A 72,089-nucleotide genomic window follows, 5' to 3' on the forward strand; every position below is an offset into this window, starting at 1 on the left:
AGGTTTGGGGTTGTAAATCTTCTCATCAATAGGCAATATCTTTTTTTTTGATTGAACATATTCAGGTTACATCCACAAAAGACAACATTCAACCATTGCGCATTGTACATAAAGGGCCTGATTACAACTTTGGAGGAAGGTGTTAATCCGTCCCAAATGTGACAGATATACCACCAGCCGTATTACGAGTCCATTATATCCTATGGAACTCGTAATACGGCTAGTGGTATATCCGTCACATTTGGGACGGATTAACACCTCCTCCAAAGTTGTATTCAGGCCCAAATTGTTCTTGGTAGTATACCTTGTGTACATATAAACCATCAAGCTTGGCGTCGTGTACTAGTTATGCAATATATGCAATAGATCCCTTTTGTTACAGTGCTACGATTCTTCATCCGATAACATCAGGTGATAGTGCGTCATGTGTGCCCTATAATCCTTAGGTTGAGGAATCTGGGGGAGCTCCTCCACATAGATTTCCAGCAGGTCTCTACTGTTATCAATGTCCTGATTCCACTGTGAGATAATTGGGCATGTTTTCCCCCAATTAATGGCAACCCTCCTCTTTGCCAGTAACAAAGCTACAGCTACTAACTTGCGATTCACCGGCTGTAAAGGTTTAACATAACCCAATAAGCGTGTACGTGGGTCACAGCTTATCATTTCAGAGAAGACCTTTGTGATTGTCTGCGGAACCAATTCCCAATAGTTATATATCTTACCACATGCCCCTATAGGATGTAAGAAATCACCTCCCTGTCTGACACATCTTCTACAAGTGCCTTCTGTCGTAGCCCATATCGGGCCAATTGTGTAGGTGTGTAGCATACCTACTGCAGAGACTTGAAATGCATAATACATAAATTCCCATTTGCAATCGACTGACGTGTCAATGCAAAGCAGAAGTCCCATTCCTCCTTTGCAAGGGGTGCCCCAAGTACCCTATTCCATCTAATACTGTAGTGTCACACCTGCCTCATCTGCCTATGCAATATTGTGAGTACTAGTTGCAAAGTTTGGAAGGTCAGAGGGGCATATGGAAACATCTCATAATGTTCTCTCAGGGCTGCTTAAGGTTGCAAGTATGTGACATGCATAAGTGGGGAGTCGCGACTCCACTGCAATAGTGCTGCAAATTGGATGTAGCATTCTTCAGGGAACAGGTCTCCCACTGCTTTGAGGCTTGCATTTTTGAGGAGGCACAGGGGCTTCGGTTGTTGTGTGACTGACAAATTGGGGTGATATGCTATCTGAAAGGCAGGTGCGTACAGAGGGCCCCTAACTGTCCTGGTTCCAATGGCCTGGCACACCCGCAAAGTACAATTAATCATGCTAATACTGCTGTGGACCACATCCACCTATCTCTGCATCAGTAGTGAAGCCAGCGGGTGCGCCATGTCTTGTTCCATTGTGAGATGTGGTATATATTGTTCAGGGTGCGGGCAGTAATGGGCATGTTGGGCCTGTGCGCATAAATATTAAAGGTAGAAATTCAGGGCACTAAAACCCCCCATGCAACGGGGAGTGTCAGGTGCCTCCAAGCAAGCTGCGGTTGCTTCATGGCCCAAATCAATGTCAACAACAGAGATTGCAATGTCTTAAAACATTTCTGTGTGAAGTAAATTGGTATGTTCACAAATAAGCATAGAAATAGGGGCAGTATAGTCATTTTAATGCAATTAGCCAGCGATAGTGGACGACGAGATCAGCGCTGTACTTGGTCATCCAACTTGGTTATCGCTCTGCCATAATTCCATCAAATCACTAGTTCAGGGTCCCTAGGCACCCAAATCCACAAATATCTGACTGGGTCCACACACCACTGCAAGGGATACTCTATGGGAAATCCTTCAGTGCAAGCTTTTAGGAGCAGGTAATATGACTTATCCCAGTTGATGCTCAATCCTGACTGCCATTTGAATGGTACATATTCTCGGATAAGAGCAACTAGATGTGTCTCGGAGTCTCGCACATAAAGCACCATCTCATTCGCCTATAGAGACATGGCCAACAGGCGCTGTTGGAATCTGAGGGATGCAGCTGCATGTCTCTGCCTAATGAGGCAGGCCAATGGCTCCTTGGCCAGGGCAAATAATAGTGGTGATAGGAGACACCCCTGACGGGTACCCCTATGCACTGCAAAGGGGTCTAAGACCACACCATTCAGATAGAGCTACCCGCTCTGTGTACCACAGCCGAATCCAATTGAGAAACCTCATAGGGATCCCCATATGCTGTAGAATAGTAAACATGTATGGCCACCTCACTGAGTCAAACACCTTGGTGTCTGTATTAATAAGAGATAATGATTGATACAATATACAATGCTTCGACGGTTTATCAGGCTTCAAGAGCGTAACTGTAAGTGCCTCTCTCAGAGTAGGGGGAAGGCAACGTGCCTCATAGGCCTCCTCCAGCATCTGTAAAAGATACAGGGCCAAAAGGTTTGCATATTCTTTATCAAACGCTCCCGGTAGGCCATTGATTCCCTGGGAGTTACCATTCGATATTCCTCTGACAGCCTCTTTTATCTCATCAGTTGTGAATGGTTGACTAAGAAATTCCCTTTGCTCTGCTGACAGCCATGCCAAGACATCTAGGTAACTGCTTACGTCTGCTCTCATGCCCTTCTCCCTAGGTCCATACAGCGCAGCATAAAAGACAGTGAACTGTTCTAAAATAGCCCTTGAAGCATAAGACGTCTCGCCATTTGGTTTTACTGGTTGCTCCACGTGATTTGGGGCTCGATAGCCCCTGAGTTTATTCGCCAATGTACTCCCAGGCCTACCTCCCTCACCATAGGCATGGGCAACATGCCTCCTTGAAAGATACTGGACCTCACTTTGAGCCATCTTGTTATATTCAGTTACCTGTTCCTGGATAAGTGCCAGTGTGGCAGGTGTTGGTTTGGTAACAAAGTCATGTTCCAACCCCTGCAATCTGTCTTCGATAGTGCGCAGCCTTGGCCGAATGTCCTTCAGTAGACCTGCTTGGGCTCCTATGCAGACCCTCCCTTATTGTGACTTTAAAAGCTTCCCAGAGTACACCAACACTCTCCACCGAGTCTTTATTCAGGAGAAAGTAGTCTACTATGGCCTTCCTAACCGTCCCCCAGAACACCTGATCAGGTAAAGCCATGTGAGGCAATTGCCAGCAATATTGTCGGAGTATGCAGATCAGAATGTGTAGTACAGGATAGATCAGGGCATCATATGATAAAGCGCAGGAAAGATGGCACACCTTTCCCACCCAACCTTACAAGTCCGTGGTAAGTAACCAGTAATCTATCCAGAACCATGAACCATGCACTGTGGACACATATGTACCCTCCCCCACTCCCGGGTGTTGCAGCCATCACACATCTATGGCCCCATACATTTTTCTTCATAATTTTGGCAGCTCGTTTGTCCTGTCGACTAGAGGTCACTGATCTATATAATCCTGGATCCACTTCTGCAGTTTCTTTTTCTCTGGTGCAAACTCCTTTCTGGCCACCTGTACTGCTGTGGTGAAATCTGGTGAGAAAGCAATTTCACTCCCTTGATTTTGAACTGTCTTGCGCTCCCTTGAGAGCCTCAGCACCAACTCTGTAGTTGAGCAACCTTTATTTTATAGGTCTGGGTGGTGCCCTTGGTGGGGGGGCTCATACCTAATAATCTATAGCCCTTTCGATGATCAACATGTGGGGAAGTCTTCAACACCAAATACTTCTTACAGTAATTGCTCACCAAAAATTTCCATTTTTCCTGTATTTGATGTTTCTGGTATTCCCAAAATTCTGATATTATTACTGCCAGATCTTGCTTCACGGTCTTTATTCTTCACTTGAATGATGGTTATCACTTTTTCCATATTCAGACGTTTCACTCGTTCTCTGTGGTATATCCTCAGCGATGGATACTGGTTGCTCTGCCTCCTTTATGCATGTCCTATGTCAATCGAGCTTGGTCGCAATTTGATCCATGCCTATATTTAATGCATCTATGTTGCTATCAATTGATTGCAAACTGTGCTGCATTGCTCGCAGGGTAGCTTCCAATGACCGAGTTTCTCTTACCGGGCCCTTCTGCTCACTACCTGATGATGCATCTCGTGTGGATCTGTGTGCATGCTTGGCCTCAAAATTGAGCCGCAACTGGTGCTTATCCATCTTTCCCATTTTATTTTAAGAATTTCCTTAGACAAATGATGTCTCTAAGTAGGGTCTGCGAGTATTCATAAGTCTTGTATCCCCTCCAACCAAGCCCAGTACCCAGATAATCACAGTCAACTGGGGAAGTCAGAGGGTGAGGCCACTGGCCCGGTGCACCATCATCCAATCAGCAGCACCCCCAACTTCATCTCACCTCTGCAGTTCAAGAATCAGATTAATCAAGGCCCCAACCCTGCTGTAGGTGTCTTCACAGCACAGCTGTTCCTTCCATTATGGATATAGAGACATTGAGGTGCATGTTGCATGCAGGGTCACTTCACTCCAACCATTCAACTAGGTGCTGTGGCATCCACACCCTCCAATATCTGCATGCGAAACACAAGGATCTGTTCTCTGCCATACTCACTTTGGGGGGCCACCAGTGCACACATATTCCCCACTGCGCACCTCTAGTAGGACACAATGGGCGCTCCTAGGGGGCCTCTGCACCACCTCTCACCCCTGTGTCAGTCAAGGGAAGTTGTCAGCAGATGAACCACAGCCACGATGTATTGTTCAAAACAGGAGATCCCCCGGGCCAGAGCCCTTTGAAGTCTCTGATGTCCCCTTCTGATCCACTGACCGCCCGCCTGCTAACCGCCCCAACTGAGTTCAATCAGGGCTTCATGACACTGCCAGCTTCAGGCAACATGGTCCACCAATGAAGGGAGCCCCCATGGTGCACAGGGTGGCAGCACACTTCTCTGATGGTACAGGGTGTGGGACAGTAGAATTTATGGCGTCACCTGGCAACTCCCCCGCTGTAGTGAGCCCAATGAGCTGCCCACCTGCAGCCCCCACCGACTGCACTGCCGTCATCACTCACTGCCCTTGTCTTGCAGCTCTGTGCCACTGCGTCCTGCAGGAGGCCTCATAACCTGGATTAGAGGCCACACTTGTTTCTCGGCCCCAGTCACCACTGCTCCTCCTCCAAACCATTCCCCACATCTACTTGGATTTCAGCAGTCCCAAGGCTGTAGTGAACTGGTCGGCAGCCCTCCCACCCCCCAACCCAAAAGATGCTCTGGCCGGTCCCTGCTCGGGCCAACAGACCTTCAGATGATCACTGCCGCCATCTTCCTTCTCACTGCATCTGGGCCTGCCGCCCTTAGCTCACTATAATTCAGGTGATATTACTTCTCCCACTACAAAGTTGTCTCTCCCTGTCACTTCACCATTTCAGATTTATGACAAAGTATGGTGTTGCGCCAAAAATAAGAGTGCAGTGCTGCACCACTTTTGAAATGGAGGGATGAGCCATATTTACAGGAATACGGTGCACCCCTGTGTTTCCCCCTGCGCCAGCGCTGAATTAACCTGCCTGCGCCACCGCAGGCATCCTTGTACCATAGTGAAGGGTGTCTGCATTGAGGGGATAGATTGTTTGATAAACAATCTACAATGAAGGTTTGGCACTTCTATGTGTTCTGGGGTGACAGTTTTTGACATTGCCTCAGATTTACTCCTTCTTGTAAATCTAGGACAGTGTCAAAGGTAATGGGTGTTGTGGTGAATGCCCATAGCAACACCCATTGCACACCCCTCCCACGCAGAGAACTACATTGGAGGGGTCCATATTTACAGGGAGGCGTTGAACCACAAAAAGGCTTAACGCCTCTTTGTAAATATGGTGCAGTGAAAAGCAGCACCGGAGCATCACTAAAAGTGACACCAAAAAGATCAGATGTCTAGAAATTGTTGATGATCACAAATAGATGGCTTAATCCCAAAGGCACTTATCAAATACTTGCATAAAGCAATTAGAGTAAATTTACCAAAGCGCATTCAGATTGGATTTCAGAAGGTGACAGGACAGGAGAGGAAGGTTTCATTGATTTGCAAAGCACGGGTTTGGCTAATTTCTTCTCCTTCTCTGACTTGCCACTTGTCTAGTGACCCTTGCATTCACAGATACTATTCCTTCATACAGTGTAGAATGATGAGGAGGACTATGATTCTTGATGACTTCAGTCTATGAGGATCGAGGATCAAAACACAGTGTCCACATTTGGTTGCATTAAGATATATGCTATAGGGGATGTAACTCTGCCTAGATGTCTCTCAGCTGTCTGCAAGCAAGGCACAATCTCAAACTGTGCTTTTCCTGATTTTTTGATATTGTCAATAGCAGCTTTTTCAGTGACTGCATTTTCAAACACGAATCTGTGTAGTCACTGATTAAATCTTAAAAGAATAAGGGCCTCATTACAACCCTGGTGGTCACCGACCGCCAGGGTTAAAGTGGCGTTCGTACCGCCAACAGGCTGGTGGTACGATTGGCCATACTATGACTGCGGCGGTAGTGCTGCGGTCACACTGCCGGGACCGGCGGTTTGCCACCATGGATGTCCCGGCGGCCAGAATACGCCAGGGCAGCGCTGCTTGCTTTTGACTCCCCTTACCGCCAGCCTTTCCATGGCGGTAGACACCATGGAAAGGCTGGCGGTAAGGTGAGCTGCGGGGCCCCTGGGGGCCCATGCACTTGGCATGGGCAGTGCAGGGGCCCCCAGGCACAGCCCTGTCGCGATTTTCATTGTCTGCCTGGCAAACAGTAGAAAGCACGACGGGTGCTGCAGCACCTGCCGCACCGCCACATTGCTGCCGGCTGCAATGTTACAGCTGACATCCCCGATGGGCCGGCGGGGATGTCCATATGCAGCCAGCGGGTTTCCGCCGCATGGGCGGCTGACTGGCGGTTCAGCCTTGGCGGTCGGCCTCGTCCAACTGCCAAGGTTGAAATGAGGGCCTAAGTGTTGGAGGCCATTTCCTTCTGAGAAGCCCACCTGCACTGCTGCAGAATGCTGTAGTTGCCAAGTACCAAGCCTGTGTAATATTTATTTTGCCTTGTCTCTCTTCCAACCACCAATAAACTCATTTCTGCACCTAAGTACCACACTTGAAGGTTACTTGAAGGTTACTTTCATCAATGCTGTCTTTCTTTGTCACCGTTTGTCCTTCTTTCCCTATTTTCCTTTTTACTCTTTTTTGTTCTGGCTCAAGGTCTGATGATTAAGAATAAGTCCTGGTCCTCAGAAAAGAGTGCTTATAGACCTCACCTCTAACCACCAGCCCTAATTAAACACTATGCACCACATTAGCATCATTTATGTACGCTAATGTGGTGTTAGGAAGGCATTTTTGCCAAACTAGATTTAAGAAGGAGTACAATGCATGCATTGCGCCACTTTGCATCTCCTTGCACCACATTATGCCTGCACCAGGCATTATGTATGCAAAGGGGATGTTCTGGTGCAGGGAGGCCCAAAACAAACGGCACAGTGAAATCTACAAGATTTCACTTCACCATTTTTTTCTGTATTTTTAACACCTGCTAAAAGCAGGAGTTAAAATGGCGTTAAAATGAAGCACCCATTGAAATTAATGGGCTTCCCTGTTGTTAGAAATGGGGTCTTTAGTTGACAGAGGTATACACCCTTATCCAAGTAGGGACCACAATCCTATTCAGGGTGAGTCACACACAATCCAAATTATCCTGTGCCTACCCTCTGGTAGCTTGGCACTGAGCAGTCAGGCTTAACTTAGAAGGCAATGTGTAAAGCATTTGTGCAATAAATCATGCAATAACACAGTGAAACCACCACAAACGTACACCACACAGGTCGAGAAAAATATACAATATTTATCGGAATGAATTAAAGTCAAAACAATCAAGATTTGATAAGTACAAGTTGAAATATTACTTTTGTAATGATAAGAAGAGTCTTAAGTATTTAAAAAGCAACAGGTGTCTCTTGCAAGAACAAAGTACTTGGTATGTGTCAAAATTACCCACCCAGAGACCACAGAGGAGGGTATGCGAGGAAAACGTAGGGTGTGTGTCGGATTTCCAGGCGCACACAGACGATGACTCAATTATTTTCCACGTTGCAAGGAGTTTGCATCGAATTCCGTCACGCAGGCTTGAATCCTCTTTGCGATGCGGGGTCTTTTGATGCCTAGGGACAAGGCATGGAAATCCTGGGTGTGCAGGATGAAGTCACTGGTGCTGCGTCAATCCGGTGGGTGAGGCGTCAGAGTTTCGGTCGCACGGCAGGAGTTGCGTTTTCTCCCACAGGAAGTTGTTCCGGCTTGGTGATGCCTCTATCCGGTAGGCTGTGCATCGACGTTCCGGCCGCAACGCTGGTGCTGCGTCGATCTTCAGTAGGCAGGCTGTGTGTCGATTCTGGCAGGCTGTGCATCGACTTTTGCTGCACAAGCAGTTCCTTTGCAGGGATTAAGTCTTTTTGGCCCTGAGACTTCAGGAACAAGAGGCAAGCTCAATCCAAGCCCTTGGAGAGCACTTGTCAGCATATCCAGAGGCCAGCAAGGGTAGGGGCAACAGAAAGGGAGCAGTCCTTCACAGCAAAGCAGTCCAGGTGAGTCCTTTCGCCAGCCAGGCAGCTCCTCTTGGCAGGTTGCAGGATCTGGTCCAGAGCATCTGTTCGAGGAAGTGATTAAGTTGGTATAGTCAGGGAACCTGTTTATTTACCCAAAAGTGCCTTTGAAGGGGGGGAGACTCCAAAGAGTGATTTTGAAGTGCACAAGGTCCCCTTTAAGTAGAACCCTGTCTGCCAGGGTCCCAGTAGGGGGTTTAGCAGTCCATTGTGTGAGAGCAGGCCACTGTCCTTTGAAATTTGAGTGTCAGGCCCTCCACCCTTCCAGCCCAGGAAGACCCATTCAGTATGCAAATGTGTGCAGGTGTGACTGATCATCCTGTGCTTGTGGTTGTCTGGGTAAAAAGGAACAAGGGAGCTGTCAACCAGCCCATTCCAGACATGGATTGGAGACAGGCAGTAAGACCCAGAAGGATTTTAAGTGTAGAGAAATGCTCACTTTCTAAAAGTAGCATTTCTAAAATAGTATTTATAAAACCCAACTTCACCAATAAGCAGGATTTGGTATTACCATTCTTGTCATACTAAATATGACCTGTTTACCCCTTTCTGATCAGAATCTACCACTCAAAAAGTATATGAGTGTAGCCCTAATGTTAGCATATTAAAGGAGCAGGCCTCACAGCAGTGGAAAACGAATTTAGGAGTCTTCCATTACCAGGACATATAAAACACATAGGTATATTTCCTATCTTTTACCTACACAGCACCCTACTCTCTGGGTTACTTAGGCCTACCTTAGGGATGACTTATATGTAGAAAAGGGGGAGTTTAAGGCTTGGCAAGTATTTTGAACTGCCAAGTCGAGGTGGCAGTGAAACTGCACACCCACGCCTTGCAATGGCAGGCCTGAGACACAGTAAAGGGATACTTATGTGGGTGGCACAATCGGTGCTGCAGGCCCACTAGTAGCATTTAATTTAAAGGCCCTGGGCATACGTAGTGCACTGTACTAGGGACTTACAAGTACATTAAATGTGCCAATTTGGTATGAGCCAATGTTACCATGTTTTAAGGGAGAGAAAATATGCATGTAGGACTGGTTAGCAGTGGTAAAGTGTGCAGAGTCCTAAAACCAGCAAAACAAATGTCAAAAAGTGGAGGGAGGCAGGCAAAATGTTCGGGGTGACCACCCCAAGGGTGTCAGGTCTAACACCTGTACTTTGGTGCACTAGCATCAAAACTTTTGATGCTAGTGCAGCAAAGTGCCACAACAGAGTCAAAACCTTTGATGCTATTGTCCTAATGACTGACATGGTGTGCCGTATTGTAAATACAGCGCACCTGTGGTGTTGTTAGATGAGGCAGGGGCGATGCAAGGGAATGGGCGCATCAGTGCTGATGGTCCAGTTTCTTGTAAATCTGCCCCTATATGTAGTACTGCAGGTACTGGTAAGATTAAAGTCTGTCAATAGAAGAACCTTGACAGCTATGAAGCCCGATATGGATTTCAGTAGTGTTACCTGCACAGCTCTGAGTAATTGTGGGTGTAATAAGTGAGATGCTCTGAGGGACTCTACGTGTCAATGGCATTCATTTGAATGAATCTGGTGCTTATGCAGAACAGAACCACAACAAATGAATTTGACTTGAATCATATGTTGAACTCAGTGAGTTTGGATCATTATCATATTTTGAGTTTGGATTTTATATAGAACTCTGCTGGAGTATGTGTACTATCAAGAGCAGAATTCTTGATGAATATGGATATTTTCCAAACATCTGAAGCACAACTTTGGATGCCTTTATACTTTAAGAATGAGTCTGGGTATTTTCAGGAAAAGGATCATTATAGATTTGGGCATTATGAAGACTAAAGCTGTAGTATTGTAGCGAAAAAGAACAATATCCCATCATATGATTAACATGCAAAGACGAGACATTTTAAATTAATCTACATAAATAAAATGAAGCAGCAGAAATCTAAAAATGTATCTTGAAATCTTCAAAGAATTTGTGATTTTCAAGTATTACTCTACAGGCTTTCACGTAACATGGGCAGCCTGCTGACATATATATTGCAAATTATATGACAGAATTATCCTGACTCCAATAGATGACTATGTGAGGGCTGTAATCCATCAAACAATGTTCTGAAATAGAGGTTTACGGGCATGATCGTGGTCCAGGACTTCGAACAGCAATATTTCTTGGAATAGTACTTTGATGGACGTTTGGCATCATGGGCCTGATTTAGAGTGTGGCAGATAGGTTACTCCATCACAAACGTGATGAATATCCCGCCCACTGTATTATGATGTTCATAGGACATAATAGAACCATAATACGGCGGACAGGATATCCGTTACGTTTGTGATGGAGTATAGAGCTTCCTCTGTGTCCCTGGAATAGACCACACTGTTCCGTAGGGTTTCCGATGCCCTCTCCACCTTGTCTGCCTCGATGTGCAACTGCCTCTCAGTAAACTATCAACTTTTTCGTGGCCACGGTATTCCACTGCCAGTGAAGCATTAAACCACAGTCAAACCTGCATTTTTTCAAGGATTTGGAAGCTTTGTGTACATGTGGGAGAGAGACCCATAGTGAGTGTAGAGAACTGTTAACCCATCATCAACAGAGTTAGGCAAATCTTTTTCCACAATCGCTGATGGCAAGCAAAACATTCTACCTTTTGGCCCGCGCCTTTGCATCATAGACAGAGAAATGCAAGGATTCCCTTAAAAATAGTCTTAGAGAAAAATCGTACAGTGGATCCCGTATCCCTTAGCCTTTTCTCTGAGGCAGCATCAAATCCTTTTGTGGATGTGCCAAATTGATAAGAAGGTTTTTAGTGATGGTGCAAACGAATACCCCAACAGCCAGAACATGCCAAAAAGAATTGAATGCACAATATGGCCTACCACAAACTCCACCAGATAGATAGATAGATAGATAGATAGATAGATAGACAGACAGACAGACAGACAGACAGACAGACAGACAGACAGACAGACAGACAGATAGATAGATAGATAGATAGATAGATAGATAGATAGATAGATAGATAGATAGATAGATAGATAGATAGATAGATAGATAGATAGATAGATAGATCGATCCGTGTATTGTGTTAGCCAAACAACAGATACATAACATTCATTCAAGGAAAGTAAAGAGTCAATACCCTATTTAGGTTAACAAAGTAATGTCATTTCTAGCTTTCGTGACAAGTGAGCAGAAATCAAATATGCTTTGAAAGAAATGTACATAACTTTTTCTTCACCAAGGCAACTATTCCATCTTCCACCCCCTATACATTTCATAGGGAAAGTTAGTCTGCCAGTCTTGGAATAACATTACACTTGTAGTCAGAATTTCAAATGTTCAACTCATTTTCCTACAAAAGAACATGTGTAGAGACGATGCACAGTCCATTTCATATAGACTGCATTAATAAATAAATCTCTTCAGCAATGTTTCAATTATTTTGTGTAAAACACGTGCATGTTGCTGTACCATTAATTAACAGAAAAGTTAGCTATAGCACACTCAGGAACTTAAAAAAAGGAAATTTGTGTGAAACCTTTGCAGTGTGTTATGCTATCCTCTTACTCTGGAACATTCCAGACACAGATAGATCTGGAGGCATGACGTTTTCAGCCCAAGCACAAGCATGCCGCGAAGTTCAGCCAGGCTTCATGATACAACCAAGTATGCAACGACTCATTAGAGCAGGGCGACTTCATAACAAATGGTAACAACTGTAGAAATATGGATATTTAAATATGTAGAGCAACGAGTACCCCATGAAGAAACCTCTTGCAATACAAAGAAAGAAAGACTCAAGATAGGGTCAGCCATGTACTCACGGGCAAGCCATAGTTAGAAACACTGCAAATTATTGAAACTGAATTACAGCCCCATTATTTATGCAGATGTAAAATTGCCAGATGTCTTCAAAGATATGCCCCCCTCCTTGCTTTCAAACAACCACCCAATCTCAAAAGAACTGATGATAAGAAGTAAAGTACATAGAAATACAATTGAAAATGGAACAGTACCTAATTTGCCACTTCTATCATAATTCCTGTACAGTCAAAATACCACACACAAGGAAAGATTGCAAAATATACTGGAAAATCACCTGTGTTTCAATCTATGTCGTATGTTTAATCATGTGCATGAAATGCTCAGGTCGTGGGTATTTTGTTTAAGAAATAAAAAAAAAACCTGCATTAGTGATTGGATCATGACCGATAAAGCCCCAAGAAACCAGACTAGGACAGGGCTGTGAGTGAGAATTTTTCAGGACCAGCCACACCATCCAAGGTCTCCCAAATCCTCATATCTTGTTTGACGTCGTTGGAAAGACTGGTGTAGTGATGCTTGACTTTCAGCCCTGACATGGCCTGGGCAATGGACTGAGAAAAGGGGTGCCCCATGGGTATGATTTACAGTGTGAAGTTGAGCTGCCCCACCAAGTACTGTAACTGATGAAGTGTCACTTTCTGTGACCTCAAACAAGACTGCAATGCATGCAAGAAAGACACCACCTTCTCCCAAGGTAATCTGGACACACCTGCCACTGAAGCCAACTCTATCCCCAAGAATTCAATCGTATAACAGGGGCCCACTGTCCTTCCTTCCCCCGAATTTCCTCATGAGTTTTTAAAAAACCTCTAACGCACCACCACATTGATTAGATCCAGCGGGATAAACTAGATAACTGGGGAAGTTTTCATAGGGTAATGTGGCACTCCCTGCCTTGATTCACAGATCACTATTCTGAATGGTGCACTGATCAGGGTGAATACCTCCAAAACGACCCTGTGACTCAGCAACCAATTTGCTGATAATATGCAAACATTTACTTTCAGGCACTCATCTAGTTAGTAATAATATTAGTCCACAATATACATTATACTTTGTCTGTTTTTGTTATAAAACATAACATAGTTCAACCTCCCTAGCAATGTATATTGTTGTATCACTACTTTAACACCGATTTATCCAAAATTAAATTCAGAAGAATTTTATTTGCAAATTCCTATAGTCCATATACATGTCCATATAGCAAACGCCTTGGTCCTTGTAGTAAATGCTTTACGATCCAATATCAGTTCTTAGAGTGTCCACTGGAATATAGTCTCCACATTACATCATCCTTATATTCCTCAGAACAGCCAACACGTGTTTCGTCAGGGAAATCTCCCACTAGACTTCATCAGGGCTGTGACAAAGTATAGCATACATTTCCGTCATTATTGCCAATTGTTCATCTTGCTAATTACAGTAACCATGCAATATTCTACAGGTGACATACACATCCTTATCAGTGAATGAATACATCTGTGAGTTTTTACCTACTGATTGGAGTCTCTACAAGACAATTTAGAACAGTGAACAAATAAGTGCCACAGCAATTAAGTCTATAAATCTGATTATACTTGTGAAGCTAATAATCTCCATATATTGCAATATATTAATGTCATAACATGTGCTCACCCTATACCTACATACACAAATTGTGCTTAGCAGTTGCCCTGCATATCTTCCCGGGGCTCCACACGGTGCCATGGATAAATATAAAGCCACTCAATCTGCCCAAAATCAAAAGTGCAAACACCTAAACTCTACGATGACATGGTATGTCAGTACCCCTTTCCAGATACGAAATGTATCATACGGTGCATACAAACCGCTTACCTGCTTCCAACCATCATCATACAATTCTCTGATCTGTTAACACCCGATGCGAGTACGCTCTGTAACGCGGACGCATTCGACGTCCGTTATTTGAATATACCTCTTCCACGTCTGCCACGCTGCAATTCGTATTTCCTCTCACTTAGTCCTACATCAGTTTCTCTGTTTGTCCATCCATTATAAGAGTAGAAAGAGGACTCAAATGCCATTTCCTCCTAATATATGATACGACTCTCGATTCTACCCATACATATCAATTCCCCATTCAATCTAATTAACCTCCCACGATATGTTATTCAGGTACCAATTATGCCAAATATTAACAGCACCTAAAGAAATACAAGTGATTCTTGAAATTTCTAATCTTATGTAGTCCCCTTATAAAGCCAGTATACTTCATGTGTTCCCTATTCAAAGTAAAGTATTTATCAACTACCAGAACCAGAACAGGCCAGTGGAAATAGTATATAAGTCACATAATCAAAAAGCAGTATTAGTTACGACTACTTTCACTGCTTATATCAAGTGAATCTAATGGCTCATACCAGCAAATCTATTTGTGGTGAATATTAATTTACTATATATTATTTCCAGTATTCAAAGTAACTTAATAGTAAGTTATCATTCTTTCCCTCTTAGTTTGTTCAATGCTTGTACAAGTATTCTGTGTGGTCCCCATTAGTGGAATTTACAGTAAACAATATATAAATTAATGCTAAATTAACATTCTTTCCCTCTTATCTTACACAGAGTGTGTGCATATAATTCATATGATTCAAATTAATTAATAGTCCTGATAGTGCATGACTGTCTAAGTTCCCAAAAAATACTCTAATTCATGGTCTGTATTTAAACCCATCTCCACCGCTTGTAGTCTCATAATCCAAAATGCCTCCTTACGCCTTAACTGAAGTTCTCTATTTCCTCCCCTGGGTCCAGGGGAACATGTTCCAAACCAAAATTGTTTTATATTTGTGTGGATATTGTAATGAGTACAAGACAGAGCATGTTGTACAATAGGGTATCTCTCATCCTTCTGTTTTAATGCCCTTAAGTGTTCACCTATTCTTACTCTCAGTGGTCTTATTGTACTCCCCACATATATGCGTTTACATTGACATTTAATAACATAAATGATATACTTAGTACCACATGTCATATGTGATCTTAATTGATGTGTATTCCCATAGCAGTCAATATATTCTGTTGTCCCATGGCATGCCCATTTACATAAACCACAATGACCACAATTGAAAAAGCCTATATTCCTTTCTGTGAGCCAATTATCCTTAATCTTAGATTTTGGGTAGGACCGACACAATAGATTCTTCAAAGATCTCCCTCTATGATATGTAATTAGTGGACCTGCTGACAAAAGGTTATTCAAAATACTTTCCTGTTTAAGGATATTCCAGTGTCTTTTCATCACCTTCTGCATAATATATGCACTGTCATTGAAATCCGTAATCAAACGTATCTTATTGGTATCCTCCTCCTGTTGTTTAGGGCGTGGTAATAAGGTCTTTGTTTTGTGGACTCACTTGATCCTTTCTTGTGCAGCTGTGATGATAGTCGGGTTGTAAGCTCTTCGTTCAAAGCGTAATCTCATATCTTGAGTACATTTTTCAAAATCATCCTCCCTGCTACAGTTTCATCTTGCTCTCACTAACTCCCCAGAGGGGATTGCTTGTATTTGGTGTCTTGGGTGCGCGCTGGATGCATGTAATTTTGCATTACCGAAAGTGGGTTTTCTGAATAGTCTACTATGGATCTGATTCTCATCAACAAATAATTATACATCAAGGAATTCTATTTTGTGTTCACTGAATTTATATGTAAATCGAATATTCACATCATTGGTATTCAAATAATCACAGAATTCAATAAGTTGTGCTATATTTCTCGTCCAAATCATAAAACAATCGTCAATGAATCTTCCCCAATATAGTATGTAGTCTTGCCAGTCTTTGGCACCAGGTCCCCAAACCCATTTCTCCTCAAACCACCCCATGAAGAGATTGGCATAAGAAGGTGAGAATCTGGCTCCCATCGCTACTCCTTGTCTTTGTCTTTACCATTGATCATTGAACAAAAATACATTGTGATTTAGAATCACATTCACCATTTCCAAAATCATCTCCGTATGTTTAAAAAGACTAGCTGATCTACGACTTAACATATATATCTCAATGCCTCAAGGCCTGTTTTGTGTCTAATGCTGGTATATTGAGCCACCACATCTAAAGTTACTAATATCATTCCTGATTCCCACTGGATATCACCCAGCAATCCTAATATGTGTTTGGTATCTTTGATATATGATGGTAGATTCATCACCAACAGTTGCAGGAAGATATCTACAAATTCCGAAATGTTCTCTGTGGGCCCACCAATTCCTGAGATAATTGGTCCAGGGGGAAATGAGAGATTTTTGTGTACCTTTGGTAATGTGTAAAAACATGGATATCTAGGTCTATCCACTTTAAGATACATATATTCTTCCTCATCCAATAGACCTTGCTGATGCCATGTACCCAATAAGTTATTAATTAAACCTGTGAGTCTATGTATCAGGTTGGAGGGGAGAATTTCATAACAGTTTTCATCATTCAGCTGACTATAGATCTCATCCTCATAATCCCTCTTATTCATAACAGCAATATTACCACCTTTATCAGCTTGTCTAATTATTATTCCCTCATCTTCTTGTAACATTCTTAGGGCCTGCCAATCATTCTTGGTAATATTATACTTCAATCTTCTATTTTTAGTTTTGAGCATCTGTTCTCTAAAATCCACAACCACTGATCTATAAAACACTTCAAGTCCCATTCATGCTTTCATCTCCCATTTTCGGTGTCCAGCTGGACTTTTTCTTCAAAATCTGAGAAGATATTTAAGTCATTTAATACTCTCTGAGTAATAGTTGGAATCTCCTCATAGTCAGTAATCAACGTTATAATTGCTGTGTCATGTATATCTTGTATGGTCAACTACCTAAATTTCATATCTTTTCTTGTCTTATTGGACTTTTCTCCCAATTGTTTATTAATTTCAAAGAATCTCTTCAATTTCAGACGCCTCACATATTTATAAAGATCAATTTGTGGTTTTCATAAGTCTCCCCTATTCGTAGGGCCGAAACCCAAGCCCTTACTAAGTAAGGAAATCATATTTGACGTCAACTGTTTATTCGACAAGTTTAGGACATTTATCTGTTGGTCTATCATGGGCCTTGTGTCTTCCTTTCCCATGACCTTGTTTTCATCCCTTTGCTTTGTATAGTGTTTCCTCCCTCTGTACCCCCTCCTAGCTTGCCTGTTGTTTCTCTTCTTTGTTGTTGATTCCCTTGTTTTATCCTCAGCATTTCCTGTAAAAAAGAGCTCCCATTTGTGGGAACCGCACTTGTACTTGGTTCACTTCTAACATTATCAAAATCCCGAATTGGCCCACTACCCTCAGAGGAGGAGATAGAACTTAGTGCCAGATGTACCAAGGTTTTTTGCATTCGCAAACAGTGCGAATGCCCGTTTGCGAATGCAAAAAGCAAGCTCAGAATGTATGAAAGACATTCTGAACGCAATTTTAAGGAATCGCTAAAATAGCGAATTGCGACCGTGTTTAGAGAGTTGCAAATTGCGACTCTCTAAATAAGAAATCGTAAATAAGGATTCCTTATTTGCGATTTCTTAGCACATGTATGAAGCCATTCCTAAATGCGATTTGGGCATTTAGGAATCGCTATTTACCACCAGGTTGAACCTGGTGGTTACCATGAGCAAAATTTAAAAATGCATGTTAAATGCATTTTTAAAATGCACATGTAAAGCACACATGCCCTTTTGGCATGTGTGCACCTTACATGTCCCCAAAAATAATTTTGGGGTACAGCAGAGGGGGCCTTAGGCCCCCAGCACCCTGGGGTTTTGCATTTCCAAAATGCGATTTCTGGTTAAGAAATCACAATTTTGGAAATGCAAAAAATGTGCAGATATGGGCATAGGTGCTAATGGGGTCGGTATTGCAATTTCCGATTCGGTGATAGCATTCGCGATTTTTAAGAAATCGCTATTACCGATTCGCAAATGTGATACATGGCATTTTGCGAGTCGGAAATAGCGCTTTCTTAACAAAAGCTATTTCCGAATCGCAAAAGGCCTTCATGATACATCTGGCCCTTAGAGATTAACTTGATGGGGTTTTAATATTTGTCTGTTTAGCTAGGTGGTCATATTTCCTAGCAAAAGTAAAAACTCTACTGTTCAAATAGTCCCATTCATCCCTTTTTAGTTTTCACACTTTCCTTTGTTTGATTTCTTCATGGTGCCAGGTTAGAATATCATTTAGTATTCTGTAATTTTTTCCTATAGCTTCCGGTAGACCAGTATCCTTAATTTCCTGTTCTAATAATCCTATTTCTGCTTGTAACATCGACACTTTCCTATCAGCATTTTCAATTAAGATGTCCATTAGTCTCATGGAACTTGATGTTAGTTCTTTTTCCCATTGAACTAACATATCTGAGTCCAAGTCATCATATGTTGGGAAAATCTGCGACCAGAGATCCCTTGGTATTCTTTTTAATTTCTTATACTGTTTCAATGTCACCCCATCCCACCATCTTGACAATTCAGTCTTTTTTAGTTTCTCTAGTCTCAAACATTTCTCCCATAAACTCTGTTTGTGTGTCTGGTTTCCACTTTCATTGCTTCCTGCACTGTGCAACCCCTCTGTAAGCTGCTAAATAAATCTTCAGCTTCTTTTTCCATCTCCATATTCTAAGTCTCCTTAAAGAATCCAGGCGGTGCTGCCTACTCCCACAAGATAAACTAGATAACTGGGGACGTTTTCACAGGGTAATGTGGCGCTCCCTGCCTTGATTCACAGATCACTATTCTGAATGGTGCACTGATCAGGGTGAATACCTCCAAAACGACCCTGTGACTCAGCAACCAATTTGCTGATAATATGCAAACATTTACTTTCAGGCACTCACCCAGTTAGTAAAAATATTAGTCCACAATGTACATTATACTTTGTCTCTTTTTGTTATACAACATAACATAGTTCAACCTCCCTTCCAATGTATATTGTTGAATCACTACTTTAACACCGATTATCCAAAATTCAATTCTGAAGAATTGTATTTGCAAATTCCTATAGTCCATATACATGTCCATATAGCAAACACCTTGGTCCTTGTAATAAATGCTTTACAATCCAAAATCAGTTCTTAGAGTGTCCATTAGAATATAGGGGGTCATTCCAACCCTGGCGGTCGGTGTTAAAGCGGCGGCCAACCCGCCAACAGGCTGGCGGTCCAGAAAATGGAATTCCGACCCTGGCGGGAACCGCCAACACACCCCACCACTTTAACACTCCGACCGCCACGGCGGGACAAGCAAACAGCGCGGCGGTCACCGCCAACAGACAGGCGGGAGACAATGTACTGCCCACCAATCCGCCACCTTTTCCGGGGCGGTTGCCCCGCCGATAAAAGCACGGCGGAAACAGACTTTTCGAACGGAAAACGCTGACCTCTACACACTCCACGAGGAATCTGGACAGCATGGAACCGGAACTACACATCCTCCCAGCCATTGTCTTCCTGCTCCTCTACCAGGAGCACGAACGCCGGCGCAGACGACAACGGTGAGTACTGCACCTACGACACAGGGGAGGGGGGAGGCAAAAAATTACGGGGACACACATACGCCACACACCCACCCCCACCCTCACCTACTACAACACACACATCAATACAGAGCAACAACTCAGAGTGACACCCCCCAAACCCCCCAGAAGAATGCAAAGACAAAATAAAATGATCATTAAAATTGAAGTATATTATAGCATATTTGAAGTTAAGTGAAATATGAAATATATAAATAAAATATATTACATCATGAACAATATATACATAGGTCAAAAGTCCGGCCCATATTGGCTATCAGCCATTGTTCGTGGGCCAATGGGCCTAAACACATGGGAAAAGCCCACACACGAGACCCGATTCCATTGGAGAGAACACTGCAGGGGCATCAGATAGTAAAACTACAGGCACCTCAGGGGGAAGGGAAGGGGGGGCACCTCAGCCAGTTGAGTCCACGACGCCAGATCCACGAGGGGCCTCCATGCCCACTGTACCATCCTGGGGAGTGCAAAGCCACAGTCTCACAAGTCTCCACAGTGGGTGGATTGCCCACTGTACCATCCTGGGGAGTGCAAAGCCACAGTCTCACAAGTCTCTACAGTGGGTGGATTGCCCACTGTACCATCCTGGGGAGTCCAAAGCCAGAGTCTCACAAGTCTCTACAGTGGGTGGATTGCCCACTGTACCATCCTGGGGAGTGCAAAGCCACAGTCTCACAAGTCTCTACAGTGGGTGGATTGCCCACTATACCATCCTGGGGAGTGCAAAGCCACAGTCCATCAACTGGATTACAGACTCCACTGGTTCTGGAGGAGGCATGGTGCCCAGAGTGCTTCGTGAAGCCCTGCCCAACACAGATCCGGCCCTGCCAATGGGCCAGTGGTGCTTGAGATGAAGGGCCCAGCGGAGCGGTGCTTGACAGGAAGGGCCCAGCGGAGCAGTTCAGAGACGGCGGTGCCCAGCAGAGCGGTGCTTGACAGGAAGGGCCCAGCGGAGCAGTTCAGAGACGGCGGTGCCCAGCGGAGCGGTGCTTGACAGGAAGGGCCCAGCGGAGCGGTGCTTGACAGGAAGGGCCCAGCGGATCGGTGCTTGACAGGAAGGGCCCAGCGGAGCAGTTCAGAGATGGCGGTGCCCAGCGGAGCGGTGCTTGACAGGAAGGGCCCAGCGGAGCGGTGCTTGACAGGAAGGGCCCAGCGGAGCAGTTCAGAGACGGCGGTGCCCAGCGGAGCAGTGCTTGACAGGAAGGGCCCAGCGGAGCAGTTCAGAGACGCCGGTGCCCAACGGAGCGGTGCTTGACAGGAAGGGCCCAGCGGAGCAGTTCAGAGACGGCGGTGCCCAGCGGAGCGGTGCTTGACAGGAAGGGCCCAGCGGAGCGGTGTTTGACAGGAAGGGCCCAGCGGAGCTGTTCAGAGACGGCGTTGCCCAGCGGAGCAGTGCTTGACAGGAAGAGCCCAGCGGAGCAGTTCAGAGACGGCGGTGCCCAGCGGAGCGGTGCTTGACAGGAAGGGCCCAGGGGAGCAGGTCAGAGACGGCAGTGCCCAGCGGAGCGGTGCTTGACAGGAAGGGCCCAGCGGAGCGGTGCTTGACAGGAAGGGCCCAGTTCGGCGGTGCTTGTCATGGCGGGGCCCTGTTCAGCGGTGCTTGTCTTGAAGGGCCCTGTTCAGTGGTGCTTGTCTTGAAGGGCCCTGTTCGGCGGTGCTTGTCTTGAAGGGCCCTGTTCAGCGGTGCTTGTCTTGAAGGGCCCTGTTCAGCCGTGCTTGTCTTGAAGGGCCCTGTTCAGCAGTGCTTGTCACGGCGGGGCCCTGTTCAGCTGTGCTTGTCACGGCGGGGCCCAGTTCGGCGGTGCTTGTCACGGCAGGGCCCTGTTCAGCGGTGCTTGTCTTGAAGGGCCCTGTTCAGCCGTGCTTGTCTTGAAGGGCCCTGTTCAGCCGTGCTTGTCACGGCGGGGCCCTGTTCAGCAGTGCTTGTCACAGCGGGGCCCTGTTCGGCGGTGCTTGTCACGGCGGGGCCCAGTTCGGCGGTGCTTGTCACGGCGGGGCCCTGTTCAGCAGTGCTTGTCTTGAAGGGCCCTCTTCAGCGGTGCTTGTCTTGAAGGGCCCTGTTCAGCGGTGCTTGTCACGGCGGGGCCCTGTTCAGCGGTGCTTGTCACGGCGGGCCCTGTTCAGCGGTGCTTGACATGTGTTCCCAGGGAACCAGATCCGGCCAATATTTTCCGCTCAGTCGCCATCCGACCTTTCGCTTGCGGGGCCCTCCTGTGCTGGAGTCCTGGGCCCGTGGGTGTCCTCCTTCACACCCGGAATGGGGCTGGTGGGGCCCTCTCGGGCAGCTCGCCTGCTGCCGGACTTGTCTGCCCTGCTGCCCTTGCCCTCCTTCGCCGATTCTCTGGGGCCCTTGCCTCCCTTTGTGGATGTGCCAGGTGACGGTGCCAGGGTAGTGCCTTTGGGGGCTGCCGTCTCTGGCCTCTCGCGCCGGCCCTTGCCTTTTTTAGTTTTTTTCCCAGGGGGTGGGCTGGCTGTCCCCTTGCTGCTGGCCGATGTTGCTGCCCTAGAAGCTGGTGGATTCCAATAGCCCTGGACTATGGTCCTTGTAGGTGCAGGGCTTGTGGTGGCTGAGGTGCTGTTTGGACTCTTACGAGATGGAGGGGGTGGGTCAGGTGATGCAAAGAGGTTAATTTTGGAGAGGAAAAACTTTTTAGGAGCAGTGGGAAGGGTAGGTGCAGTGGGTATGGGAGTGGAGGAAGAGGATGTGGTTGTAGGAGAGTCAAGTGTGCTGTCTTTGGGTGCAGGTGCTTGTGACGGAGGCTGTCGTGAGGTGGATGGCTGTTGGGTGGGTGGCTGCCTGCGTCTGTGTGGTTTGGAAGAGGGGGTGACAGACACACTGGGAGAGGACACAGGGGACATGTAAATGGCAGTGGGGGTGGTGTCTGCACGTGTGCGGAGTGTTCTGGTGGGTGTGCTGGTGATGGATGTACTGGCTGATGGTGGTGTGCATGCAGGTGTGAGTGGAGACGTCACAGGGAGGGAGGAGGGAGACGAGGAGGAGGGGGACACAGAGGAGGCAGTGGCTGTTGGCATGTCTGCATGTGGATGTTGCATGTGTGAATGCTTGTGTGATCTGTGGTGCTTATGTCTGGATGAGCTGCCCTTGGGTGTTGATGTGTGTGCAGGCTGGTCTGTAGGTGTGGCTGGGATAGGCAGAGGAACAGGGGAGTGGGACTGGTATGAGGAAATTGGAGGGGGGAGGCAGGAGACAGGGACAATGGCTGCCGTCAGTGCTAAGGCCAGAGCGTTGAACGATCGCTGATGGGCAGCCTGACCCAAATGAATGCCCTCCAGGTATGCATTGCTCCGGTGCACCTCCCTTTCTACACCCTGGATGGCATTCAAAAGGGTAGACTGCCCAACAATGAGCGTCTGGAGGAGGTCAATGATCTCCACACTGAGGGCAGCAGGGGTAACTGGGGCAGGACCTGAGGTGCCTGGGGCGAAGGAGATGCCCGCCTTCCTGGCCGAGCGGGCACGGGGCGAACGCTGAGGGGATGCTTGGAGGGCGGAGCTGGTGCGCTGGGTGGCGGCTGTACCTGTTGTAGCGGTGGGCACGGATGTTGCCGCCACCACAAGGGTGCTCCCTTCCGAGGACGTGTCTGTGTCGCTGACGTCTCCACAGGTCCCCGTTGTGGAGCTCCCCTCGCCCTCCGTCTCACTGGTGAACTCGGAGTCGGTTGCATGGCCCTCCGGGGCCATGTGAGATGCAGCTCCCTCGTGCTCCGATGCCACTTCTCCTCCGCCTGATGATGCTAATGCACACATGAACAGGAAGACCAAAAAAAAGGGGGGGGGAAATAATGACATGTTGAGTGCATGCATTGGCGACACCGTTGGCGGAGAGGACAGACACAGAAGCCCCCTGCACTACACCGCGCACTCGGTGTACACTACTCAATTATTGTGACTTGGCCTACAGGCCTATGGACGACAAATGCACACATAGGTGACCCAGGGCCATGGATAGCTGTACTTAGCACCCTACAGAGGTGGGGGCGGGGGCACAGGGCCATGCCTTACGGAGGGGCCTAGCCTACAGAAATCGCCCTGGCCTAGAGATACCCACAGCCCTCCTCCCCCACCCAGACACCTCCACTGTGCGCTAATATAGCAGAATTTGCTGGTACTCACCCCCTTGTGTCTGCTGTGATGTCCTCACGTGCCAATCCAAATCGGGGTAGGCCACCGCCAGGATCCGGGACATCAGGGGGGTCAATTGCCGTGTGGCACCCCTCCTAGGTTGGGAGGCCATCCCCAGCAGAGCCTCCGCGGTCTTTCTGCTCCCGCGGCGGATGTCCTCCCACCTCTTTCGGCAGTGGGTGCCCCGTCTGTTGTGGGCCCCCAGGGTCCGGACGTCCTTGGCGATGGCACGCCAAATGTCGATCTTCTGATGGGCGCTGACCTATGTGACATGTACAGGGTAGGAAAATAAATATCATCATTTTCTGCATGCTCGATGTGAGTGGCCCCCCCTCCCCAACCTTGCCATATGGCACATGCTCTCATCTGTTGTGCGATGCATGCCTCATTCGCTCCCCTCCCCACCATCTTTCATCCACCCCACTCAACACAGGCATTGCCCACAAAGCATGGTCCCAGTGTACTTACCTGTTGGTCTGGAGGACCGTAGAGTAGCGCATACTGGGGGAGGACCCCATCCACGAGTTTGTCCAATTCTTCAGAAGTGAAGGCAGGGGCCCTTTCCCCAGTCGCAGCAGCCATTGTCTCTTCCAGACCGAGGTCACAGCAGCACTTGCAGTATAGGTCCTCTAATGTGGATGATCAGGTATCAAGTGATTAAGCAGATAGGAAATGGCGGTCACGCCCGCGGCGGTGCGTACCGCGGCGGTGCGTACCGCGACCGCCGGCGCACATCGTCATTGGCTTCTGAAACCCATAGGGTTCAATATTAACCAATGCGGCTTTGCGCCGCGGTCTTCGACCGCCTACCGCCACGGTGTGCCACGCCAGCGCATTGACCTCACATCCCACTGTCGCACTTCACAGGTCAGGCAGCCGCCATTTCAAGGGCCCACATGGCTTAATTTCTACTGCGTCACACATTCCTAGGCCTTGCATCAACACTCATACAAGCCATTCAATGCATTGGGAATCGTGTTTTGTGCAAACTGTGGTTACATACCTGTGGGCTGATTGACTCTGTGCTCGCTGTTGTCCTTCATAGGAACCGTCCGCTGGGACTTGCGAGGAGACGGAGGAATGTTCCCGTGTACAGACCGCTGGTGGACCTGTCGACAATGGAAGATAGACATTGCATACAGACATACAGGCTTGACCGAGCCACTATACGGGAACTGTGTGCCCAGCTGGAGGCAGACCTGATGTCACCCATCCGCCAACCCACAGGGATCCCCCCTCTAGTGCAGGTTCTGTCAGTACTCCATTTTTTGGCAAGTGGGTCATTTCAAACAACAGTGGCCATTTCTTCTGGGATGTCTCAGCCTATGTTTTCAAAGGTGTTGTCCAGAGTGTTGTCTGCCCTGCTGAAATACATGCGGAGCTACATCATTTTCCCTGAGGTGGGGGAATTGGCTACAGTGAAGGGTGATTTCTATGCCCTTGGACATATTCCCAACATCATTGGTGCCATTGATGGGACCCATGTGGCTTTGGTACCCCCCAGAGAAAGTGAACAGGTGTACAGGAACAGAAAAAGTTATCATTCCATGAATGTCCAGGTGGTCTGTTTGGCTGACCAGTACATCTCCCATGTAAATGCCAAGTTCCCAGGATCAGTGCATGACGCGTACATCATGCGAAATAGCAGCATCCCCTATGTGATGGAACCACTTGTGTCCCATGCTGTAAATTCCGGGGGTTGAGGTGGGGGTCCGCCGCCAGTCTTCTGTACCACGATGTTGTGTCGAGATACCACAGAACGCACCTTCCCCCATAGGTCGTTCCACCGCTTTCTGATGTCTTCCCTATTTCTGGGATGCTGTCCCACAGCGTTGACCCTGTCGACTATCCTTTGCCATAGCTCCATCTTCCTGGCAATGGTGGTGTGCTGCACCTGTGTCCCGAAGAGCTGTGGCTCTACCTGCAGTATTTCCTCCACCATGACCCTGAGTTCATCGTCTGAGAACCTGGGATGTCTTTGGGGTGCCATGGGGTGGTGTGGATGAGGTGTGGGGTGGTGTTTGCGGGGATGAGTGTGGTGTGTGTGGTGGTGTGTGGTGTTTTGTGCGTGGATGTAGTGTGGGTGATGATGTTGTGTTCCTCTGTGTGTTGGGGTTATCGATAGCTGTGCTCTCTCTCTCTCTCTCGCCTTCTCTCTGAATTTCTGGTAGTGGGTGTTTGTGGGTGATGTGGGTGTGTGTTTGATAGTTGATTGTATGTGTGGGTGTGGGTGTGGTGTGTGTATTTCAAATTGTCCAATGTGGCTGTGTTTTGGAGCTGTGTGTGTATTTTGACTGCGGCGGTGTGTAACGCCAATGGAATACCGGCGTTGAAAGACCGCTGCGTGGATTCGTGGGTCGGAATGGCATGGGCGTATTTCTGTTGGCGTGACGGTGGAGGTTTGGTCATCGCCAGTTTTTCGCTGGCCGTTGGTGTGGCGGACTTCTGTGGATGTCGGGTTTTTGGCGGTTTGCCAGTTGCGGGTCAGAATGACCGTGGCGGTTTACCGCAGCCGCGGCGGTGGTATGGCGGTCTTCTGACCGGCGGTAAGTGCCTTTTACCGCCGAGGTCAGAATGACCCCCATAGTCTCCACATTACATCATCCTTATATTCCTCAGAACAGCCAACACGTGTTTCGTCAGGGAAATCTCCCACTAGACTTCATCAGGGCTGTGACAACGTATAACATAAATTATACTTGTGAAGCTAATAATATCTAACTATTGCAATATATTAATGTCATAACCTGTGCTCACCTTATACCTACATGCACACACCTGTGAGTATGGTAATGTTACAAACATACACTAACCTTCAATGTTCATAAGATCCTTTGTTTCCAAATTAAATTCATTAATGTTCATAGTTCATATTTCCGGATTAATTGGCCTCCATATCTAGCCAAAAGGTTTTGCTCACTTTATCTAAAAACACCAATAAGCAATACGACAAACAAGGAAACCATTTGACCCTTGTCCACCGAATTGTCAGTCTTGTTTTTTTGGCACCCTTATCCCGTGAATTCTTGAAACACTTGAATTCATAGTGGGAGGACTGGCCACAAAAGCAACAGCAGTGTTTTAAACGGCATGTACCGGGGGACCGCGAGTGAGTGCATTGGTTGAAATCCCAGCAAGCCCCTCTCTTGGCCCCACATCCCCCTGTGGTGCCTGAGCCTGTCCCTCTAGTTCCACGAAAGGGCTGGTGACCAGGCCCCTGAGAGTGATTCTTGTAACGCAACCAAGTGATTATGTGTATCGGATCCCATCCCTACTAAGTTTTATTTGCCTTGATTCCCCTGAATTCCTTATTGTATTCTTTCCATGCGGTGCCTCCACGATCCTCTTCTGATAGCAGGCTAACTGGGCACCTAAGTCACTGAAATATTCGACTAAAATGTCCTGGTAAATGGAGAAGGCTCTCACCTAGTTGGACAAATACTTCTCAACCTTCCTCCTTTGAAGCCCATGCCCACACTCTCTTGAATGCGCACACTCTTTACAACGCTTCATATCCTCCTTATCAGCTTTGCCTACCAGTAAATCATAGATATCAATGTAAGCCCCATTCCAGATCTTCTCCCTCACGTCTATTGGTACATGTAGCCCCAACTGTTCATGCTCAGAGTGAATATCCCCCAAGTCCGTAAGGGAGAAGCATTATCAGAACCTGAACTTGAGGGTCCCCATCCATCCCCATGCTCTGGTGGTCACCACCTCTGGGGCATTAACCAAATGTTGTGTGGACGCGCCTGACACAGGAGTAACCAGTTGTACCGCAAATGCTGTAGCAGGAATCACCTGATCCCCCCTGCAGGGATTGAGGACAAGGAGCTGGCACCCTGCACCCCCCACTACTGCTTGACCCTGGCCCTTTTTCCCAGGACCCCTGGCCACCTTTTACGGTACCTAACTGGGAAACCAAACATCGAGCCTGCTCCATAACATCTCCCTCACTAGCCCCCCGACAATGCTCCCCCCACCACATGGGTAGGCAGTATCCTCACTTCAGACAGCCACAGCAACACCGACCCCAAATGTCCCACAAGATCCCGCTGACTGGTCTCCTCCTCACTAGATGCACCTGTGTCCCTACCCGCAACTGTGCCCAACGGTCCGAGCACAACACTCGTGGTTTGAGCTGTCACCTGCCCCATACCACTACTCCAGGGTTGCCCTGCACCCACAACTGGGGATGCACTAACCCCAGACTACCTCAAAAGTAGATCGACTCAGTCCACAGCCTGCTCAGGGGTGGCCTCTGCTTGTCTTTCACCAGCCCCTTTTCCTTTCCTCTGCCCGTGCACCCTCTTCAGAGCTGGGGGGAAATGCCTCCCTAGGTGGTACCCTCGCTTGCTGGAGCCTATCCGCCTGAACACACGCCTCCCCTTAAGAAGATGGCTGCGCCTTCAAGGATGCTATGGCGTGGTCCATAGCATCCATCCTAAGCATTAAGGCCTCTAGGAGAGCCTCCGTGCGTGACCGTTTTGCTGCCATGCCACAAAACACAAAGAGCAACTCTTCACCGAACCAGTTATAGGCTAAACAACACTAAACAAGACACTCCGTAAACAGAAAAACAAATTATTGCCCACCCCAAAAAAACTGTCAGAGTAAAAAAAAACTAACTTCAAAGCCCCTCGACACTGAACTGGAATTTTATGACCCCACCCTACCTAGCGCAAATCACATCCACCAGCGCTCCCCTCACAAAATTGGCCTGCAGGCCGCTCACCCAGCAGCCCAGAAACCCCAGAGGTCAACTCGGGTCATGTGAGCTCAGCTCAAACCCATATGGCAACCAGTGAGGCATGCTGGGCCGCTCGTGTTGGTTCTGACACACTCGTTCTGACCCGCTCGTTCTTCCCTGCTCGTCCTGCTGCACCTGCAAAAAAGAGAAACACACAAAAACTCAGAAAAGAAAAAAGGTGGGGGTCTTCTGGTGGTCCCTGAAGCCCTGGCCAAGTCGGCGAGCAAGAGATGATTTTGAAGGCCGGCACGTGACATCATTCTTGTGCACGATCCTGGAAGCATAAACAGTGCATCCAGGGCAGCGGCATCACCACAGCCAATCGTCTGTGACTTTGTAACAGGTTGGGGGTCGGGGAGACTGCAACTCCCCAAGCCCCACCCCCACACTCCCTGGCCCAGCGCCGTTGCCATAAGCGGGGGCCCCCTGATTGGGGTGGCCTAGTGCACACTGTCTCAGGGTTGGGCACAGCCCTCACCTAATCCCCGTTTGGATGAGGCATAGTGCCAAGGAGACAATACAGATGGGTGCGGACAGAGGTGGGAATTACCTATTTTGGCAGGGGGAGGTTTGGAAACTCCGAGGGGGGTCACTTATGGTGTGAACAGCCCTACGTTTGTGTATTAGGGTAAACGATCTGGGAAAAATTGCAGTTTACGATTAGTGCAGTATTCTGGGAAAACTAATAATTTTTAAACACACAGACATATGTCTGCAGGACAGAGTTTTAAAGGTCATGTCGTCATGCCAAGCAAGAACATAGATTTTGATAACAAGCATATGAACGGAATCTGTACTCGATTGAACAATAGGATGTCTCGTTACCCAAGTCACTGGTATTCCTTTTATGGACCTCGGGTGGCTTTTAAAGTTAGTTGTTAACCCTGCCAGGATTACAACTTGAACTGTGCATTAAACACATTTTCCGCAGCTGGCGCGTTACCCTCTCAGCTATCTATCTGGTAGAAGTGGGAGGCTATTAGTCACGCATTATCACACGTGCTCTTCGGTCTGCCACTCTTCGCATTTCTCCTTCGGCTCTGGTGTTTTTGCTTCTGTGATTGAGCTGTGAGCTTTTATTTTGCAGCACACAAGACCCCGGACATATTTAGCGGCTGCCTGGCAGCAGCCAATAGTTTATCTCACCATCCTGGGGATGTGAGAGGAGGGGCTGTGCAGGATCAACCTGCCCCACCAGTGCGCTTCCAGGAGATACTTCGGCTGCTCCGTCTCACTTCCCGGAATTTGCTGCCTGTCATGGGGACCAGCCGAGCTCTCCAGGTGTGAGACTTCCCGCGCAGGGCGCTGTGCAGGTAATGTGGGCTTCTAGGCGCTCCGCGTTTGAGTTGCTTTTTGTCTACTTGTGTTTAAGTGTTTATGGGGGGACCATGTGAAAACTTGGTGGACTAAACAACCACCTTTCGTCCTGTAAAACACTGGTAGCCTCCACTCGACCTTTTATTTTATTTTGAAGGTCGATTAAATGAGTGCTATTGAGTTGGGTGATAAATAAAAAACAAGTATTGAAGTCGTTGAAGACAATTCAGCTTGTGATTATAGAAACTGCCATTTTTGTAGCATTTTTCAATTTTATTTTACAAATTCGTTTTTTTTTAAGTGTGCATGCAAAACCTCTGAGGGCATGCATATAGACATTAATTGCATTTACAGAGCGAGGGCCACGGTGGGATTATCATGAACACAGTAGAGAATATATCACCTTCGTTTTCTGACAGAGTAGTGAACTGGGCGCTTGCTACAGACATCTGGGTAACATGTAAGGTCGAGGCAAGGTCAACTCTGATATTCACCCACGCGAGATTAATAAAATGCGTACCGTCGACGTGAGTAAAATGACTGCCTGTTTGCCCTGCTTTCTTAAAGGTTTTGTTTTGTGGAATACCTGGATTGTCAAAAGAAAATGAGGAAAATGGACAGTGCTGTTAATGACTATGATGTATTCAAAGTGCACCTGCGCGCACACGCACATACACAGAAACGCACACACACATACACCGAAACACACACACATACACAGAAACGCACACAAACACATTCACACAAATACACGGAAACACACACATACAAATAAACACCCACACAGAAACAGACGCACACACACAAAGACACATAAACACACAAACACATATGCACACATACAAACATACAGACATACACACGTACACATAAATACACATACACACACAAAAAACTATTGCCAGATTTGAAAAGTGACATCATCATCATCGTTCTCATTGGATAAAATAAAATAGCAATTAAAGAATGATTTAATACTACTACTACACTTGGTAATAATAAGAACAATAGTAAAAATAATAGGAACAAGTACAATAATTACACTGATAAACAAGGTATTTAACATAATAATTATGATTATTGTTAGTAGTAGTAGCAGTATTTATAAAATACCACTGAAATGGTTTACAGTCACATTTCTTTTTGCAAATAACAGCAGTGACAAGTTCTGTGAAGAAATCTAATAAGACGATCCTGCCTCTTGCAATAGGTTCTAATGGAGTGTTTATTTCCTCAGATTGAAGATGAATGATGCTGAGGGGGAGACCGGGTCAGGACACCTTACAGTGATCCCGGCCTTGCCCAGCTATGCAGGGAATGAGACATCGGCTGCCTTCGAGGGGCTGCAGCTCATCCAACAGCTAAAGGCCTTCATCATCCTTCTCTACGCTGCCGTGGTGGTCGTTGGGCTCGCGGGCAACTGCCTGCTGGTCTGCGTCATTGTGCGTGTCAAGAAGCTGCACAACGTCACCAACTTCCTGATTGGTAACCTGGCCTTCTCGGACCTGTTGATGTGCGCCACCTGCATCCCGCTCACGCTGGCTTACATCTTGGAGCCACGTGGCTGGCTGTTTGGCAGCACAGCCTGCTACCTGGTGCTGTTCCTGCAGCCCGTCACCGTGTCTGTCTCGATCTTCACCCTGGCCACCATTGCAGTTGACCGCTACATCGTCATTATCCACCCACTTAGGCGCCGAATATCCCTCAAACTGAGCGCCTACGTCATGATGTTCATCTGGATCATGGCCTGCTGCCTGGCTCTGCCTGCCACAGCCCACACCTACTACGTGGAGCTTAAGGAGCAAGGCGTGACTCTGTGCGAGGAGTTCTGGGGCACGCAGGAACCACAGCGGCAGACCTATGCTTTCAGCCTGCTCACGCTCACCTACCTTGCCCCACTGCTGGTCATCCTGCTGTCCTACTCTAAGATCTCCCTCAAGCTGAAAAACCGGGTTATGCCAGGCAGCGTCACCCAAAGCCAGGCTGACTGGGACAAGGCGCGGCGCAAGCGCACCTTCAGCCTTCTGGTCACTGTGGGCCTAGTGTTCGGGGTCTGCTGGCTTCCTCTGCACGTGTTCAACACGCTCCGTGACGTCAATATCCACCTGATTGACAAATACTACTTCAACCTGGTGCAGCTGCTATGCCACTGGTTCGCCATGAGCTCGGCCTGTTACAACCCTTTCATATACGCCTGGCTCCACGACAGCTTCCGGGAGGAACTCAAAAGGCTGGTGGTTTGGCAACGCAAGGTTGCGCCTTACACGCAAAGCGTCACACTGAGTGTGGTAATCTGACGCCAGTGAGGGCTGTCCTACTGTTCCCTCACTTTTATAGCAGATGTATTTGATTGACATAAACACTGACTGGAGTTGTAGATTAGATCTACATATATCTCTGGATACGAAGGAGGAATCGCAGTCCCTGAGGTCTAGCAAACAAACTGATTGCTCCTGATTCTACAAAAACACTTTTCCACATCTTTGGCTGCAAACGAGAACAGCCTCCAAATACTTTTTGTACCTTCTGTATCGGAATAAAGGGAACTTTTGTATTATGTGAGAGTGCCAAGGAGTGATGCAAATGTTTCATTGCTACCTAGTATGGGTGAAGCTGGGGTGAGGGGGAATCTACCCAGTGAGCAAGAACACCAATGCGCTGTAGTTTCAGTGTAGCCAAGCTGACAAATATTGGGGAGATCGCATTACCATCATGTGCCCCAAATCACTTATCTGCTGCTATTAGAGTCCCAGCTATCAAGTGGTTAATATTTGCGCTAAAACATCAATGCAGTCAGTTCAAAAGACTTTCTAGGGGAATAACCCACATTTACAATGGCAAGCACATAAGGTATGAATGAGGCTAGATTGTGTTTCAGGAAGTCCCATTGTGGAACATTAGTTACTCTATTAGCACTATAAAGAATGTATTATGGTATGCTGTGTCATGTCATGATATGTTATATGTTATGTTCCAACATGTCTGTAGAGCATGTCTACCACTTGTATGGTCCCATCATGCTGTAGGAGAGTAGGTGCCCTTGGGCTCTGGCATTTTCATTGGCCAGAGTCAGGGTGGTTTTGGGGTGCTGAGTTTGGTTATGGAAGATCTAGATTGTTTTGTAACGGTTCGTATTGGACAATTGGACAGATTGGTTGTGGCTGATCATCTATGGGGTCTTTGTAGTACATTACATGTATGGTTGTGTGTGCCAAAGTGATTGGCTACTAGTTTCATTTAATTGAGGGTGCTCAGCAGAGGAGGCTGTGCTCTAAATAGATGGCAATACATAATTATGTTTCTTTTTTGATGCAGTGCTGTGCCCATGTGGCCGTGGTATGTCTATGCAATATTTTTCAGAATTGTTTAGATATTTATCTTGGTAGGGGAATGTACTTATGCTGTTAAAGTGGCATTGCAACCAATTATATGGGTTTGATGCCTTGTTGCGGCTATGATGGTGCCAGTGGTTATGTATGATATACCCTGTTGTTGTAAGGTGAAGTTTAACTATACTGAATACGAGTATGTTGTTGAGGCACCAAGGCTTGGCCAAGTACATGAATCTCGTGATGTGTTGTGTGTATGACAGTGTTAGGGAATTGTAAATATGGCTAATTTGTTTAGTTGGCATAAACTGATCAGGTGTACTTTTGAGTTAGTAACACTTGGCAAGCTGTTTCACTTTGCTGCCGTGCAGTGTGTATGAGGGAGTCAGAAGTTTAGTCTAATGTGTTCTTTTGGGGTGAACAAAATTCTAAGTGTCTGGATAGGAGTTTGTAAACTGCATTGCTGGATGGTGATTGTAGGGAGTTAAATGATAGTAATAGGGCATATATGAAATGTGCTGGCGGTATGTGAAAATACCTGTGTACTACATTCCGATTGATGATGGACTGTTCAGTGGGACCAACGAGAACAATGTAGTCATTTATGAGCCCCCCATTACCAAGACATATATATATAGCACATTCCAATGAATTAAACAAAACTTTGACTAATAAATTAGTTATCAGCCCCTTCATATGTGGGAAAAGTTGATGACATTGGAATTCGGTGCCGGCACTGGTAACCAATGAGATTCATGAGCGCATGAGTCTTTGCGTATCTTGTGTCGTCCAGTATTCGAATCTGGAAAGGCCTATTAAGTGATGGCACAGCAAGTATAGGATTCAGGTCTCCGCCCTCCATGGAGCTGAGTGAACACAGCTGGGGTTGCTAAAGGGACAGAAGGCATCGAGTAGGTAAGCAGGACTGTATGAGATCTTTTGCAACAGGTTTGTACAGTTTGCATAGATCAAACAGGGCTGGGGGAAGTGTCTAGCAGCTATACACTGGCCTTCAAAAAGAAAACAAGCATTGGCAAAGCCAATAGGTCTCACCTATGCAAGAGCTATTGCCTTTGCCAATGTGTTTTAGCCATGCTGTATACCAGTGTGGTTGCTGTTCAGCATGGCTAAAGGTTAGTGGCAAAGGGGAGAGTGGCGTGGAGTGGCTTGGAGTATGGTAACGTGGAGTGGCGTAGAGTGGAGTACAGGGGAGTGTCGTGGAATGGCATAGAGTGTCATGGAGTGGTGTAGAATTGAGTAGAGTTGAAGGGCGTAGGGTAGAGGGAAGTAGAGTGCAGTGGTGAAGAGTGGAGTAGAGTATTATTGTGTAGAGTGGCATAGAGTGTCGAAGAGAGGAGTGCTGTCGAATGTACGAAAGTGGCGTGGAGTGGCATAGAGCTAGTTGCATACAGTGTAGTAGAGTGTTGAAGAGTAGAGTGGCACTGCATGAATTAAATTGTTGTAAAGTGGAGTGGCACAGAGTGGAGAACAGTGTCATAGAGTGGAGTGGCATTGAGTAGAGTAGAGTTTTGTGGAATATCTTGAAGGGATTAGAGTGTCATAGCATGAGTGGAGGAGCTTATAGTGGAGTGTCTACAAGTGTCAGAGAGTAGAGTATCATAGAATGGAGGGTCATAGAGTAAAGGTGAGTGTCATAGAGTGGAGTAGCACATCATGTTGTGGAGTGGAGTGGTGTAGAGTGGAGTAAAGTGGATTGGAGTGTTGAAGCTTAGAGTGTTGTGGATTGTCCTGGAGGGAGTAGGTGTTGCAGATTGGAGAAGAGTGGAGGGGCATAGAGTGTGATAGAGTGCAGTGATGTAGAGTAGAGTGTTGTAGAGTGGATTAGAGTGTCATAGAGTGTAGTGGAGTAGAACAGAGCGAAATAAAGTGGCATGGAGTGGCCTAGAGGGAGTTGTGTAGAGGAGATGGAGCAGAGTGTGATAGAGTGGAGGGTTATAGAGTGGAGTGTGATAGAGTGGAGTGTCATAGAGTGAAGTGTCATAGAGTGGAGTAGTATCGTAGAGTGGAGTGTCATAGAGGTTAGTAGTGTTGTAGAGTGAAGTAGCATTGAATTGAGTAGAGTGGTGTGGAGTGGAGTGGCACAGAGAGTCATAGAGTGTAGTGGCATAGAGTGCCAAAGAGTGGAGAGACAGAGAGTGGCGTAGTGGAGTAGAATGGAGTATTGTGTCAGAGTAGAGTGGAGTAAAGTGTCATGGAGTGGCATAGAATGAGTTGCACAGAATGGAGTAGAGTAGCATAGAATGTAATGTAAAAGAATGGAGTGTCCTAGAGTGGCGTGCCATAGAATGAAGTGTCATAGCGTGGAGTAGACAAGAGTGGCATAGGATGGAGTAGTGTAGTGGAATGTTGTAGAGTGTCACTGATTGGAGTGGCGTAAAGTGGAATAGAGCGCCGTAAAGTGGAGTGGCATAGAGAGTCATGGAGTGGCGTACAGTGTATTGGTGTAGAGTGGAGTAGTGAAATAGAATGGAGTAGTGTGTTGTAGAGTAGTGTGAAGTAAGGTGGCATGAAGTGGATTAGAGGGAGTTTTGTATAGTGGAGCAGACTGTCATGGAATGGCACAAAATGGAGTAGAGTGTTGTAGAGTGGAGTGGCATAGAGTGGAGTAGACTAGAGTGTCATAGACTGTAGAATCATAGAATGGAGTCGAGTGTTGTAGAGTGGATTGACATATAATGGAGTGGCATAGAGCAGAGGGGCATAGAGTGGTGTAGAGTAGATTATAGTGTTGTAGGATGGAGTGGCATGGAGTGGAGTGCAGTGGAGTGGAGTAGAATTATGTAGAGTGGAGTCAAGTGTCCAACTTCAACAGATTTTTATATCCAAGTGGCTGGGTGCAGCAGCAAAAATCACCATTTTGTTATATTCTGCTTAATCTTTTATCCATCTGGATTCCCACGGTTCCATCCACTTCACACTGCATATGCTTCATCAGGTTGTTGTCTGCTTTCACATGTTCTTGGGTGGCACAAGCAGGTGGAGAAGTTATTACAACATGCTAGATCTTTCAGCCAGGTTGTTGCCAGCTCCCTCATGTTCATGGGTGGGGAAAGAAGGTGGAGCAGTCATTACAATAAACTAGATCTTTCAGCCATTCTGCAACACTGGAAATTAGGCAACTGCCCCATCAGTCAATCAATTAGTATTTATAAAGCAAGGCTAAACTACCAATAGGGTACCCAGGCCCTTGCATGTCTAAGAGGCTTATTCAAACAGCCAGGTCCCGAGGACCATTCAGAATTCTGGAAGTGAGGTGATAGTCCGGAGGTGCATGGAGAGGCTGTTCAGGGTTTTTGCTGCGATGTGAGAGGAGGAGCGTCCTCCACTTCTGCTTCGGTAGATGCGGGGAGTATGGAGAACTGAAATGGAGGCAGAGTGTAGTCTTCTTGACAGCTGGTAGATGTTTAGGTAGGTTAATGTACTTGGGTACTTGGTTGTGTAGAGCCTTGTGTATGTGGGTCAGCAGCTTGAATTGGAATCTCTTCTGTAGGGGGAGTCTGTGGAGTGGAGTTGCCTGAGGTGGGGTGTGATGTGGGTTTGTCAGGAAAGGGTGAGGATGAGTCTGGCTGCAGCGTTCTGTATGGTCTGAAGTCTCTGAAGAAGGTGTATGGCGATTCCTAGGTAGAGGACATTGCAGTAGTCTAGTCACCTGGTGATAAGGGCCTATGTCACGTTGCATCTCATGTGTAGGGGTAATAGCTTAAAGATCTTGCGTAGCATGTGCAAAGTGATGAAGCAGGCGGAGATGGCGGAGATCTGTGATCTAGTGGTTAAACAGTGTTTGGCTAGTTAGAAGTAATTTGCCATGTGTTTCCTGGTAGAGGGTGGAACTTCCTTTCTGTAGGCCCTTAAAGCCAGTTGTGAAGAAGGTGCTATAGAAATATTCATCATAGCAGAGACAACGGCAAAGATTTGGTGGCAGTAGTCTGCTAGTGGGAGACAGCTCCATGCAAAATACATAAAATCAGCCACCGGGCACTAACTGTAATTGCATGTTGGGTTAACTCCTAGGCTGAAGGATTTTAGTTACTTAAGGGTACAATAAAGCCTATGGAGATGTTTGCAGTGTAGCAGCCTATGTTTGCTGTTAAGGCTAAGTTCCTAGGTTCGTGAGCAACAGAATGTCCTCTGTCCATCAGTTACTGGGGTACCCAAGTTCCTGCCTCAGTATGGTCTGACGCTTATGTCATTGATTATTCTCGAGTTAGACATTGTGGTATAGAATTGGGATAAGGTTTGTAAATGTGAGTTAGCACTAATGGCCTGTGTCAGTGGCGAAGTATCACAGGTTCCAAAGGAAAGTTGGGAAAACAGCTTTTCATATGGTGCGTCAGAGCTTAAAGTACAAGAAGATGTTTGTGGGGTGTGTATCTCTTATGTCTTGGAATTGTGTAAGTATTAAAAACACATTGCTAATGTAGAGGTACGCTATCATCACCATGTCTTACCTTGCAAATTCTTGTTGTACCTTCTGTGCTGACATGCCCATCAACCTGAGTTACTGAAGAGAGGTATGTCTGATACATACTGTTATTTGGAACCAGCGCTCATTACCAGTCAGTGTCATGCCGGAAATGGCTCATTACTGAATTCACATGGGTAGAGTGCCTTATACCTGGCTAGGCCAGCATCTTATTAAGTGGGAAGGTAATTTCACCTCCTATGGGCAGATGGGGTACCAACAGAGCCGGACTATATGGAAATGTAAAATTTTTGCTTGTGTCACAAACTCAGAAGTATTGCTGTGTATCTGTTATCAAGATCACCACTCCTTATTGAACAGGAATGTCATAACACAAGTAATCAGGGATGTTTCTCATCCATACTAGCTTAGTCAGTAGGGTATGCAAAGTTTGAAGAAGAATCAAGTCAAAAGGTGGGGTGTAGGAAACTCATACAATTGCACCTAGCATAATTATACGTAATTATCACAAAATTATGTATAATTACTCAAGGAGCTTACACCAGCATTTAGCACTATTCTCTTAAGCAAAATGCACTCTTATGTCAGAAATGGGCTAGTGGATGCCTTTTGTGCTAAGAGAATAGTGGCAAACAAATACAGCAGGGCACAAACAGCAATTCCCAGCAGCCACTTGTGCTCCCTAAGTTTGTTCTTCCTTTGCTCCTGAGGTAGGATTCTTGCCCTAAATTACTCTTAATTACTCAGTTGGGCGTAATCTTGTAATGTTGGTAATTTCGCATTACTTTTGTGAAATTACAGAAATTACTCTCATTACTACGGCATAATGAAAATTACTTCCAGCCCTAGTTAAAATGATTAGAAAATGTACAGAGGTTTTTGGAGGACAACCATTGTAATGATGCCCACACTACCTACAAATGAAGCTGCAGTGCTATCTACCTTTAAAGTGCTACTTGGATTTTAAGCATTAATGGGCCATAATTATCCTTCATAATCATAAAAACATCTCAATGTATATTTATCCCTAGATATTTGTGCTGGCATAGAAGAGGCTGTTATGGGACCACAGGCAAGAAAAGTAAGCCTGCTCATCTCTCAGGTATTATTAAATAACAGAGATAACTGGGATGCCTTGAGCACCACACACCCCTGGGCTGTGGGGCTACTACACCTACTGCACTAACGATAGCTTCTCCACTGCTTGCAGGTGTCTCGCCATCACTCTACCCGTCTTTCCTGTTTCTTCACCATCTTCATTTCTCTAGCACCTTGTGACGTATTACAGAAGTGCACCGGGGCGCAACAGGTGTTAGCACCAGCTTTGCGCACCCCGGGGCAATTTGATATTACATAAGGCGCCACAGATGCTGGTGTAATACCGAGAGTGCTGGCACACATATAGAGCCAGTGCTATTACCAGAGTGTGTTCCCTCATTTGCATGGGGTTGTGGCCCCAAACAAATGAGGGAATCCGTTTGCGCTGCACCCGTGCCGTATTATAGATACGGGCGCAGAGGCAATGAAACTGTTAGGAGGTGCATTTTCAGTGCACCCCTGATGGCAGCTTTCTGGAGGGGAAAGGGGGTCCTATTGATCCCCCCAAACATCCCTTTGCGGGTGGATGCAGTCACTCGCTGCACCTGCCTGCAAGGGGACCACTAATCCCCATTGAAATTGCAGAAGGGTTACTGCCTTTTCAACGAAATACAGAGCGGCTTCAAAGCAGCTGCTCCATTTTTCACTTGAATGCCCTGCCCCAAAGGCAGCGCAAGTTTGGTCCGCCAGGGAGGGTGGTTGGGGGGGGGGGGGGGGGGGGGCGGCTCAGGGGTCAGCTCATTCGATGTGATAGGGCACACTTTCTGTGTTTGCGCACAGTGCACCTCTTTTAAGGTGCGCCATGGTACAAACAGTGAAAGTGACCCCTGTGCGTAATATGGCCCCTGATCTTCCTTTTTTCTTTTACTTAGTACACATTGCACTGACGTTCTCTTCATTCCCTTCACTTATCCTTACGTCCTTCGTCTATTTCTCACATTTTCTTCTCTCCTTGCTCCCCTTTACCCTAACCTTTTGCCCCTTCCATCTCTCTTCTCCACTTCTTCTTTATTTAACCATTTTTATTAAGTTTTATTACAGCGCAGTGTGGTTTCAAGAGTAAATTTTTTCGTTCACGTGTCACTGTAACACAGTCCCGCTATAGGCGCTATGCAAATGCCTGATGACTCCGAGATTAACATAAGTCATTGATTTAGAGAATCAAATGAACTGAACAGAGCAAAAAACAAGCCATGACAACCACATCTGAACTTGAAGGGGCCCTTTGAACTGACAGTAACCCCTCCAGTTACCACAACCACCATCTTCAGCCTCCCATCCCATCAACAGAGAACTGTACATAAAGGAGCTCTATCTCACCCTCCCATCCCCCCATGCACACTGTCTCTCATCACCGGTCCAATAAGCAGAGGAAGGGAGAGGAAGACAAGCCATAGCACAGAGGGCGTTCTCCTGTAAATAGCCAACCTGGCGCTTCACTCATGGTCATGGGATTCCTTCTGGTCATCTGTAACTTGTCCAACAAGCCCTCCCAGCCAATCTGCAATTGGTGTTCGCCACAATCCCGTGCCTCTTCCTGACACACCACCACTGTCTCAGCCCTACCCCACTTAAGTGTCGCCACACACCAACGTCCCAGGGCAGGCAGCACAGCAGCCTTCCAGTTCATGGCAACTAACCTGCGCACCATTAGCATCCCTAAATCCAAAAAGTGATTTGCAGCACTCCCCACTTCCCTATGCCTGAACAGCCCCAAGAGACTGCTTGTCATGGAGTAAAGGTCAACTCTCTCTGTTATGCCAGATACTATGTCTGTGACCTTGTGCCATAAGTCCACAGCCAGCAAGTGGCCCACCTGGAGGTCATTAACAGTTTGTAATTGGTCAGGAGGAATAAGTACTTCATCCCAGAACAGGCATCTAGTGTCCTAACACCATCCACCTCTAATATATGTACCTAAGCGGTGATGTGGAATTAGGAACAGTAAATCTGTAGCTCCCTACGTGCACTTAACCGTTGAATATATTGTCCCTCGAAATTTTGTCCTCAATATTCTTATACATCAATATTCTTCATCTCGATGTTCAGAAGTACAATCATGCTTCTGGTAATATTTGTATACGGTGACCGTTTTCCATTAATTTTAATAAATACCCAAGGATTTTGTACAAGAATGGGATCTCTTCATTATTTTTCCCCGTGCCCATTGTTCTAAACATAAAAGTCAATTGAGCAAGTCGAGTTGAACTACTTTTTTGTGTCCAAAAACACAACCACTGGATACTTGGGACGGATCTGGGGTAGGATGGCGAATATAGTGTTATGGGCTATAGACTGGGGATGAACGGGCGCTGTTCTGGTAGAATCATGCCAAACACGTATTTTAAAAGTCTTGTAGCTATGGCCTTGGGCAATACATTTGTGTCAGTGTTAAGGAGGGAGAATGGTTTATACCACAAGAAAAGGTATGATTGTTTCCAGAGCTTTATTAACATGATTATGGTACTTAGGAGATAGGCACCACCGCAACATTGTATTCGTTGTAAAATTCAGCTGTCAGTCAGTGCACACCTGCAGCCTACCTCCAGCAAAATAAGTTGTTAATTCCTTTATTTGAGCCTGGATATTGGTTGTGTCAGTGGGCCTTGCACGTGCCTCTCCAGCCATATCAATGGGATTATATCTCAGTATTCTCTACTGGAGTTTGCTGGGCCATTTATTCAGCATGTATAAAACTGTGTGTTGTATCTAGTAAATGTGTCTAGGATCCCTGGTGTGTTGTCATAAACTCTTAGTATCATCGGTTTTGAGTATACCATGCAAAGCTTCATGTGGTTTTAGTAACCTGAAAATAGTCCGGTCTGGATTGTCTGTCTCCGTATATTGGCTGGTTGATCCATATATACGCATATTTATTTACACATATGTGCAGTTTCTCCTGTTTCGGTTTCTCGTGCGATGCGTTGCAAAGTGATGAGTAAATCTCTTAGCACTGGAATTGTGGCATTAATTGAGATTTTGAAATAAATCACTTTTCCAGAAGCCCTCCCACTCTCATACTGAATACTCAAATTTCCAGTGAAACACACCTTCCCCATTCTCCTTTATGTCTAACAGGAGTATACCAACTCTGAAAATGTTTCCCAAACAATGGGTTACACGCTAGGGTAGGCCAGATCAGCCAGCTAGCCCTCTTTTTAGGTCAGCCAAAGGACAGCCCAGTTATGCATACATTTGACAGCATGAGATATGAATAAACACACTGAGACTGAATGCCTGTTGAAGAGAAGGAGGAGAAAGTGGGTCCAGATCCCTCAATGTTTTAGGAAGAAGGCCCACACCACCTATTAGGAGACATGCTTCATCCTTGGGCTCCTCCTTTCACCAATCATTATGATCTTGATATGGGCTATTACCCACTAAAAAGGATTGGGGATCTCACTCGTCCCTTAGTGATAGGAATAAAAATATTGTGGGGGATAATTGAACCCACAAGCGGAGGCCGACATGTTTTTGCTAATTTGAAGTCCTCTAAGGAGGTGTAAGTGGCATTCATCAGGTTTAGATCGCCCTCTCTTCTGTGTCATTAAAAATCTAATAATTTCAACCCACATCTAGGGATAGATGAATGAAAGATGTCCGGTATGGGCCTCTTATGGAGTCTACAAGTAGCGATTTGCAAAACAAAAAGTGTCAACTGTGTCGTAAATATGCCTCTCGGGTACAGCTATCCAATATGCATGTTTCTCAAGCCTTCCTTTCACAGGGTCTTTCATAGGGTTTCCTTCAATTGTTTGGAGGCTCTTTCGCATTTCTTTCAGAAGAGATTTAATGTACATGTCTTCAGCCCTTTAGGCCGGACTTTCAGCAGGTGTTACCAGATGCTTAGCACCTTTATTTGAATGTTTTGCAGATTTTTGGGGGTCAAACAGCAACTTAAGCATTTATCTCCTGTATCCATGTTTCCATATGTCTATGTGTGAGTTATCAGATAAGTAGCATGTAAAAACACCCTCTGATTAATTCACAAAGGTTGAAATCACAGGGTGGTGTTAGTTGGCAGCAGAGTTCTCTTGTGGCAACACTCAGTGAGCCAAATCATTCGCTAAGTCATGCAGTGATATCAAAGATGCCATGCAAGATCTCATCAATGACAAAATATGTGGAGTAATTAGCTGTGCGTGAGTTATAGTTACTTGAAAGCACTCTGTGACTGCTGAATTTCTATGGTTTTGTACAAGTAAATTCAAAACCTAACTATAATGTCCTTGTAACCTTTGTTTTTTCCATGAATTTCTATGGTTTTTTAACGTAAAGTAATTAAAATTACTATGCACGGCCAGGCCTTGCAGACAAGCCCATGCATGTTTTTTGTCAATGCGCAGCACAGGTTGGCCACAGTGCCTGTCTCTCTCAGTGGATGTGGGGCTGGGTGTGTGAGTGTCTGAGTGGGTCTATAAGTGGGAGTGGGAGAATATGAGTGGGTCTGAGTGAGTCTGTGAGTGGCGTATGAGCCTCTGAGTGCACGTATGAGTGAATTAATTATTGTATGAATGAGTCTGTGGTTTTTATTTCAAATTTTTCCATAATTGTGAATATTTCGCAAATAAATTGTGAAAATTTGCAAATTTTCACAAATATCACACAACTTTTATGCAAAATTATACTAAACCTATATCACACCCCTGGGGTCAGGGTATCTTCGCTCTGACCCCTTATGCCACTTTCACTTTGGATTTTCACCCTCGGTGACTGTGTCCCGTGAAATAAATGGCAGTCACAACTTTCTAGTCAGGTTGTGGTCAGTCAATTACAATGCTTCATTTCACATGCGTATTCAGGAAAATTCATGAATTTTGGGGAATTATTTATGAAATAATTGTGAATTAACTGCGGCCAGAGATGTACACATTTATTTGCCCTTAAATATCTCCTAAACTACTGAACAGATAAAATAACAAAAAGCAGTCTGTATACTGTCAGCTAGCTTTCTGCCAAATTTGGTGTAATTCTGTTCAGTGGTTCGGGCTGTAGACGTGTTGACAGGTCCTATGGGAATTAACATGGGAAACGCATTTGAGCCCCCTTTCTCTCGACCCCCGCTTGACGGATTACCCCGAAATTTCCCATATGCAACAAGAATCAGCAGGCACTTTTTTGGGAAAATTTTGTGAAGATTCGTCAAACGATGCCAAAGATATAGGCAAGTCAAAAAACGCTTTTACAATGGAAACATGGTCCTAACTATAACTACCTACTGGTGACTGCCAGTAGGTAATATAAATATATATATATATATATATATATATATATATATAAGTATATATATATATATATTCACTTACAAAAACAAAGATTACAGGAATGTTGTAGTTAGGCTCACATTTTAAATGTACAAAACCAAAGAATTTCAACTGTTATAGTTAGAGTTATCTCAAGTAACTTTAACTCATGCCTTAAGGTAACTATAAATCGTGCTCGTCATGCACAGTTTTTTTCATGAAGCATTTTACTGCAAATATTACATTGATATAATCAATGATGTTATCAAATATGTTATAAGTGTCGTAATATGTGGGGTAATTAGCAGTGCATGGCGAGGGCACAACTATTAGTTACCTTAGGGCACGAGTTATGGTTACTTAAGATAACTATAACTATAACAGTTGAATTTCTATGGTTTTGTACGTTCCTGTAACCTTTGGTTTTTCAAGTGAATTTCTATGTTTTTTTTTTACATATTGTAATTTTCATTATTATATGTTAATCCAACAACTGCCGTGCACGGCCTTTGGCACCCAACCTTGCGCCGTACAAGGCATTCGCCCATGCGTGGCAGGGTTTGACCGCAAAGCCTGGCCTGCAGTCAGACTCTGCGGCCAACCCCCCTAAAACCCTATCCCACACTCCAGACAGCCCTTTCAGCTGTGCGCGGCAGCAGTTGGCCACAGCATGTCTCTTTGGATGTTAGAGGTTATATCTGGGGGTGAGACTGGCTGTGAGAGTCTCTGTCTGGGTGTGAGAGTGTGTGCATCGGTGTCTGGGTGGGTGCATCAGTGTCTTTGCAGGTCTGTGAGTGGGTGTATGAGGGTTTCAGTGGGTCTGTGGGAGAGTGTGTGAGGGTCTGAGTGGGTCTGTGAGTGGGTGTGTGAGTGTCTGAGTGGGTCTGTGAGTGGGTGTGTGAGGGTCTGAGTGGGGCTGTGAATGGGTTCACAAAGGTCTGAGTAGGTTTGTGAGTGGGTGTGTGAGTGTCTGAGTGGGGCTGTGAGTGGGTGCGTAAGGTTCTGAGTGGGTGTGTGAGTGGGAGAAAGATTTTTTAGGCTTTGATGGATGATACACTTCGAATTAGATATTTCTGGGCAAATTGAAAAGAAAAATGTATTTGCTAAAAAAAAGAGTGAGATCACTTCTCAGTATGAACCTTAAACTTTTGAAGCTTAAAAGAAATTAAAGAAGGAAAATGACCACAGGCACACCTGGAGTAGAACCCTCAATTTTCAGTGAAAGACACAGACCTTCAGGCCATAGGTGACTCCTTCCTGTGATTCTTCCAGACAGTCAAACCCACGCATGTGATTGGAAAGAAATGTGAATGTTCCATCACTAGGAAGGTTTAACAGTCAAAAAACCAGTAAATAAACAAATGTACTGCCAAGTGATACTAGGATTTGAACCTTCAGCCTCCAATTTTACTCCTTGCTGAAATTTGATTGTTGCTTAAATTGAAACAAGTGTCACTGTCTATCGCTCCACCACTTAATCTGATTGCTAAGTGGTGCCCAGATCTGTAAATCCACACAATCCACAGGGGCAAAGGTTTTACCGCAGAGCGAAAGTCCCTGCTAATGATCCTCAGCACCCAACCCTCACTACTACGGCGCCCTCTCTTCCTTGGGTAATCTGACTTTGGTTTTGGGGGCACATTCAATGCTATACAACAAAATGATATATAAATATAAATACATATAAAATATATATAACCTACTGGCGGTCGCCAGGAGGTAGTTATAGTTTCCATTACAAAAGTGTTTTTTGACCGCTATATCTTTGGCAGCATTTGTTGAATCTTCACAAAAGTTTGCAAAGAAAGTGTGCCGGTGAGTCTTGTTTTACATGGGAAGCTTCTGGGTGATTCGTCAAGCAGAGACTCAGAAAAAGGATCCTCTCTGATGACTTCATGAATAATAAGACTTTGTGCAGAGATCTGCAGAGCTCTGATTGGCTGCCAGCATTTCAAACTAGGAAGTGTTGGCACTCAACTTCAGCCAAAGGGACTGCCACCTCCCACGGGCTTAATGATATTGAATGTGGGCGGCATGTTCCCCCCGCAGCCTTGGGGACTGTCACCTCCATGAAGCGGTCTCCTGTGCTTGCATTTAATTATGCAATCTGGGTGGGCCAGGTCCTGGGGCATATATATTTTTATGGTTAAGGAGGGGGCACACAGAGCCCCCCCGCACCCCCCAGGGCTGTTAAAAGCCCTGGGGACCACCACCTCGATGGGGAATCTATAAGAGCTATGTGGGGGCCACGTGAACCCCGGGGACCACCAACTTCTCGGGGCTAATAATAAAAATGTTTAGTGGGGCCCTGAGGAGCCCCCCACCTCTGTGACCGGGGACCACCACCTCTCTGGGTTTATTTAAAAATATGCATAGTGGTGGCCCTGGGGACAACCACCTCCCTGGGGCAAGAAGAAAGACAAATGCAGGGGGGCCATGCAGACCCCCTCTGGGGATCACCACTTTCCCCAGGGCAACAACAATGTTCGTGATGCAGGGGATGCTGCTTGGAACCCCTCCAGGCCCCAGAGACCACCACCTCCCCGGGCTATAATATAAAATAATGCTGGAGGCTGCTTGGGCCCCCTCCTGGGCCATATAGAGCCTGGGGGACCACCACCTCCTGGGGCTAGCCCTCTGCAAATGAGAGAAGGAGGCCCCCTCCTGGAGCCAATATGGACCTGGGGACCGCCACCCACCAGGGATGGTTTCTAATACCTCCTGTGGTGGGGGGTAGCTTTTTGCTTTGCGGTAGCTGTGACAGCTCCCCCCAAGAAAAAGCAAACATTACGCTTTCAGCAAACAGGAGCTTTAAAAATGCTCCCGCTTGCTGAAAGCAGAGTGTTCATCTCTTTCCCTGCCCGCTAATATGCCAAAAAGAGATGAAAACATTGATCCTTCGTGCAGGGAGCTTCTGTTTAAAGCAGCTCTCTGTGTGCGGGAGCAATGCCGGCTCCTGCAGAATACGGGAGCCAGCTGTGACCACTTGGGTCTTTAGGCTCTCCCCGCATCCCCAGAAATGTATACTGGGTGCTCTGGGTGGAGCCAGGGCACCCAGGGACATGTGGCTAGACCCTGGGGGATGGGGACATTGGGACCAAAATTGGCCTAGGGAGGGGGGGCACATAGCCCCCTCCCATTCTTAGAAAAAGTAATTGGCCCTGGGAAGGTGATGGTCTCTGGGGTCTGGGGGATGCTTGGGGCCCCGCATAGTTTAAAAAACAAAACCCTGGGAGCCGTTGGTCCCTCAGGCCTGTGGCGGTCATTGCGGCCCTCATATATATTTTTAGGTTGTGGCCACAGAGATTTCAATGGGAGGGGACTACCTTTTAAGTCCACCCTGGCTGTATGGGCTTGTTACCTTCTTATATTAAGCTAAGGTGACACGTAATAGGGTAGTGACATCTACTACCCTCAGAGGTTGACTCAGATCTTTTGACTCAGACAGTAGTAATGAGATCATCAAATCAAACAATGAGAACCAATACAATCAAATATACAATGGGAAGTCAATCAATTATACACACCATGACCTATTTGGCCATGAATCACCACACCAAGTAATTCAAGTTTAAACATTTTTTGCACTTATATTAACAATGCTAAGGCCACGTGAATGATGCGCAAAACCAAATGACTGTAATACAGAAACAACACAGGCTGTCCAAAACATCTAAAGAATCTCAAACTTGTAAGTGCAATTACCATTAAGCACTTCAAAAGAATTCTGCATAACAGCAGAATTATTGGAGATATAGCAACACACTTCATTTAGTTATGCAGTTAAACCAATCACAATCAATTAATAAACATTTAATCAGTTATTGGGTCAGACATTCTAACTACAAACACTAATTCAAAAAGCATGAGTGGGCTAGGCTTAACACATGCAAAAATTAACAATAAGACAAAAATTAATTTGGAAAAATATTTAACTATGGCGCTAACAAAAATGCGGTTGGATTTCTAAAAGGGAAACAAATCCTGCAATGGAAAAACAAATGGACATTGAGACATCAACTTGCAGAGCCTTCATCAGCAGAGCAGAGGAACAGCAGGTCTTCAGCGCTCGGCATCAGTAACATGACAAGGGGCAACAGTTCAGTAATGTTGGGCCTAATGCAACTGAACTGTTAAAATCATAAGTGGCAAGACAAGAGCTGAACAGAATCTGACTGAACAGAAAGCTAAACACAAAACTCTCTGAATGGAACTGAAAGGAAACTGCCTTACATCACCTAAAGCTTGCTAAATTAAAGTCCCAAAAGTTACTAGCTTGGCTCCTATTGGGCAAGACTATGAGGTGGGTTAGTATGCAACCAATACAATTTCATCTGGGCTTCAGTTGTATCTTTCTCTGTTGTTTCACCAAGACAGGGTCACGTTCATGTTCCTCTCCAGATTGCAATTTCCTCAAAAATATAACTTTGTTAAAACAGCAGCACCGAACACAACATTTAGCTAACATTTCTTCCTTTCAGAAACTAAGGCTCATAGTTAAAACCTGCAATATTTCTCACAGGAAAGTACAGTACGAGCAGGACAGAGAAGGCATTGGCTTTCCACTGTGAGCTGTAATAAGCAATGTTTGCAAAAGCATTTCAGTAAAGTCAACATAACATTTCAGCACTGTCCTTCTGTAAAAATACTAAAACGTAGGCTTTTTTACTAATGCTAATACATGAAGAATAAAACATTTAGAATAATTTAAAATCATTAGTTTCGTAGTACAATACTATTAGTCATTTTCTGGCAATACATGTAGTTATAATTCATCAAAATACATTTTCACAGACATTTATTAATTCACATTGAAATCTAGGTGGCGGACACCATATCGACCACAATTTAAACATACATGTTTTATTTTTCAACACACGTTCTCTATTTAGGCCTTTTAATACACGTTAATCATTTTATTCTGATTACACATATTTCATTATTAATGTTTGCTCTCTAACAGCTGTTATCAGTACCTCTAAGACTTTACTCTTGATTTTTACCAGATGCCCCGTAAATAAGGTAACATGAGGAAGTCATACATGGGCCTCAACCCAGGTATTATCAAGATATCCATGCCCCACTGGAAATTAGGAACAATACGGTGTGATTATTCCATGGCCTCTAGAGGCAAACAGGTCTTGAACAAACATCTCAAGCTGGAAACAAATATAATTGTAACATTCTTTGTGGAGCATGCGTGGAGTATTGACAGGAAGAGAAGGATCAACTTGAGTGTTTATATGGGCTGCTTACAGGCTGAATAGATGCTTCTCTGCCATTTCAGACTTTTAATGGCTAAAATAGCCATTGCCATATAATGTGTTCCACTGTGCTGGTTTATAGAGACTTTTGCTACCATATTGTCCATTCAGATCACCACTGTCTGGCCTATGAATATTTTCACCATACTTACAAATCTGCCAGAATTACATCCTGCCATATCATACTGATTTCAGAACTGCTCGCACTAGGTTCTGGTCAGATTACTACCACTGCAGATTGGCACAAGCTTTCAAGGCTACATTAGGTTAAACACAGTTAGTTCTGTTTTTGACTGAGAATGAACAAATTGCACAAGACACTTCGGGCCTGATTAAAACTTTGGAGGAGGTGTTAATCCGTCCCAAAAGTGACGGTAAAGTGACGGATATACCACCAGCCGTATTAGGAGTTCCATAGGATATAATGGACTCGTAATACGGCTGGTGGTATATCCGTCACTTTATCGTCACTTCTGGGGCAGATTAACACCTCCTCCAAAGTTGTAATCAGGCCCTTCATCTGTTGACATGCCCAAGGCACAAGGAACACAGATGCAGCCTCATGGCCTTAAAGTCTCACTCTGTATGTCACCAGAGTCTGCTGAGGATGGAGGAGAGAGCAGAGATGAACTTGTAGCAGATCATTTTTCAGCAGGAAGAGAGCACCAAGTTTCATCCAGAAGGTTGCTCCTATGAGTATCGCCCTCTTTGATGGAATGAAGAGGGATTTCGGGAAGCATATTAACCAGCTGTGTTCCAGGAGTGCTTCACACACTCTCTATATATTTGAGGTTTAATCAAAATACAGATGCACAACTACTGCTTCACCGTACATTGTCTTACCAGAGGTACCAGCCTCTTCATATAGATCATCAGAGCTGTCTTCAGGCTAAAGGAAGTACTGAAATGTATTAATACTGATCACACACCGTAAACTCAAGATATCTCTGGTCAGGTATTGATCTTGTAGGTCTGTTGAAATTAGGAAATCTCCTGGTCTGACCAAGTGGACTATGTTCTGAAGAGTGCTCATATTAAAATGTGCCATGCAAAGTCATCTGCTTTAAATCTAAGATTAGGGTTAGTAGTTTGGAAGGCTTGGGGGATATAACAATGATTTAGTAGAAACTGAATCCTGCTTCTTTGGTTATAACTGAAATCACTCTCTGTAAGTCCAACAGCTCTTGAATACATATTTGAAGGCTTCCCTCCATTCTTGATTTCAGGAATAAGTATTCTGAACCACTGCCAATTCAGGTAGTGTGACAATGAACTCCATACAGTATTATTGGAAAAACACTGCTTTCACTAATGCATTGGATACCATCTTGCACGCATGTCAGAATCTAGTCATATTGCTGGTCCTGGGCCTAGTGTTATACCAAATAAGTTTTCCTTTTGGTTGGCAAAGAAATCGAATTGGAGGAGGAGCCACCATGGAGCAATCCTTGACCCTTCTGGAATATCTCCTTAATGAGAAGAGACTGCTAAATCAATGTATTGGGATGTTTCCTTGAAGAGCCTGTACAAACATGGCCCCAAAATAAATTGGAGACATTTTGATTGTGAGATGCTCTTTTCACCATATCCTCAGATGTGGGTCAAACAACCTCTGCATGAAAAGGCTTTTGCAAAACCATGTTCTTGGGTTTGCGTCCCTCTTCTATTAGCATAACTAATTGTCATGGTTTCCTGTTTACTGTGTGGTCTCAGTGAACTTTGTAGTTTTTAGATGGGGTGGGCATAAATTCTCTCTAGCGTAATTACTTGTAATTACCACAAAATTACATGTAATTATTTCAGAAGTGTGATCCACCATTTAGTGATACTTTCTTAATGCAAAATCCACCCTTGCATCCAATATGGGCCCGGCAATGCATTTTGCGGTGAGAAAATAGCAGAAAATGCTGCAGAACATGGACAGCAGTAGCTAGCGTCCACTCGCTCTTGCTTAGTTCATTGTTCCTGTGCTCCTGCTGTAGGATTTTTGCCTCAAATTACTCATTATTCAAGTTGGTGTAATCACATAAGTTCAGTAACTTTGCACCACAAAAGTAATGCATAATTACTAAAATTACTCTGATTACTTCAGCGTAATTAACATTTCACCCAGGCCTACTTTTCAGGCATCAAATAAAGCATTCAGTGCCTATTGGACTTTCTGCATATTATTAGTAGGTAGTTATGTACAATCCACCCTCTTATGCATTGCCTCATGTAGATCCTGGAAGCCATTAGAGTCTGGCCTAGGAATTTATACTGAGCACAAGCTGGCTGTTAGGTAATGTTATAGACTTTTTAAAGCAATTAATTCAACCTTCTTCTCTTTGCTGTCATTAGGGAGCATTTCCATAAATTCACCCTAAATGCTCTTTTTGCGCTGTAAAGAAATTACCAATAAACACAGACATCATTTCTATCTGGCTATCCGTTAGGTTGAAAAGAGCCAAGTTTTCAGTCTTTCCAGAAAGTAACACCCTGCAAACAAAAGGCACGATCAAACGAGTTTGTGAACTTGAATTTATATGCAGGAACCTCAAGTAGTAAATGGCTCACAGAACATAGATTTTTAGACGGAACATACACAACTTTTTACTCAAAATGTCAGACTTAGTGGTGAAGTAAATATAAGGCATGTTATGACTGAGGTGGAAATGGATCCGCGGTTCCTCAGCCCTTAGAAAGGTCACTCTGTAGGCTAAGCCAGGATTCCTGATGGCTGCTGGGGGGCACGTGCTGCTGCCTCGTCCCCATTGGCAAATTGCCACATATCGGCAGAGCTCCCCCTTTCCTGCCATAGTGGCTGTTGGAGATAATCCCTATGGGAGACATGAACCCTTGGATATTTGACTATTGTGCTCCCAGGAGGGGGCTTGCCCAGTTTCTTGGTTATATGTCACTTTTTCTTTCTCCTTGATCTATAGCCTTCACCTCAGCACACACGCACCGAACACTAATATCCTAACAAACATGCAGGAATAATCTTGATACCAACCCCCTTTCCTTGTATAGTTTGATGTCACCCCTAATACTATCTCATGGTTAAGGTTCTAAGCCTTAATTTCCAAGGCCTTAATGGATTTGGAAAGCGGATAGCACTTCTCTCCTTCGTAAGAGATTCTGGCTGTGACATCTCCTTCATGCTGACTCGAAACGTTTACAGTCTCGCTGTTTAGACTGGCAGCTTTTTTCCTCTGGGTCTGGGAAGAGGGTGGGACAAGCTATATTGATGGCTTCATACTTCCCAGGGAAGGTATTACCAATACAGGCAGAACTACCGGGTAGGCTGTTGTCCCTACGAGTGGAAGTGAGGGGCTACATTTTTACAATTGCCACTGTATACACCCCAAATGAACATTAAGAGGCATTCCTTAAGGACACGGTGGGGCAGGTGGTAACCTCTACTGAACTGGACATACTCCTACGGGGGGAGCTTTAACTTTGTTACCGATACTTTACTTAATAGGTCGACTCACAGGGTGGGACAGGCAGGAGCTCTCTCATTACAGACCCAAAAATGATTGCTGAACATGGGATTGATGGATGTGTAAAGACAACGTAACCTAACAACAAAAGTCTACGCATTCTTTTCAGCTGTGCACCAGACATGTATAAATAGATCTATTTCTGACCTCCCTGCACTTCACCATAGCACAACAACAGTAGACACGGGAGTGGTGGCTGTCTCTGATCACTCGCCCATAGTAACTACACTTAGAATGCCCAACACAGCACTGTATCAGTGCACTTGGCGCCTGAATCATAAGCTACTTTCCTATGACTCTAATATAACTGAAATATCTGATGCCCGGCACACATTCTTGGACACTAATGACAAACAGGACACTCCTATCACCCTATTGTGGGACACACTGAAGGCTGTCTTTCGGGCCCATTTCATTGCTATCTCGATTCAGCTTAATAGGGACCAGCTGCACAAGCGCACTCAACTGGAACAGGGTATAACGGACTTGTAGGAAGCCCATAGATACACGGGCTTCCTGAAAATGCGGTACCATCTCATGACGGCCCACAAACAGCTAAAGGCTACCTGACCCAGGCACCTATTGACCAACTCCCCCACAGCGAGTCTTCCAAACTAGCGAAAGGTAGACAACCCCTTGAAGTACTAGCAGCCATACAGTGCCTGCTACTGGGCAAGGTGCCCTGGCAGGATGCGTTCACAATAGAATTCTATAAAACCTTTGCCACCGTTCACGCTCCCCTTTTGGTCCCATCTCTACTACTCCTTTAGTGACACTGGCACCCTCATGGACACCATACATAACTGGTCCCTATAACTGCCCTCCCCAAACCTGGCAATGATCCTGCATCCTGTGCGTCATATCGCACAATATCACTGTTAAATGTAGACACCAAAATCTTCACTAGCATCCTGGGATCACACCTAGGCCCTTACATGCAGGGACTTATTCATCCTGACCAATTTGGGTTTATACCGGAGAGAGATTGCAGTGACAGAGCTAAACGCCTATGCCATCTTCTCGATAAAACACAACGTGCTTGGTTGCCTGCCCTGCTTTTGTCCGTTGATGCTGAGAATGCCTTCAACCAAGTGCACTGGCCACACTTTCACTTGGTGCTTGCCAAGTTTGTGCTGGGGGAGAGGTTTAGCTGCTGGATTGTGTGTAGCTATGCAAATCCTCAGGAGAAGGTCAGGGTTAATGGGCTCATGTTCCGTGCTTTTGGGATAGCAAGAGGCGCTCAGCAGGGGTGCCCATTGTCCTCATTACTATATGCCTTTTATATGGAACCATTTGCTGAATGAGTGCAACAACACCCACACGTAAGAGGTATTTCAATGGGGGGAAAGGACCATAAGTTGGTCTTGTATGCTGACAATGGCCTGGTTGCGGTAACACATCAATTTACCTCCTTACTTCCACTCATGCGCAAGATGGAGAAATTCAGGCAAGCGTCAGGCTTCTACTTCCAGAAAACCCAAGCCCTTAACCTCACCATTCCCACAGAAGATCAGGCCTCACTTCAGTGGCTTTTCCCATTTGAATGCACCACTCAGAGACTTAGGTACCTGAGATTGAATATTTGCTCCACATTGGGGTGCATAGCACATGAAAACTATGCTACTCTCCTTTCAAACATCAGATCTGGGTTGTACTTCTGGAAGAAATACACATTATCATGGCTCGGGCGCTTTGCTTCCCAGGGTTCTCTACATTATGCAAGCATTGCCCCTGAAACCACCGGGACATATATTTGGACAAATTGCAACATCTCTTAGAAGACTTGTCTGGTTGGGGAGGGAGGCTCAAATGGAGAAGAAACAGACTTACTTGAGTCAGGCTGAGGGGGGTGGGGCATACCTCACCTAGCGCGCTTTGGTACCTGGTAGAATCAAACAGAGCAAGTATGGAGAAAAACTGGTGCTTTATAGACCAGGCTGTAGCTGGGATACACATATGGAAGGTGCGTGGCTCCCCAAGTCCTTAAGGGGGTCTGCTCAGCCTTTCCCCTCTGAGCTTTTAAAAGTCCTTGGGATCCCACCCTCCAGGCTGTATTTTTTTAAGGGACGTGGGGGGCAGTGTGCTCCCACCTCTCTGAGTCTTTAAAAGGCCCTCAGAACCCCACCCCTCAGGGCCATATCTCTTTTACAGGGGGGGCACATGGTCCCTCTCCCCAAGCCTCATTAGACCATAGGGACACCATCCCCCCTGGTCCTAGGTATTTTTAAGGGCAGGGGCCACCTGGCACCTCCTCCCTAAGCTGTTATTGGCCACCCGGCACCCCATTCCCAAAAATCCACACTGTGAAAGGTGGGTGCCCTGGTGCCCACCCAGGGCACCCACTATACACTTGTTGGGGGCCAAGGGGGAAGCCCAAGGGCCCTCATAGACCCAGCCAGCTCCCCACATGCAGAGGGAGCCAGCATTGCTCCCACCTGGAGCGAGCAGCTACTAATGGTGCTCTGTGTGGGCAGGACCAATATTTTGATCTGTTTCCCTGACTGCATCAGTGCGAGTGGGGAAACAGATCAAAGGCAGCTCCCAGCAGGCAGGAGCATTTTTAATGCTCCAGCCAGCTGGGAGTAGACTTTGTTTTTGCTCCCCTTGGGCAGTACATTCCAAAATGCTCCCTCCAAGTAGGAGCAAACACATGTTTCTCTGCCTGCACCTGTGCGGGCAGGGAAACCGTAGTGTCTCGGGGTTGGGCTCCCCAGGTCATGGCATGTGAGCTGATCCCAGGGGATGGGTCCCCAGGGTTATTATGGCTCAGAGAGAGGGGCCACACGGCACCCTCCCTTTTAAGTAGTTTATTAGCTCTGGGATAGGGCCCCCAGGGCCTTTAATGGGTGTCCTCCCTTTATTGAATACAGTCCCAGGGTCGGGCTCCCCAGGGCTTGTAGTTAATGAATGCAGCCCGTCTGCCATTTTTTTTTTCCCTGCAAGAGTCCTGCAGGATTGCAGCATTTGTTTGTCATTTTGTTTTTTGGGTCCTTCGAGTCCTTCTGGGTCCCCCACACAGGGCCAGGGGGGTCAGGGTATCACTACCCTGTGCCCTTATCTTATTTTGTTTTACTTAGAGACAGGGAGCTAAGTGGCCAAGTCATAAAATGACTGCCAGTAACATTTGTCTTATGTTGCTGGCAGCCAATCAGAGAGCTCAGGAGTCTGACTCCTCCGGAGGAGGCCCAAGGGAAATAAATCTGCCTGAGCCAATCAGAGTGCTCTTTTTTTAAATTGGCACTTCCTTGAGAGACTCTCAAGTCTCTTGCAGACTCAACGGTCCAGATATACAATGAGTATTGACTCTTAATTTCTCAAAAACTGAACAGCTGTATACAAAATCACAAAAAGCACAATCTGAGAGCGAGAGAGAGAGAGAGAGAGAGAGAGAACAACAAAACTGTACTGTATAGTCCCACGATCTAATGCTATGCGATGTAAAGGCCAACATGCAGTATTACATATGTGGTAAAGGCGTGCATGGTAGTGGCATGGGTGGTAAAGTCATACATTCATTTCAACTCACTCAAATGTTTTTTAGCTCAACTTATCAACTTTTGTAAACGTTTCATGAAGATTGCTAAGTTTAAATAAAAACCAAGCTTCATGAAGTTACAAAGAAAAACCTTTTCACACCTCTGAATACAACAGAAAAAAACAGCAGATAACAAAATAACACAATGCAACACAGAATGCAGTAGCACACAAACATAATAACACTCCAAAATAAAGCAAAACAAAATCAAAGCAATCAACACAGAAATATACAAATGTATCACACATAACACCAACACCACAATGCAAACTGACTACAAAATAAAAGCACAACCATGTTATTTTAATACAACAAAACAACAGAAAAATATAACTCAATAACAAATAAACAGATCACAACAATGTTGCAAAATAACACAACAAAACACAACCACATTCCAATATAACACAAACAGAACACAACCACAATACATGGTGACAACAACAACATGACTGAAGCCCACTATCACAACACTACAACATAACAAGACATCAATATAACAACAACAAAAAGGAAACCCCAACCACGATAAAATACAGCATAGTCCAATATTATAGGAGAACAACAAGGCTCTCCACAGGAGCAAAACAACACCTTTGGGCTTTGCCCTTTTTGCAGGGTTATCCCCAAACTGTTTGCCTTCTTCCTCCTATTTTTTCTGACCTGTTTGTCTTGGCTTTAGGACTCTGGGCACTTTACCACTGCGAACCAGTGCTAAAGTGCGTATGCTCTATGTCTAAAATGTATTGGCCATGGGTTAATCCATGATTGGTATATTTGATTTACTAGTAAGTCCCTAGTAAAGTGCAATATGTGCACCCAGGGCCTGTAAATCAAATGCTACTTGCGTGCCTGCAGCCCTGATTGTGCCACCTACATGAGTACACCTGTAAACATGTCTCAGACCTGCCACTGCAATGTCCATGTGTGCAGTTTTAAACTGCTATTTCAACCTGGCAAGTGCACTCACTTGCCACGCCCAAACCTTCCCTTTTACTACATGTAAGTCACCCCTAACATAGGCTTCAGGCAGCCCCATGGACAGGGTGCAGTGTATTTGAAAGGCAGGACATGTACTGGTGTGGTTTACATGTCCTGATAGTGAAATACTGGTACATTCGTTTTTCACTATTGCAAGGACTATCTCTCCCAGAGGGTAACATGGGGATTCCCTTGAAATATCTTTTAAGTGTAATTTCCTATTGGGAGCAGAAGTTGGTTTTTGAACTGTGAGTTTGAAAATGCCACTTTTAGAAAGTGGATATTTTCTTGCTTAACCATTTTGTGCCTCTCTCCGGCTGTGGAATACATATCTGAGTCAGAATGACAGGTGGGCTGTTTGTGAAGTCACTCTAGACCAGTTGAAAAATAAAAATCACTGGGCCCCCTTCAGAATTTTCTCACAATTATTTTATAAGGATGGCACTGTTTAAGTATGTCTAGACCTATTTAAACATTGCATTTAAGTATGGTTACCTTTTTTAAAATGCAATAACATGCTTCTGCTGAAAACAATGGCCTGTTATCTGTATAATTCTTTTAGCCAGAGTCTGGCACCCCCCCTGGGATCACTTGAGGCCCACCTAGTGGGGCCCGCCCCCCAGTTTGAAGACCTCTACTCTAGACAGTCACACAAAGGGAGCTGAGGTGTGCCCTGGGTGGTGGGAGGAGCTGACACTTTCACCTGAATAGGGCTGTGCCTGTCCTTACATAAAGCAGTCTCCAACTCCCTGAAGTGTATCTAGGGCCAGGACAGGGAAAGTCACTGTCTTGTGCACTACAAAGACTTCTCTTGAAGTTTGCCTACTTCAAATACAGACATGGGTATGAGTACTAGATCTCTGACCCCACAAAGTTAGAACACTTCTGGACTGAGAGCATTTTGCCAGGAAGAAGAGCTGGATGCTGTAGGAGGGACTGCCACTCTGCCTGTTGCTTTGTTATGCTGGCCTGCTGATTGCTGCTTCTGTCCTAGGAGTGAAAACACTGGACTTTGCTTTCTATATCCTGCTTTCCAAAGTTCTCCAATGGCTTGAGTTGAGCTTGTCTCCTGTTAAGAAGTCTTAGGGACATCAAAGACTTCATTTGCCAGCATCTGAGCTCCTCTGCTGAGAGCCCTGACCTGTCAAATGGTGCCAAATCCAGTCTGCGCCCTTTAAGGACGTTTTTGGTGATACAAGGAGAAAATCCATGCATGGACTGACTGAGTCATTCCTAAACGATGCATTGCTGTAAGGGTTTGAGGCATCACTGCTGCCCGCACCAGAACATGGTCCCCGCTTGATGCAATGACCACACTTTTCAACCCAGGCCCCAGCTTTCCGTCATAATGCATCAGAAGAACCACCTCTGTGTGAGTTTCAAGCACTGCATCACTGAAGTCCGTGACACACCGCCCAGACTCTGACACAGCACATGCTTCATCTCTATGAGAACAATGCATCGCAGCCTGACTTGCAACACATCATCCCTGGGTGCCATTTGCTTCCACTACACCGCAGTAAGGAACTGATGCTTCATGTCGCAAACAACGCATCACCTCCCCTGTGGCAGTAAGGAACCAATGCATCACCTTCCCTGCCTAGCACTAAAGAACGGATGCATCACCTTCCCTGCAACAGTAAAACAGTGCATTTCTGGCCCTTTCGACGCGTCACCTCCCCTGCAGCCCACATCGTCTTTTTTTTTTTTGATGCGTCTGAGGTACTTTGCCTCCGTCAAGCTCTTCATTGATTTCAAGGAACTACAATTATATTTAATCTCTTAAAAGTTGTATCTTTGCTTGTGTATGTTGGATTTTTGTTGTTTTGGTCTTGTTTTACTCAGATAAATATTGGCTATTTCTCTAAACTGGTGTGGAGTACTTTTGTGGTGTTTTCACTGTATTACTGTGTATGTGTATGTGTACAAATACTTTGCACATTGGATCTGAGATAAGCTTGACTGCTCATGCCAAGCTACCAAGGAGGTGACCAGGGGTGATTTTAGCTGTGTGACTTCCTTACCCTAAATAGAGTGAGGGTCCCTACTTGGACAGGGGGCAAACCACTGCAAACTAGAGACCCCCTTTCTAACAAACACAATAAAACAACTTGAGAAAGCAATACAACAACAAGACAACAACAGTGACAGACTTCGTGCACCACCCAGCCACCCACAGCACTCACTGACTTCTTGCATGAAGTGGACATTTACAAAGCCAAACTACATTGCACTATCTGTAAGATATTTGACACGAATAATTATAGTTTGGGGTTTTAGATAGGAATAGAGGTTTGCACTTTTTGGGTATATTCTGTATGTCAATGGGCCCTGAGGGAAACCTGAAAAATGATGATATGAAAATCCACCAAATATGGAAGGTAGGCGGGGCTTTGTGTTTTTCAGTACCATTTCCAGGTTGATGAATTTTGGACCTGCCATTTACGGATGAAACCCCCAAAAATGAGCAGCCCAGTCCACTTCTGTTAACTATTTTACTTGCAAAGACTGATAAAATGAGAAGCCTTCTCATGGTCAAATTTCTCTTATAACAGTTGTTCTGTATTAAAAATGAACATGTGAGGCTAGAATACCCCATGAAAGGTGGTTAGCAGTTTCTACGAGAGAAAAACACATGCTACATCAACCAAAAAGGGTAGGTGTGGTGTTGTGTTTTCTTTTTATGAGAAAAAAGACCACATTTGGGGGCCAGTAACTATATATCTAAAATCAGGCTTGCCTAATGATAGGAGAAATTTGCCCAGGGACAGGGGAGGATTGTGATAATTGACCCCTTTGGAATTGCCCAAATAGTTAGGTGGGTTGTGTTTGTCTCCTACCTACTAATTTCAATCCCTCTAAGGCAGTGGTTTTCAAACTTTTTGTTGTGGCACCCCCCAGTTGAAAAATAAAAATCACTGGGCCCCATGCAGAAGTTCTCACAATTATTTTATTAAGCTGCCAATGTTTAAATATGTCTAGACTTATTTAAACATTGCAGTTAAGTACTGTTACCTTTTTAAAAATCCAATAACATGTTTCTGCTTAAAACAAAGCACTATTATCTGTGTAATGATTCTTTTGGCCAGAGCCTGGTGCCCACTCTGTGATCAATTGAGGCCCCCGGGGGTCCCACCCCCACTTTGAAGACCCCTGCTCTAAGCGGAAAATGGGATACTGTTGTTCACACTTACTCCTTGGCCTTGTCTACTAAAGGTTGTGTTGGCTCCACACCCCTGCCCATATTTAACTCCCAAAGTCTTCCCTGCATGCTGATAATTGCACATCAGGGAAAAGTAATTTAGTTTAGGGACCACTTTACTTTGGCACACTGTATTCTTCATGTTTACAAACATCCTATCTCTTTCATATAAAGAGCACATCAACAAGGATCCAAGAGGTTTACAGAAAGGGTGATGGCGTGATTATGTATTATGCAGTATAAAGCACCCATCCTCTGTACATTATTAAAATATTTCAAGTTACTGAGAAGCTACATGACCATATAGAGGAATGAAGCCAAATGCCAAGTTCCTTTATAGGATCATGCAACTTCGAAGGAAATTGAAAGGTAAGTGCAATTAGGGAAGTGCAGGTTTACTATTCCTAACTCCATATCTATATACTTTGAAAATATATGTACCACTATGTACATGTGTGTTGAATCAGGTATAAAAAATCTAGACATACCTGTCAATATTTTTTATCTTTTGTCCTCAATATTGTGTCCCATCGATACTCTGTGGTCTCTCTTCTGGGTTCACACCTATAGAACACTTTACATTGAATACAACAACTTGAAGACTCTCGTAGCAACAGACATAAATTCACTGAGATGCTAGGGCTACAGAAAATGACATTGCATACCAACTGACCCTACAGTTACATCACAGGAAGTAACATGGCATGATCTTCTTACTTTATGCCATCATAAGTTGTTCCATTTGATCCTGATATCATCACAAATGGTAGCAATTTGTGATGTTTTCTTCAATACAGACACATTTCTTATTATGACCACTCCATCTGCATGTTACCCCAGTAACTGCCACGGGATTGTTGAATAACTGCTCCTTTAAAACACAAGTAAACTCTTTACTGAAAAATTATTTGGTTGAAAATGAGAAGTTAGACAGGCCTACCCATGCCTGTGCCTTTTGTTTTGTGCAGAAGTGAATTAGAACACAGTATTTTTATAAGAAGTCGCAGTTCACGGGAGAAAAAATAGCGGGCGACATGGCGCATGGATGGGGGAATGACAAAAAAAAAGTATAATAATTTTTTTTATAAAGATTTTTATTTTATTTTGAAGAACAAAAAAGAAATACACAACGAAAATACATGATAGCAATACCTAAAAAAGAAATAAATACACATATCAATACCATAGCACCCTCTTCACGATGTAGCATCTGCCATCTCTGTCTCATTCGTCCTGTGGGACCCGGGGACCTGGTAGGCCCACGGCCTCCATGCGGTCTGAAATAAGTTTTAGTTTTTAAGGATTCTGGAGATTTTGGTCCAGTCTTTATGACATTAGAATAGGTGGCTGACCCCTATTGATACCATGTCCGAGGGAGATCAGTTTGCTCTCTACCTTTTGTGGCCTATGTTCGGTCCCTCCCACACACAGAGCAAGGATTTCAGCTGTTACTGCCCCATGGACCTTGGGTGACTTTTACTTCGGGGTGTATGGAGCTTCCTGCCATCTTAATTTATTCAATCAGCCAACAGACCCACCCAACTCCCCATATTCTATTGTGTTTTTCAGGACAACCTCTCGCTTCGTACACCAGTCTTTCGCATCCTGCGCACCAATCCACTCCTCGTCTCCATTTGTTAAGGGTCGGCGCTTTTACGGCCTTCCATTCCGACATAATGTCCCTTTTTGCCACCAAGCAGGCCACTCCCAGGAATGTACGACTCAATCTATTTAGTCCTATCTCGCCCAATGCCCCCAGTAAAAGTGGTGTCGGGGATACCTCCACCGTAGACTGCAGTACTTCGGAAACCTCCTCTATACCCGCCCTCCAATATGACTCTATAACTGGGCAGGCCCAGACCATGTGGAAGAAATCAGCTCCTGGCTGAGAGCACCGGGGGCACTCGTCTGTGGGCCGAAGACTCGCCTGGTGGAGCCTCTTAGGGGTAAGGTAAGCTGCGTGTTAGTAGAAGGTCTGTAGCAATTGAAACCGTGTGGATATGGCCAGTGTTCGGGGAGCCATTAGTGCCTCTCTCCAGTCTAAATCCTCCATGGGACCCACCCAGCCCTCCCATTTCCGGCGAAGTTCCTCGAGGGGAGGGGATGTGTTCGTGAGGATGGAGCGGTATATTTGGGAGGGTCCTCCTTTGTTTAGGTGTCCCATCATAATCTTAGCTTCCAGCGGGCTATACTCTGGGATGCTGTCTCCTGGTCGTACGTGTACCCGTAGAGCATGTCTGAGCTGTAGATATTTGTGAAACTGGGTGTTGTGTAGAGAGTATGTTTTCTGAAGCTCCTCATAGGGTCGAATGTGCGAGTTGCCTCAGATGTCGCCGAGCGTAGTTATCCCAATATTGTCCCACTTCCGAAAGCCCTCCAGCGTGGAGACTTCCTTTAGCCATTTCCCCTGCCAGAGAGGTGTCTGAAGAGTTAGGCGAACCCACCACACTGTGGCTCTCTGTGCTGCGCGCCATCCCGTGAAGACCAGCTTGGTCACCTCTGGGGTGGATTGTGGAATCACGCCTCCATACAGGGCATTGAAAACCCCGTTGTAACCCATCTCCTGAAGTTCCAGTCTGTACGCGGGGTCGGTCCAACCCCCTGTTAACCAGTCATTAATCACCAGTAGGCGCATGGCTAGGTAGTAAAAATGAATGTTGGACATCCCCAGTCCCCCTTCATAGACGTTTCTTTGACACGTGGCTAGAGCTAGTTTGGGGCGCGAGCCGCACCACAGGAATTGGGGCGCCATAGTCTTGACTTCGTTGAACCATTTCCGAGGGATTAGGTGCGGGAAGTTTTGTAGTTGGTATAGGAATCTGGGGAGTACCATCATTTTGTATAGAGCTATTCTCCCCAGCGTGTTGAGTGGTAAATTCCGCCAGCGTTGAAGGTCTTTCCTGGAGTTTTTAAGGAGCGGTGTGATATTCAGTTCCCAAGCTAGCTCAGGGAGCAGAGCTATGTGAACGCCCAGATATTTAAAACTATTGCGGCGGATTGGGATGTTTTCCTGCCAGTTTACACAGTCTCTCGAGGGGTGTAGTGGGATCAGTAAGGATTTGCTAGAGTTTAGGGTAAGCCCCGAGGCTTGTGAAAAGAGCTCTAGGAGTTCTAGGACCCGCGGGCCGCTCATTGCCGGGTTGGAGAGGTAAAGGAGGAGGTCATCAGCGTATAGTGCCACTCTGTCCTCCGGTCCCGCAGGCCATGCCCAGCTTGTTATTAGTGGGTCTTCTCTCAGCAATTTTGCCAGAGGCTCAATTGCCAGGGCGAAGAGTAACGGTGATAGGGGGCAACCCTGGCGGGTCCCGCAGCGGATGGGGAATGGATCGGATGTTACCCCGTTCACCTGAATACGAGCTGTCGGGTTGGAGTAAAGCAGTTTTACTAGGTTTCGGAATTTGGGTCCAAAACCGTTTTTCTTTAAAACGTGTTCTAAGTACGTCCAGTCCACAGTGTCAAAGGCTTTTTCAAAGTCTATTAGTAGGAGGGCAAGAGGGGACCTGGACAAGGTGCCACGGCGAGCTAGGGCGTTATGCAACCTTCTAATGCAATGTCTGGTGCTACGTGAGGGCAGGAAGCTGCACTGGTCTGGATGTATCAGCGAGGGGAGCACTTCCCTCAGCCTGGTAGCCAGTAATGTTGAGAGCACTTTAATCTCCGCGTTTAGCAGGGAGATGGGTCTATAGGCTGAGCGGTCGGGTGCTGGCGGGCAGGTCTTCGGAATCACCACTATTGTGGCTTGGTCTATTCCTGTGGGGAAACGTCCTATTTCTGCTGCTTTGTTAAACATGTTGAGTAGATGGGGACATAAAATGTCCCCGCATCTGTTATAGAGCTCGGATGGAAAGCCATCCGGCCCAGGAGTTTTGCCTGATGCTAGCCCGGACATGGCCGTTGATATTTTGGCCAGGGTTATGGGTTCCTCCAGGATCTCCTTGGTTGCCTGTGGGATTTTAGGGCGGATTATGTCATCTAGAAGGGGAGATTCCCTTTTAATTTGCCGGTGGGGGCGCTCAGCGTATAGTTGGGCGTAGTATGAAGCGAAGCTCGTAGCAATTTCCCGAGGGGTCTTCGCTATTGAGCCTGCCTCGCCCACGACCTCTGGGATAACTCTGTCAGCTAGCGGCCATGAGGCCAACCAATGCAGGAGTTTGCCATTTTTATCGCCCCATCCATACACGCGAGCCGCCGATGCCCTCCATGTGTGCTTTGCGGCCTCAAACATCAGCTGTCTTATTTCTTCTCTAATCACTGTTAAACGCCTCAAAGCGGATGCTGATGCCACAGTAGTTTCAGACTGCTCCAGGGCTAGGGCTCTGGCTTCGAGGGTTGCCACCTGTAAGTCTCGTGCCCATTTGCGGGCGCGCACACGGTACTTGGCATAGCCTCTAAGTGTGGCTTTACATGCCGCCCAGACTGTGCCCGGGGATTTTACGGATCCCAGATTTTGCTCAAAGTACTGGGTGAGGTGGTCCCTTATTTCGAGAGTGAAGTCGTTATTCTGTAGGTACCATGCATTCATGCGCCACATGGGACGTTGATTTGGGGCTATTTCTCCTATCCGGATTCGGACTGGAGAGTGATCCGAGACTCCCCGAGGTAATATCTCAGCGCCAGTGACTCTAGGGACGTCCAGGGCGGGCATGAGCACAAGATCAATTCTTGCCTGAGAGTGGTGAGCCGCTGAAGTGTGTGTGTATTGTCGTGTTTTGGGGTGCCATGTCCTCCATACCTCACACAGGGCTAGGCTTGTTATCCAACCATTTAATTTGGTTGCTCTCCCTACTCAGGTAGATGAAATAGGTCCGGATACATCTACTTTAGGATCCAGGACTGAATTAAAGTCCCCTCCAATAAGTGTGAGTCCCTGTGGGAGGCCTATAATCATCCGGCGGAGAGTTGATAAGAAGGTGTTGAAGCCAGCTGGGGGAGCGTACACACATACGAAATTTATCGGTGACCCGTTTAGTATACCGGTCACTGCTACAAATCTACCCTGTGGGTCTGACTGCGTGGCTGTAACCACTATGGGCAGTGAGCGATGGAATAAGATGGCCACCCCCCTGGAACCTCTCAAGAAACCCGCGTGGAAAGCTTTGTCAAACCCTCCCCGCGCTAGGATAGGGCACTTGGTTCCCAATAGGTGGGTCTCCTGTAAGAGGACCACTGAAGGGGCATACCTGCGCAGGGTGTTGAACACTGCAGATCTTTTGATTTTATCTAGGAGGCCATTAACGTTCCATGAGAGAATCTGTGTCAGTGCGGGGACCGTGTGTGCCATGATTGCGTTACGGGAATTCGGGGATCTGACCAGGGGTCCAGAGATAGGCACCTCGAATGGAAGGGATCTATGCGGCGGGTGTATGTATTGCTATAGTAACTTATCACAACCATTTCACTAAGCCCTAACGTGAGCTTTAAACTCCCTAACTCCCCCCCACCCCATACTTCTACCTTTGAAGCATCTGTCGCCCTAATGCCCAACGGGGGCAACACAGCCGTGTAGACTGCCATCGAGTGGAGTGGTGGACTCCTCCTGTATGTCGGATCAGTTGCAGTTGATTAACGAAAAACCCCTACCCGTAATAAAGTTGTTGGGGTGCTCGGCGTAATGCCGTCGTGGGTGTGCATTGCACCAATCACGTGAGTGCCATCTAGTTCCGCTGGTGTGGCCCATTGCAGAAGGAGCTCAGTACATGTAAGGCCAGTGTCAACCAAGATCGGGAGATTGGCTTAAACGGTCCACTCGTTGCTCTTCTTTCGAGGTCTGGTCTCCAGGGTGTACCATTGGTCCCTCCCCCGGTGTGGGGACCAGGTTCGGATAGTTATCCTCGACTGTTTGGGCATTGGAGTTCCTCAGCCTCCCTTTCCTGGATCTGGTGCGCTTCCGACCTCTCCGCATGATCGCTTGCGTGCCCGGGTGTGTCACCCGGGGGCCTCCAGACGAATCAATTGGACCCCTTCGGTTTCCGATACCCTCCTCCGTGAGCCAGTCCCACGCCTCCTCAGGTGACTCGAAGAAGTGCGCCTTGCCGGTAAGGATTACTTTCAGGCGAGCTGGGAAGAGGAGCATGTAGGAGAGCTGCATCGCTCTCAGTTTTTGTTTCACCTGCTCATACGATCGGCGTTTGGTTTGGACTTCTCGAGTGTAGTCTGGGAAGACCAACATTTTCTGATTGTCCCAGAGGAGGTCAGGGGAGCGCCTGGCTTCTCTGAGGATCGCATCACGGTCTTTAAAATTGCAAAATCGCGATATCATGGGTCTTCGAGGGCTGACCGGGGGGGGGGGGCGCGGGGCCAGGGCTCTATGCGCTCTTTCAATCGCGAACCAAGGTGAAAGAGAGTTCTCCGGCATCCAGGATTTAATCCAGTTCTCTAGAAACTCAGTAGCTTTGCCATCCTCCGCGCCCTCCGGGACACCCACGAAGCGTAGGTTGTTGCGTCTGGAGCGGTTCTCTGCGTCTTCTGCTCTGCGGTGGAGCTCGCCGGTCCGAGTCTGTAGCTGAGCCACCCTGGTTCTAAGGTCGGCCAAGTCGTCCTCTGTCTGTGAGACACGGTTCTCCACCTCCGTAATACGGCCCACTGCATTTCTGAGATCCTGTCTTACGAGGCCCATCTCTTCCCTCACCTCTTCAATCTTGGTTTCCACTGCCTGTTGCGAAGTCTGAATTGCGAGGAGGATAGTACTGACCCCGTCTGCAGTCTGTTCGTTAAGTGGAGCGTTACCTCCGGTTCGGGGGACCATTGGCGTGGTAAATTGGTCGATCCTCTGCTGGGATGGCTGCGCCTGCCTGGCGGCTCTATCCTTACCCATGCTGTCCGAAGGGCCAAGGAAGTGCGGATATGATCTAGAGGGAGCAGTGCATACCCATGACAATGGTCGCGTGTCTCTTGTCTGGGTGGGTCTGACCTGGGGTGGCCACCTCGGGGTGGGGGTTCCAGCCAGGGGCCGCGCAGAGGACGGCAGCAAGGTCTTTCACTGGGTCCGCAGGAGGGGGTGGGGTCACCTGTCCCCCTCGTGGTGTGTCCCAGGATTCGATCAGTAGTGAAAGGGACTCACCCCTCTACAGGTCCGGAACCATGGAAACGTCTAAATTGTCGGAATCTTCCGGGGCAGCAGTCCAATTGTTATCTTGCCGCCCTCATGGCATGCCCATGGCGTTCGGTGCCCCCGTAGGCACGGGACAGCGTTGACCCAGGGCCGCTCCAAGGCCAACTTCCTCCGGGGCCCGAGTCTCCACGGACCCCAGGCGATGGGGAGCCACTGGCCCCACTGTGTTCCCCACGGAGTTGGTATTGTGCTTTTGGTGGGCTGATTTCCCCCCAGGGGCAGGTTTCGGGACTTCGGTTTGTGGGTCCACGTGGGTCAGGGCCCTCGTCGTGTTTGTTCGTCACCCCTGCTTCCAATCGCTCCTCCACTCTCGTTCCCGCGCCGGAGCAGGTGCGTTTTCGGAGCTTCGCAGTTTGGATGGCCTTCTGAGGTGGGGGGGGACACATCCCCGGTTCGCTGTTAAAGTCCAGCAGGCCCCGGGTTCCGGATTGCAGGCCCAGTCTTCCACCATTTAGTGGTGCGCAGTATTGTCTCCCGGGCTCTGAGGGTGCGGATCTCCAGTGCGCGTCCCTTTATGCCTCCTACCTTCTGAGGTCGCGCTGCCCGAGTCAGCGTGCCGGTGTTCGGGCTCCCGGTGTCTGGTCCGCTGAACCACGGGGCCTGTCTGCCTCGGAGACGCCCAATCTTGGTGCCGCCAACCGCGCGTGCGGTCTTCCGCCGCGCCCCCCTCTCGGGCGCGCTGGATGGTGTGGCGCCCCCAGGCGCGGCTCCGGGAGCCCCGGTCGGGCCTCGCCGGCCGGGGTCAGTATGCCGCTCACTCGGCGGTTTCGGCCGGAGGGCGGTTCCCGCCTCGGGCATGGTCTGGTTCCCGGGCCGGCGTCGCTCCCCGAAGGCCGCAGGCACTCCCGAGCTTGGGATTTTGGAGCTCCCGGAGTCAGGGGGCCACCAAGACACCCCTCGGGTCCCGGATGGGACAAAGCAGGATCGAGTATGGCAGTGGATTTGGGCGGATGACGGAGGGGTCCGGAGCACTCTTAGAGTGCGACCGCCATCTTGACGCCCGTGGCCACGCCCCCATAATAATTTTTAAAGACGTACCTTCCTTGCCACACCACACTGTTCCGATCTGCTCCACTGGCTGCCAGTATTTGCAGGCACAGGCTCCCAGCCTGCCCTGTGGCCAATCCTAAAACTGCTTTCATCCTGCAGACAGCATAGGAGCTCTCTGGCTGGGTGCTCCAAGAAGTCTCTGCCTGCTCTCTTCAAACCGGCAACACAGTGCGGAGGAGCCACCCCTGGGCTGCACTGATGCACCTGTATCCCCTGGCTGCCGAAGTGTGGCTGACAGTCTACCTGTAAGGGGGAAGGTGAGATGTCAGCGCCTATACCAATGTGTCAGGCTTGTAAGCTGCCATTCAGGTTCTAAATGAGCACCATCTACCTAAGTTTCAATGCTATCTGTTATGGAAAAAGAAGTATACTCATTTACTGACTGCATCTGGAAAACTGGCGTGTCACCCACCTCTGTTATGATGGCAAAGGGACTCTGTCAGTACTGTGGCAATGTTCAATTTTCTTTGCAAAACTATTATGCATTGCAATTACGCTGCTTCTTCGTGCACATTGTGTCCAAATAGGTTGTAAAATGATTTCATGAATGATGACTGAAACCCTCGAATACAGTGATAAACCACTAAGACTTATTCAGAAAAAGAAACATATCGACAGCCTCCTTCCGTACCATCAGAGCCTTCACCCGTACCGTTTTCCTGCTCCACTAAGAGTTCAGTTCCATCACTAACTACATTAAAGTTCCAGTAAATGCGCCAGTTAACATCTTTTCTATAGTTATGGAACTTCAATCATTTCTCTCATCTGTGTTGAGCCCTTTTGCAGATCAATTTCTCGTCCTCTGGTCCTCTGAGTGGCTCAGTCTTCCGCGCCTTCCTCTGCTCCCTCTTGAGCGGGAGTAACGCGTGCAGTATGATTGGGTATGAGAGACCTCTGCTGTCATTCTCCGTGCATTCAATCACTGGCTGAGGCTCGTACCAGACCTTCCGTGTCCATTATTTACTGTGCACATGAAAATAATTCAGTCTTTATACGGCACGATATGTGGTACTACTGAAGCGTGTGGAGTCCTTCTCTTTTTTCCCGTTGACTGCTTTCGCCATCTTAGCAACAAGTGTTAATCGTTTTCTGTCAATAGGGCGGCGTGTGTTCATGATCCCGACTGCACATCCCAATCCTCCACAACTGGCTCATATGAAACGGGAAAACAGTGTGCCTCTGCGGCTGCTTACATTTATCTTCCAAACATGGCCGTTCCATGATGTCTCCCCAGGGCAAGGCAGTGCCACCCTTTCACCAGAGTTAACCTGGCATCAGTCGGCCCAAGGGTATGGGTGCTCCGCCTTCAGCTCGCTTTGTGTCTAATATTATTAGTAGGATTCTTTGTAATGCCGATGAACACTCCCGGTGGCGGCTCATTATCTTCAGAGGAGATCCCATTCATCTGATTGAATTGTCTCAGTAGTTAGTCTCTCAGTGTTTGCCATAAGTCATTAGGCCCGTACATTAAATGTTAGAGTATGTAGAAGAGCAGGCTTCATGGTCTAGAAAGAATAGTTACAGATCTCTTCCCTCCTCACTCCGTTGTGGCTGCTTCTTATACCCAGTGTCTGATCGGCATGTTTTGTATTATATTGAAGAATCTGTATGACACTTACTACAGCTATGGGGGGAACTAAAGTGCTTAGAATAAGGAATAAACTGTATAGGCAGCTACACCCAGTACCTGCCTAGTCACAGAGGCAGTGGGGTACTGTGTGCGTGTTGACCAAAAATGAGGGAATAGTCTGCAGAAACGCCACTAGATTTGGCAGGGTGGGCGGATTACAGAGGTATCGTGCTGAAACCCGTCCGATCCCTGGGACAATTGGTAGCTAATGAGATTCCGATGTTCACAGGAAGAAACGGGGATGGGCGGGTTTGGAACACATGCTCGAATTAGTATACATGTTATGTATCTTCTTATTGCAATGTGGGTGAGGGGGGTATGGTAGGACCAAATGAGCAGATATTTGCTTTTGTTTGTGTTTTTTTCGCCATTACCTTTTTTCGTTTATATGTCGGCCCACAGGGCCAGGTATTTTTGGTAAAATTGAATAAAACTGAATACAATTTGTTTTGGAAAGAATGAGGGAATCTGAGAAGGCCCAGTAATCCCTGTGGCAAATTGTGCCCGGTAGAGCTGCCGGGGAATGAGTAAAAGAATGGCAAAAGGGAGAGAATGGGATTTGGGTGGTGAGATGTAGTCATCCATCATTTCATTATTTTAATAACATCAATCTATCCATCTATCTATTATATATATATATATAAAGAGAAAGAGAGAGATTTCTGTTAATTTGGGAGGAATTGATTTAAACCCTCTCCCAATGCCACTACCCGATAAAACCCCTTATTACTCTATACCCTGATTCCATATCCTTACCTATCTCCAAACCATAAAAACCTCTTATTACCCTTACCCATTCTTAAACCATAAAAATTATTAAACCTGTCACTACCCCTACCCTTACCCATCCCTGAACCCTACAAACCTCTTACTTACCCGCACCCTCGATTGTCTCTGAACCCTAAAAACCCTTACTGCCCAATACAATTGTCCATACCTGAACCTTTAAAATCCATAACTACTCTGTAGCCTTACCCATCACTGAACTCTTAAAATGATGACACTGTCAGCAAGAGACTGAGACAGAAAGGTAAAGCCCAAGAACAAATGGAAAATACAAAGTAAAGGATGAACACGTAAGAGACAGGAGGAAGGAAAGAGATGTAGAACCAATTTGCAAGTGTGAAGGAGAAAAATGCTAAACTGAGCTGCAGAGAAATTTGATGACTAAGAAGCGGAAATGACGCAAGGGTTTGGAACAAATTCTCGAGTCATCAGAATTGGATTTTGACTCAGACTTCTTATTTAGTGTCTGTTAGTTCTTTAGGCAGATCGCTCCACAGCCCAACCCTCGGTAGGAGAAAGTAGCGACCAGGGGCGAAGCTTAGTCAATAAGATTGAGGGGGTGAGATTCATATTTTCAAACAGTCATGCTGGCATATCATGTTGAAATCCGCCCTAGGACAAACAGGGCTCTAGGGAGGGGCTAAAGGGAAATTGGAAAGGGAAACAAGTGCAGATTGGTAGGAAGTACTAAGTGAGAAAAAACTATCTTTTCTCAAATAATCCACGTTTTTGAAGACTTTCAAAACAGAGGGAGAGAGTGTGTATATGCGTTTTTGTCTGTGTGTATGTAAA

The 72,089-nt window shown here is 46.3% G+C and overlaps 1 protein-coding gene across 1 annotated transcript; it reads left to right on the top strand.

Moving 5' to 3' along the window:
* Positions 1–31,383: 31,383 nt before the first annotated feature.
* Positions 31,384–32,436, top strand: PRLHR (prolactin releasing hormone receptor). Its single transcript, XM_069242209.1, has one exon. The coding sequence runs from the start codon at positions 31,384–31,386 to the stop codon at positions 32,434–32,436; it is 1,053 nt and encodes a 350-aa protein (XP_069098310.1).
* Positions 32,437–72,089: the final 39,653 nt, after the last annotated feature.

Source organism: Pleurodeles waltl, chromosome 6, assembly GCF_031143425.1.
Source record: "Pleurodeles waltl isolate 20211129_DDA chromosome 6, aPleWal1.hap1.20221129, whole genome shotgun sequence".
In the NCBI taxonomy this organism is placed as follows: domain Eukaryota; kingdom Metazoa; phylum Chordata; class Amphibia; order Caudata; family Salamandridae; genus Pleurodeles; species Pleurodeles waltl.

Excerpts from the sequence above, each read along its gene's own strand:
- PRLHR (XM_069242209.1), top strand. The coding sequence starts at position 31,384 with ATGAATGATGCTGAGGGGGAGACCGGGTCAGGACACCTTACAGTGATC.